This window comes from Elgaria multicarinata, chromosome 11 (genome assembly GCF_023053635.1).
Source record: "Elgaria multicarinata webbii isolate HBS135686 ecotype San Diego chromosome 11, rElgMul1.1.pri, whole genome shotgun sequence".
Lineage (NCBI taxonomy): Eukaryota > Metazoa > Chordata > Lepidosauria > Squamata > Anguidae > Elgaria > Elgaria multicarinata.
Genome location: NC_086181.1, coordinates 28025797 through 28096067, shown reverse-complemented (window position 1 = coordinate 28096067; position 70271 = coordinate 28025797). Strand labels below are relative to the sequence as shown.

At 45.8% G+C, this 70271-nt stretch overlaps 4 protein-coding genes across 6 annotated transcripts in view; 2 read left to right on the top strand and 2 right to left on the bottom strand.

The window, feature by feature from the left end:
• Positions 1 to 3219, top strand: part of LOC134406054 (trichohyalin-like) — a 4612-nt gene extending 1393 nt beyond the window's left edge. The window contains exons 1-3 of the mRNA XM_063137295.1: positions 1 to 1434; positions 1511 to 1707; positions 1823 to 3219. The exon at positions 1 to 1434 is cut by the window's left edge and continues 1393 nt beyond it. Of these exons, the coding sequence (XP_062993365.1) occupies positions 1 to 1434; positions 1511 to 1707; positions 1823 to 1886 (1695 nt within the window). The 3' untranslated portion in view covers positions 1887 to 3219. The remainder of the gene's footprint in view (positions 1435 to 1510; positions 1708 to 1822) is intronic.
• Positions 3220 to 4794: 1575 nt separating this feature from the next.
• On the bottom strand, positions 4795 to 11203 carry LOC134405636 (interleukin-27 subunit alpha-like). The gene is made up of 5 exons (XM_063136877.1): positions 11188 to 11203; positions 10170 to 10363; positions 7083 to 7181; positions 5114 to 5278; positions 4795 to 5025 (listed from the first exon to the last, which is right to left on the bottom strand). The coding sequence occupies exons 1-5, from the start codon at positions 11201 to 11203 to the stop codon at positions 4795 to 4797; spliced, it is 705 nt and encodes a 234-aa protein (XP_062992947.1).
• Positions 11204 to 41283: 30080 nt separating this feature from the next.
• Positions 41284 to 60954, bottom strand: LOC134406320 (phosphatidylinositol transfer protein beta isoform-like). The gene is made up of 12 exons (XM_063137683.1): positions 60866 to 60954; positions 58461 to 58491; positions 57564 to 57709; positions 57395 to 57486; positions 55638 to 55645; positions 54979 to 55053; positions 53649 to 53732; positions 51971 to 52048; positions 49186 to 49296; positions 48816 to 48938; positions 46008 to 46089; positions 41284 to 42491 (listed from the first exon to the last, which is right to left on the bottom strand). The coding sequence occupies exons 1-11, from the start codon at positions 60883 to 60885 to the stop codon at positions 46042 to 46044; spliced, it is 816 nt and encodes a 271-aa protein (XP_062993753.1). The 5' UTR covers positions 60886 to 60954; the 3' UTR covers positions 41284 to 42491; positions 46008 to 46041.
• A 7219-nt stretch (positions 60955 to 68173) lies between these two features.
• LOC134406031 (sulfotransferase 1C1-like) overlaps positions 68174 to 70271 on the top strand; it is a 12696-nt gene continuing 10598 nt past the window's right edge. The window contains exons 1-2 of one of the 3 annotated variants that reach the window (XM_063137266.1): positions 68174 to 68292; positions 68682 to 68803. In XM_063137266.1, the coding sequence (XP_062993336.1) occupies positions 68716 to 68803 (88 nt within the window). In that variant the 5' untranslated portion in view covers positions 68174 to 68292; positions 68682 to 68715. Of the gene's footprint in view, positions 68293 to 68359; positions 68804 to 70271 lie in introns of all 3 variants that reach the window. The other 2 variants (XM_063137264.1, XM_063137265.1) reach the window with 2 other exon arrangements.

Genomic DNA, 70271 nt, shown 5'->3' with positions numbered 1-70271 from the left:
GAAGTGATGCTGCTGGAAGACCAGGAGGAGGAGATGCCAGGAGGGGAAGAAAAGGTTGGGAGAAGCCCTGAGTCGGAGCCCAAGGGGGAACTAAAAGAGGCAGTTGCAAGAGGCACCGAAGGGGATCAGGAACTGGAGGAAACTTTGAGGAATGAAGGGACTCCAGATCAGGAACAGCAGGGAGGACTAGAGGAGGCAGCGTGGACTGGGGGGCTTCAGCATGGGGGACTGTTGGATGAAGCCAAGATGGTGGAAGGCCAGCCGTTGGAGGCTGAGAAGGAACAGGAGGGAGAAGTAGAGGTGGTTGAGGACCAGCACGGGGAGCCAGATATGGCGGCAGCAAAGGAAGGAATTCAGCCCTCGATGCTGGGCTGGGCAGAGACTGTGGAAGTCCAGGAGGAAGGGATGCTAGGAGGGGGAGAAAGGGTTAGGAGAAGTCCTGAGTGGGAGCCAAAAGGGGAACTGGAAGAGGCAGGAAGGTGCGAAAGGAGTCAGGAGAGGGAGCAGGAGGACCAGATACTGTTTGTGGGGGAAGAGCAGAAAGGTCCAGAGGGGTCAGCATGGACTGAGGGATTTCAGCATTGTGGACTGGAGGCCGAAGCCAGAATGGTGGAGGCTGAGAAGGACCAGAACGAAGAAGCGAAGGAGGACCGCCAGGAGGAACCAAATACGGTGGCCGTAAAGGAAGAAATTCAGGAAGTGATGCTGGTGGAAGACCAGGAGGAGGAGATGCTAGGAGGGGAAGGAAAGGTTGGGAGAAGCCCTGAGTGGGAGCCCAAGGGGGAACTAGAAGAGGCAGCCGCAGGAGGGACCGAAGGGGATCAGGAGAGGGAGATGGAGGAAGCTTTGTGGAAAGAGGAAGTTCAGCAAAGGGCATCAGATCAGGCCCAGCCCGAAACAGAGGCAGATGAGGACCAGCAGGGGGAGCCAGTGGCAAAGGAAGGGATTCTTCAAGCAGTGCTGGGTGGGGCAGAGGCTGAAGAAGACCAGGAGAGGGTGCTAGAAGGAGAAGAACAACTGAGGGGAAGCCATCAGTGGGAGTCCAAGGAACCGGTGACTTCAGAAAACCAGGATGTGGAGCCACAGGGAGTAGCAGAAAACAGAAAGGGTCAGCAAGGAGAACTGGCAGAGGCAGAAGAGACCGAAGGAGACCAGCAGAGGGAGCCAGAGGATCCTGTGAGGAATGGGGCAGAGGCTAAAGAGGGAGACCAAGAGGAAGAAACAGGAGAAGAATGCCTAGTAGAGAGTGACCAGGAGGAAGCGTTACAGAGGCTGGCAGAAGCTAGTGGGCTTGACGAAGGAGTGCTGGAAGCTACCAGGGACAAGTCACAGCTGTCGGAGGAGACAGAGAGGAGGCTGCCAGAAGAATCCGTGGGGTACAGTGCCTCTGTCAATATGCCTCCCCTCACTGGGCCCAGAACCTTCCCGGCTGAGGTAAGCATAACTAAGGAAAGCAGAGCATGATGGGAGTCAGGACAATGGGGTTATCTAACCCGCTTCTGTTCTGTAGGCCACACCCCTGGACACGAGTGCCCAGAAGGAACGGGTGCTGTTACGTCGTAAGAGCTCCATCCGCCGGGCGCCCAGCTTGAAGAGACCGAAGCTACAGGAGACAAACGTCGCTGAGACCCAACCACAGGAGACCGTCGCTGAGGAAACTCCATCTCAACCCCAAGCACCACGCAGGCCAAACCTGAGGCATGCTGGGTAAATATAAATATCCCACCACCACTAGGAGTTTGATAGGAAATGGGCAGAGACTAGGATCATCCACAGCCTCTTGAGTTTCAGCTTACTCTTCTCCCTCTCTTTGCCTTCCCAGGTTTGGGCCTGTGCATCCCAACATGATGGCCGAACTGCAGACACGCCTCCGCAAGCCCCAGTGACCCCAAGTTCAGAGGGGTTTGTGGGATGATGAACTTGCAAACTGTCTGCTCTATCCCAGATCAAGCCACCATGATCAAGAATTGTAGCAATCAAAATGGGAAGGCTTGTGCGATAGAAGCACATAAATTATTGCATTACCTTTCAGAGTAAAGAAGTGTGAGTTTTCCCACCCTGGCAAGATCCCCCCAAATAAGAGAGCAATCTGGGGGAGGGTGTGTGTCTGTGTGTGTGTCTGTGTTTGAACAGGGATGTGATTGAATAGTGCTTGTGTGTGCTGTGTGTTCACAACCCCCGCAGCAGAAGGCCGTCTCTTGTGGTCGCATACATAGGAATCTTGACACGTGGCAAAATTGATTTACCCTAGAACTTGCATGTAAATTAGGGGTGGAAAAGCCTGTTCCCAAGGCCTTAGCTGTGGCCTCCACTGGTGCCTTGCCACTGCTGAATTCTCCCTGCTGATTTTCAGCCCCCAATTTCCCCACCGCTGCCACTTTTCTCCCAATCTCCAGAAATCCTCCTTCCAAGATCGCCCACCCACCCAATCCAGAAAACATTAGAATGCAATGAATTGTTAAAGGCATTTGTTTGGATTTTCCATAAAAACTGAGCGAACACATGATGTCCATTCTAAACTGGTAAATAGGTAGTGTGGAAGCAATGCACACACACACACACACACACACACACACACGTTTGGAAGGCTTTGATCTCTTTGTCTGCCCTCTTGAAGGAGTCGTTTTCAGAATGGCCCTTTCAACCAGGAAATTCTGGTGACAGATAAGTTGATATTTTCCATGCTTTAAGACAACTTGCTAAATGGTATCCATGCCAAAGGAATTCACTCCTTTTTTTTGGGACGAACAAATGGTTATCTCTGGATTTCATACTAAGGTTACTGACTCCCCCTTCGCATCTTATGCCACCCACCCCACCTTTTATCTCATTCTGTATCCTATAAGGATTTAGTGAGGCAAAGGGCTCCTGGAGGCAGGGGAATCATTCATCTTCAACTGGTTCCAAAAAGATAACAACCATCATTTTTGTTCTCCTGGCCTTGAACTTGAAATGTTTATTTCTGCTGTACCTGTTTTATTCGTATGTAAAGGCTGATTTTATTTTATTTTGTTTTTAATTGTTGGGCTGTGAACTTTTAATTGGTTTAGTCGTTGTAGTCCAAGACATCAAGAGGCCACTGGCTTGGGAAGTCTGGTTCAGGATATTCAAGAGTCTGGTTTTGGAACAGATTAATTGTACTGTCTTTTATTATTTTGCCTGGCAAGCTTCTGCTAAAAGGCGGCCTAGAAATCATTTAAATAAATCAATAAAATAAAATTAGTGCTTGTCAAGCCATATCACTGGAAGCATCTCAGGAGTTCCTCACAAGGAGATCATTCATGGCAGACAAGGTTCCCGAAAAGAGCTTGCTGTCTGCTGCTGATCTTTCACTGTGCTCCACTGTACAGCTACAGAAGCGTGTTGTAGTTGAGGCTAGTACCCTGCATAAATTGAGCGTGCTCCCTAGAACATCCCCAGAATCCTCTGCAAATGTAAATGCAGTTGAAATCAATGGGTTTTACTTTTGAGTAAGGGAATCAGCAGATCTGTAGTTTATGGACTTGAAGATGCACAGCTTTGCATGATCAAAGGAATGGAAGATAGATCCTTCGCACTAGTGAATTACTAGGAAAAGGGTTTAAGAGGGGGAAATATAAAAAAATCTTTAAAAATCAAGGAATGACCTGATTTGTTTTAAATTTGGCATGCTGAAGGCCCTCCTTAAGAGCTATCACTGTGCCAATTTTGATCTCTTTAGCTTTAAAACTTACACAGATGTATTTGTTTAATTTCCATTAAAAAATCCCTTAAAATCAAGGGATGACCCAATCTGTTTCAAACTTGGCATGGCTAAAGCCCTCCTTAAGAGCTATCACTGTGCCAATTTCGATCTCTTTATCTTTAAAAATGAGGGTGTTGCTGGCAAGGAGGGTACGTTTTCCACATTTCTTTTAAGGTGAAAATGGCTACTCAGGAATAAGAACATAGAGTTCAATGAGACCACTTCTTGTTCCAGAGGGACTGCTTATAACCCACATGTGAATTTAATCCATAGATCAATTGATTAATCAACTGAAACTCCTATCTAACACCTCGATGGGGAAAATAGCCCAGAGAGCATGCCAGGCAACCTCTCCCTCACCCCCCTCTATGATGTCACCAGTGCATCCCCCTCTCGCTTCCCCACCTGCAGCAAATCATGAAGCAAAGGTGGACTAACGAAAGTACAAAAGACTGTTCTTTTGTTCAACCCAGCAGCCAGAAAGCAGGAGGAGGAAAGGATTTGAATTGGAATTTAAAAACACCCGCTGGAGAAAAGGCATGTCCCTATCTTTCCTCATCAATACCACCCCTTGAAAACACACCCACAGAACATCGGATTGAAAACAATGGATGAAAATACACGTTGAGGGTAGCACATTGTCCTTTTGATTTACCAGAAGAACCAGACTTTCCCCGCACCAAAAAACTGCGCTAAGGTGGGGGGGGGGGGAAGTGAGGTCAAGGCAGGACATGGACGACATCATCTGAGTCCTTTGCACACAACCCACGTTGACAGCAGGCTATAACGCTGGTGTGATGGAGCTTTTACATGAGGAATGTGCATTTGTTAGAGTGAAGCAACCATTTCTGTGCACATAGCCATAACAGCGGTGGTTTTCCCAAGCCACTTTATTGACAAAATAAGTTAAAAATTTATATATACATATACAGTGTAGAAATAAATAAATAAATATAAATTAGATATTTTAGATAACCAATAGGTTATGTTAATAAATTATTAAGGGAGTGTAGAAGTCTGGATGCCAGATGTCAGCACTCCCTGGAGGGTTGGAATGAGCGGGGAGGGATTTACAATGGGAAACGGTGGGCTCTGGGAGCCTTGGAGAGTGACGTTCTTTTGACCGCCCTCTTCCTGAGGATCACGAAATCCCGTGTGACACGGCACAGGAAACTCGAGAGAGAGCGCAAGATGATGTACACTTCCTGACGGTTCCGCCACTGACTGTGGTGAGAAAGGATGTGAAGGGGTTTGAGTGTCGGTTCAGGCTGGCTTTCAGGCTGCAGGCCCCAAAGTGACATCTATGGAGAGAATCGGAGACGGTGACTCACCGCAAAAGGCAAAGGACCCCTCTGCCCCATCCGTGCCCTAAAGGGCGAGTAAGCTCACCTGGTAACTCACATGATGAATCAGGTCTCGGAGGTTAAAACTGAGCTCTTCAAACCGAGAGAGGAATTGGGAGTCTTCTTTCGTGGCTTCGTGGTACCTCAGCTGTTGCGTTATCATGTGATAGAATGACAACATCTTGGCCATGTGGGACAGGCGCTTGGCATCCTGGGAAAACGGCAGTGTTAGAAAACAAACCCATCAAGAGAATCCACATTCCCTGCCTTTTCCTTCCCTTCCCCCACCTTAAGCTATAGAAAGACCAGTCCACTGGAACATACTGAGCCTTATCCTGAGTCAGACCGTTGTTCCATCTAGCCAGTATTAACACTGACTGGCAGTGGTTTGCTAGAGTTTCAGGAAAAGGTTTTCCCTGCCCTGCTTGGAGATGATGTAGATCAAATTTAGGACTTTCTACATGCAAAGTAGCTATTCTACTGCTGAGCTATGCCCCCCCCCCACACCTCATGACCAAAGGCCAAACTGCATGCTAGTCTGGGAGATCTACAAATGATATCACCGTGTGAACCTGTGAAATTGTTTTAACTGGAGACCTTGGTGAGAGTCACAAAGTGAACACGTAGCATGAGCAAGGACAACACCATTAGAGAGTCTCCAGGGGCTTGTCTATATGTCCTGTATATCCTGTTGTGGCTGTGCAGTGGTCTGTATCATTTATACGACGCAGCTGCCAACTCGCAGCCACATCAGGCTTTCTCCCCCAGAAACCACGCTTTTTTGTGGTGTCCTTTTATTGTGACTTTTGCCCCAAGGTCACCACGTTGTTTATTTGTCTGTCAGTGGTGGCCTCGGCTTGGGTTAAGCAAGTGGATGTTGCTAGAAGCAGATCCAAGTGCAAGTTAAACAGGGGAACAAAGCGCAGGAGGTGGACTTGACAAGCTGAATGGCCGCTGGTGCTGCGGTTTTTCCTGATCGGACAGTCTGCGCTCTCTCCTGCCATGTAACTTTATCGATTCTGCCTCACTGCAGCGATGCTGTGGGTTTTGAGAGAACCAGCTACCTAAGCGGTGACATATAGACCTTTCCCCAAAGCCTCTTAAAAGCTGGCTGGGGGATGCTGGGAGGTGTAGTGCAAAACTTTTTGAAGGGCACCAGGATGGGAAGGCTGAGCTATTGTCTGTGCACAGCACAAGAAAACTAGTTCTTTAAGAAGCGCTAAGGAACGCTAGCATTTTTAGCAACCTCAGCAAAATACAATTGCCAGGATACTTTGTAAGAAGCCATGACACTGGAATGAATAGGTATAAAAACAATTTAGGTTGGCACTATAGACTGGCCCTTAACTGGTTTTGTGAACCGCCCAGAGAACTTTGGCTATTGGGCGGTATAAAAATGTAATAAATAAATAAATAAACAAACTTCATTTGCCCTCACCTCCTACTCTCTCCTCCCTTCCTAGATGATACTGGCTCCCAACCCTCTCTGCACTAACTCACTGAACTCAAAACACTTCCACCACCCCGAATCTGCTTTCAAGTCACCATACGATCATGATTCAAAGTGCTGGTTGAAATGATCTGGCACCAGGGTATCTGAAAGACGATTGACTTCCATATGAACCTGCTCAGTTATTAAGGTCAGTGTTAGAGACCTCTTTTTCATTTTCCCCACATTCAGAGTTGACGTGGCTAGCCACTAGGAAGAAAGGGCCTTTTCAGTGGCGGTACCTCAATTATAGAACCCTGTCCCCTTCTCAACTTGCCTGGTGCCAAATTGGACACCTTTTAGGCACCAGGTTAAAATATATTTGTTTTCCTAGGCTTTCAATGCCATTTAATGATTTAAAAAACAAACGCCCTGGCTTTTAGCTACTCCTAAAATGATTGGTGATTGGTGCTCTGAATAAATACCATTTTATTTTCTCTCTCTCCTTTATTGTTGTTTTAAGCCACCCTGAAGATATTTTATTGAAAGGTGAATATAAATGTTTCAAATAAATAAATATTCTTACCGGAAGAGAAAGCCATGTGTAGACATCAAGGCTGACTGCAGGAAGCACTCCCGGGTGTTGTAGAAGAGTTAGTTGAGCTCCAGGCAGACGGATAGAGAGCTGGAAAGAAAAGGAAGCAATGTGATTCTAAGCAGGGTTGTCAACTTTTCAACCAATCACTATTAAGAAATACACTTTATTTTAGGAGAAAGGGGAAGGGGCAGGAGCAAGTTCTTCAAATGTATTTCTTCCATTTTTATCCCACTCTTCCTTGAAGTAGCTGATTGTGAAGTTCATGGTTCTCTCCTGGTGCATTTTATCTTCACAACAGTCCTGTGCAGTAGGACAGGCTGAGAGGCAGTGGGCCTATTCACACGATCACTAGGAGAATGACGCTGTGGGGAGGGGTAGGAAAACCACGTCGTGTGTGCCCCTCACAAGACCGCAGAACCACGCAGAGCAGCCTGGTTTCCTTAGCCATCCTCGCAATGTGGTTCCTGTGTTGTCCTCCTGCAGCTGCATATTTGACTTGCTGCTGTGGCGGGAATCAGTCCGCTCCAGCTGGTCCAGCTGTCACTATATGATGGCAACCATAGAGATCACCACACTGGCCAGAGCGTTGCCAGAAGTTCCGGCACCTGGATTTATTCTAACATCGCCCCACAGATGACACACTAAGCCATCCTGGGAGCCTTTACCCCTACTGCAGAGGGTGGGTAACCGGGGTGGGTAATTTACCAATGGGGGGAGGGAAAACACCCCCCACAACACTCAAACCCATGTGGGTCGCTCCCAAATGCAATCTATAACGGGTTAGCGTTACATGTGAACCCAGCCAGTGACTGCCTGAAGGTAGCTAGAGTATAGCTAGAGTGACCAGATACAAAAGAGGGCAGGGCTCCTGCAGCTTTGTGATGAAGAGGAAATTTCACCAGGTTCTCCATATATATAAATGGCACCCGCTGAAGTTCCCTTTTCAATACAACTGTTAAAGATACAGGAGCCCTGTCCTCCTTTCCATAGGGTCACCCTAGCTGTTGCCATGCTTTCACTACATAAGTAAGTCACACCAGACTTTCCAATGTATTTAAGTTGAAGCGATTTCATCTTAGTTATCTTATATCTTAGTTATCTCCAACATATTTAGAGGCCCTTCAAAATACGAGGCCCTAAGCCATGGCTTACTTGGCTTGTTCCTAAATCCGATACCGGTAACTCGTAATCTTCCTAGAGATTTGAACCTGAGTCTTCCCAGGCCTGGCTGAGGATTCTAACCCAGGAGTTTTGAACCTCTTTCATCCTGAGGCTGAATTCTCTTTCGGAAAAGCATTGGGGGGGGGGCACATTCCAGAGGTGGGTGGGGCCGAAGGCAAAAAGGGTGGCGCCAAAATAGCAGTATATTTTCCTTTTAAGTGATCACTGCCAGTAACTAAGCCTTTAAAGCAGCCTTCCTCAACCTGGGGCGCTCCAGATATGTTGGACTGCACCTCCCAGAATGCCCCACATCTGGAGCGCCCCACGTTATTTATTTATTTATTTATTTAGAGTATTTTTATCCTGCACCTCAGCCAAAAGGCTCTCGGAGCGGCTTACAATATATCAATAAAGAAGACAGTCCCTACCCTCAGGCTTACATTCTAAAAAAAAGACGTGACACACAAGGAAAAGTGGATGGGGAGGGAAGAGGGAGAAAATAAAAAGAAATTAAGGAGGCTGGTTTAGGCTGGTGGGAAGGCCCTGCTCCATCCTCTCATCTCCCAATGGAGGGGCAAACCAACAGCTCCTTCTTCCCCACAAGGTGAAGATGTTAGCCCTGTGGGGGGGGGGGGGTCCAACTGAAGCCGGCTCCGATGGTGCCTGCCTGCTCCAGTCTCCCTCGCATCTTCTTCCCCACAGGGTGAAGATAGCAGTTAGCCCTGTGGGGGGGGGGTTCCAACTGAAGCAGGCCCCGATGGTGCCTGCCTGCTCCAGTCTCCCTCGCATCAGGTTGAGGAAGGCTGCTTTAAAGAGTCTTTTCAATTTTTTAGAATAGGGGGGGAAAGCTGCATAAAATCCAGGAAACCACCCACTGGTCAGTGATTGGAGGAAAGGAGGGGGTGTGGCCAAGGGACCTCAAGCCTGATATTCTTCTCCACTGCCCTAACTAATGCACTGTACTGCCTCTCTCAGATAATTCATTTATGATAAAAAGTAAGCAATCCCATTATATAGTTACTGAGAACAACCAAATAAAGAAATAAATGTCATTAAACGTTTAACTTTATACTGGACTTCCATTCAGATCGCAAGTTGACCCCCCCATCCCACCCTCTAAATAAAAAACATATTCAGATCATAGAATTTTCAAAATCCAAACCAAAGAATTTCCTTTACTATTTATATAGCCAAAGTTTCCAACATACTGCCCTATTCTGAGATTTTATTTTAGATGCCAGGGGGCTGCCTATATGCCTTGTGTACCTGGTGGTGGCTGTGCAGTGGTGCTGCATTGGTTATGCGATGCAGCTGTCAACTCGCAAACCACCACAGTGCTTTCCCCAGAAACTACGGATTTTAAAAGTTGGGGACTTACCCTGACCTTTCGCTTTGCTGTGAGGTCATCACCGCCTTGCCACTGTCTCTTGGTACTGATCTTACTTTGGCTTCAAGCTGGGGGTGTTCCGGGGGCGGATCACGACCACTGATAGGTCACCAGAAGAGTGGAAGGCCGGGCACGAGGCAGGCCCAATGGCCGCCCGAAAGCCCATGTTCCCTCCTGCCGTGGAGCCTAACTGTCCCCACTCCACAGCTGCAATTCCGTGGGGTTTTAAGGGAACGTGAGGCTGAAGCAGTGCCATGAAGACACCCCCCAGGTGCCTTGATTAACTGACCGAAGGCAAGAGAACCGATGGATTTATAAAAGCTGTTTGTTAGATGCTTAAAACCACCATCTTACACACACTCCCTTAGGAGTAAGGGCCACTGAATTCAGTTGGGTTTACTTCTGAGTAGACATGCATAGGATTGCACTGTAACACTTCCCCCTCCCCCAATTCGGAACTCAACTGGTTCCTGTCCTAAAGACTGTGACGTTGTGCGTGAAGGGGAGAGACGCAAAAGCAGACTTACATAGCAACGTGTGAGGTCCTTTGTTTTCCGGAGAAGTTGCAGGGAGAGTCTTAAGCTGCCGCCAAATTCTTTCTGCAGATTCACCTGCCACTGTGGGGAGCTCTCGAGCCTGGAGCCCGTCTCTTCTTGAAGTCCACTTGAGACAGCAGCAAGCAGATCAACGTTGAGGAGGGTTTGGAGAAAGAGGACTGCACCTAGAAGGAGACCCAGACTGTCACGGGGGAGAAGGGGAAAAGGGTTGTTGGGAAAGGGAGGGAATGGGATGCTGGCATATCTGATGACCTGAGACAAGTATCCAGAGCGAGGAATGAGGTGGGGTGTGGACAAATGTGCCTTTAGAAAACAGTAGTACCAGCCAGGTAGGACTTTGGGGCAGATGTACAGGGCTCTAGAGAGCAGAATGAGCAGGTTCGAGTACAGCAGGGCTGGCTTATACCACATATTAACAACAACAACAACAACAACAAGAAGAATATATTTATTTCTTACCCGCCTCTCCCTCTGGATCGAGGTGGGGAACAACATTAGGTACAAATACCATAAAATACATAAAACTGTATTAAAACATATAAAACTAATACAATATTAAAATAACAGTCAAATATCTTAAAATTCGACTGGGTAGGCCTGCCGGAAGACATCAGTCTTTACAGCGTTCTTGAATTCGAAAAGACTATTAAGTTGACAAATCTCTACCGGCAGGCCATTCCACAGTCTACGAGCAGCAGAAGAGAAGGTCCTCCGGGTAAGAGTTATTGAAGTAAGTGAGGTGAGGAGTACCCTTTCCCATCTAAAGATGTTGTTTTAAAGCATGTTATTACTAGGGCTGTGCATAGACCCCTCCCAAACCGCTTCGTGGCCCGATCTGGAACTTTCGGATTGGGCCTGAACCACTTCGGGTCAATCCGACCCTCCCCCGCTCCTCTTACTTGCCTCCACGGTGGATGGCAGAGGCAGGTAAGTGGGGAACGGGGGACAAAGTGGGAGCTGAATAAGCCCCCTCCCTCTTCCCCCTTACCTGGCTCCGCCACCATCACCGTACGGACTGTGTTGCCGCCAGGTAAGCCCCTCCCCCACTTACTTGTGTCTGTCACAGTTTTGCGCCAGCTTCAACTGAGGCCCAGGCCCAAGCCAGAAGAGGCTGTGGCCTGCTTCCGGCTTGAGGCCTGGGCCTCAGTTGAAGCTGGCACCGGACCGCGCCGGAGGCAAGTAAGCCCCCCTCCTTCCTGCCCCCGCCGCTGTCGCCATATGGACTGTGGCGGTGCTGCTGCCAGTTGAGCCCCCCTCCCCCCCACTTCCCTGTGTCCAGAGCTCTGGATGGAGGCGAACCGCTTCGCCCCAATCCTCAGCTCCCCTGACCCGATTTGGATCTGCCTTTGGCAGAGGCAGATTGGGTCACTCCGCTCCGGATTCGGGGAACCAAAACAGAGCGGAGCACAGCCCTAGTTATTACAAGCCCTCACCCCGGAATTCAATAATAAAGGGTGGCATAGACGTATTTTAAATAAATACATAATGAAAATAATAAAAACAATCCCCATTATACCATGAAGTCCGGTGTCTAATATTACCTCACTGCACCACTGTGATAGAAAGGGGTGTGTGCGGTGGGAGAATTTGTTTTGTATAATTCCTGCTACAGGCAGCCCCACAGGGGATATAAGAGTTATCCCTGATTTGGTTTGCAGGCTTGTCACAGGGCAGTCTCATCATCTGCAGTGGGAAAACCCATTTGAGGGGAATTTCGTGGAAGTAATCCCCCCCCCCGAGGTATTTTCAGTGGCTTTGGTGTTAAGGTTTACTGCTAATGAAAACCACTTTTGAGCTATTAATAGGCTAGGGTTGCACAACTGTAGAAGCAGAGTAATGCTGTTGTGTCAACTGAGGGAGGAAGATGAAACTCAAGACTGAGATGGTGGTGATAGTAGAGCTACATTCCTGACCACTGGCTATGACGGAAGTAGAAATCCAAAATAGAATCATAGAATAGTAGAGTTGGAAGGGGCCTATAAGGCCATCGAGTCCAATCCCCTGCTCAGTGCAGGAATCCACCCTAAAGCATCCCTGCCAGATGGTTGTCCAGCTGCCTCTTGAAGGCCTCTAGGGTGGGAGAGCCCACAGCTTCCCTAGGTAATTGGTTCCATTGTTGTACTGCTCTAAGAGTCAGGAAGTTTTTCCTGATGTCCAGCCGGAATCTGGCTTCCTTTAACTTGAGCCCATTATTCCGTGTCCTGCACTCTGGGATGATTGATAAGAGATCCTGGCCCTCCTCTGTGTGACAATCTTTTAAGTATTTGAAGAGTGTGATCATGTCTCCCCTCAACCTTCTCTTCTCCAGGCTAAACATGCCCAGTTCTTTCAGTCTCTCCTCATATTGGAAAGGCAACAGATTGGTAAAGGCTGGGTTAGGGCACAGAGAGAGGGTGCCTGGGTTCACATCCCAGCACAACCATGAAGGTAACTGTTGATATTTGGCCGTGCCATTCTTTGTCAGCCTACCTTAGCAGGTTGTTCTCAGGACAAAATGGGACCCTGACCTGAGCTCCATAGAGCAGCCTTCCCGAATCTGATGCCCTCCAGATGTGCTGGACTACAACTCCCATGGGAGTTGTAGTCCAACACATCTGGAGGGCACGAGGTTGGGGAAGGTTCCTTTAGAGGAAGGGAAGCCTAGGAATGGGAGATTGATTGTTTCAGTTCGGATTTATTTATTTATTTATTTATTGCATGTTTATACCGCCCAATAGCTGAAGCTCCCTGGGCAGCTCACAAAAGTTAAATAAGCCTACAAGTTAAAAAAACATAAATAAGCCTACAAAGTTACTAGTCTACAGGTTTTTTTTACTAGCTGCATTTCGTGTTGTGATAAGAATTTACCAAAATTCATAATAGGGCTGTGCACGGACCTCCTGAACTTCCGGATCGGGCCCGAACTGATTCGGGTTGATCCGACCCTCCCCCGCTCCGCTCCACGGAGCGAGATCTGGAGGGGCGGATTTAGATTTTGCCCCCCTCGCTACTTACTTGCCTCCGCAGTGGGTGGTGGAGGCACGTAAGTGGGGAAGGGGGGCCAAAATGGGGGCCGAATAAGCCCCCTCCCCCCTTACCTGGCTCCGTCGCCACACAGACTGCAGTGGTGGCAGCGGAGCCAGGTAAGCCCTCTCCCCCCCTTACCTGCCGCCGTCGTGGTCCGTCACATGCTTCAACTGAAGCCTGGGCCTCAGTTGAAGCCTGTGCCAGACTGTGCCGGACACAGGTAAGCCCCCCTCCCCTCTGCCCGCTTACCTGGCTCCACTGCTGTTGCCACATGGATTGTGCCGCCACTGCCAGGTGAGCCCCCTCCCTCTCCTTACCTGCGTTCGGAGCTCCGGATGGAGGCGAACCACTTCGCCTCAATCCGCAGCTCCCCCGACCTGATTTGGATCTGCCTTTGGCGGAGTCGAATCAGGCCGCTCCGCTCCCGCTTCTACAACCCGAAACAGAGTGGAGCACAGCCCGCATTTGAATGTGGGAGAAACTGAAACAGACAATTTTGTTCATCTAGGCCCAGGGCTTTGAGTGCTTAGTATTAAAAAACTAAATTGAAATTCCTGCTTATTCAACCATGGTAATGTTTAATTTGGGTTGCCACCTCTCTTTTTCTCACAAGTTCCTCATCTTTAACAGCTGTATGGCAGGGAGGTATATCTTGGTGTTCTCCACATTGCGAATAGCTGTACCTATTTAATTTGGTTGGGACAGATGGGTGTGAATTTCGTTTCAGTTCATTTCTGATCAGAATGTACCAAATCCACTAATTTCTTCATATTCTGGAGAGAAAGAACTTGAGATTTTAAAAATTCCAATCTGGGAGGAAGTGAAACTGACAGATTCACCCATCCCGACAGTGTAACCATCTCCAAATATAGCCCTGCATATTTAAGTATTTGACGCAAAAAAAAACAAAGGCCCTTCCCTCGTCCCCTGAGAGTAAAATGTAATAATAAACACAATATTCACAAAGAGAGCCATTTTGGGGCCCCTGGGAGACCGTACCAGGGACCGTAGGATTGCTTAGAACCCCCTCCAAAGTTGGAGGCAGCACTCTGACCTCAGAAGGAGGAATCAGATCTGAGCCTAGACCCTGCCTCCTTAAAGCCGGCATGGAGAAAATTGGAAAAGCAGCCTTGGAGGAAGAGAAAAAGGGGTGTTCTGGTGGGCAAGGAGAGGAGATTGGATATGAGATTTCCTGAGCCTCCTCCAGCCTCTTTCTCTCCCGCTCTGAAGCGCCTTCGCTAGATGGGCCGAAAAATACAAATACAAGAGAAAGCGAAAGTGACCTTCCGAAACTGAAAGCTGAAAAGCCTGTGTAGCGAAAATCACCAAACGTGGAGGATGGGGAGGCGAAGATCTCCTCTGCTCCTGCCCTGCTGGCTTCAGCCACGCAGGGCATAGGTAGGTATCTCAGAGGCCTCAGAGTTTGGAGCCTTCTGAACAGCGAGGGGACAATCGATAGGATTGCGGCCTAATGTACCTTTCTTGGGATTTATGCCATCCCTTTCCCCCATGAAACTCAAAGGAGTGTACATGGCGGTGTCCCCTAGGAAGTCTCCCATCCAGGCCAGAGAGAACATCAGAATAGGAATTGAGGGCAGACGCCCAGGGTGTCGCTGAGCAGAATCAATAACGCAGGAGAGGGCCTTCTTGGTGGCTGCTCCAGGGCTCTGAACTCCCTTCTCAGGGAAGCTAGACTGGCTCTCTCCTTGCTATGCTTCCGGAGGCAGGCAAACACTTTTTTTGTTTTGACAGGCCTTTGGCGAATAGTCTGGACCTCTGTTTATGCACTGGATCTCCTTTTTAAAATTGTTGTTTGTATTTTAAATGCTTTAATATTGCAGCAGGTTTATTTATATTTTTAACTTTTGTATATTTCTATTTATATGTTATTAATTGTATATGTTTTAATTTTGTAAAGCCGCCTTGAGTCCCAGTATTGGGAAAAAGGCAGGATGCAAAATAATTAATAATAATAATAATAATAATAATAATAATAATAATAATAAGCAGAAGGTCTCCTGACCCAAAACACAGCAGGGTCAGCTTACCACATTTTGAAGTAAGTGAAGTAAAGTCCACATCTCCATCTAAAGAGTCCCCCCATCTCACTGTAAGACCATGAAGTCCAGAGTTTAAAAGTATCTAACAGCAGTACTCATCCATGTAGCAACAAGACCCAAACGTGCTTAGCTTTGTGAAAGTTACATCACCAGTTGCTTTCAAGCCAGGCCCAGGCTTGTCTTTTAACAGTACCATAAAATCTGCCACCTCAGGGGCTCTGCTTCCTCTCAGCTAATGGCAGAGCCGGCCCTCGTGGTGCCCTTTCTTTTTGCTGAGTCACATATTGCCTCCTGCTTGTAATCCATGGTGCCTGAAGAAAGACAGCCCTGGGTTCCCTTCAGCGTCAAGCAGTGCACTCAAGGGCCAAACTGAAGAATCCTAGAAGTGGGGAGACAGCAAATCTTTCTTACCGTACAAACGCATCTTGACACTCTCCGATTAGCGAGGTATCTGTCTGCCCGTCCAGGGAGGCAACGTCTGGTACCACGGTCCATCCTGGGAGCTCTTATATGCCTATTGGGTTTCATTTTCACCAAATCTAAAATCTCCCAAATTACAACGCAATTCTGAACGTCGTCCACAGTCGAAACAAACCTGATTTCTGGGGCAAAAAACTCACGCTTCGAAACCAAGCGGTTCCCTGGGGCAAGCATAGCAATCGGCCCAGCTTCCTCTTTTCTGTAGGAAAAAATGAAACCACTTCAGCATTGTTTTGGTGAAGAGGGTTCTTAGGCTGGACACATGACATGGGATGCCCCACATCCTTTGAATCCCTCTCTCAGCCTGGGCTTTTCCACCACCCACGTTCTGGTTCCATTCTCTGTTAAGATCTTTCCCTCACTCACCCCCCCCCTTCCCAAGTCCTTGCTGACACCCTTCAAGCAAAGGACATTGTCAACAATATTTAAAGATTGCAAAAAGGCGACTTTTAAGATCACCAGAAGAGGCTTGCTGGTCATTCTGAAATTAACGGAATGTCTTCATGCAAGACCCGAACTGCGTGCCTTCTCGGTGGTGGCACCCACCTTCTAGAAAAACCTCCATTGTGCAGTTCAGGAGGCAGAAAATGTGACATCTTTTAAATGCCTCTTGTCCAGCCAGGTTTTTTCTGGGCTGTAATTAAATTAATCACGCCGCTCTGTTTTACTGTTCGCTATGTTACTTTTGTTGTATTTGGAAGTGTTTTTGCGTTTTTCGTATTGTGTTTTAAATGTGGTTTCAATGTAGAGGGTGAACCTCTGAGGGATTTTATTATATTCAGCAGTACATAAAGAATCACAAATAAATAAATAAAATAAAAATAATCCCCATCCAAAATGCACTGTAATATTTCAGACAAAGGAAGAGAACGATGACCTAATGCCAGTTCACGTCATGCTGTATAATGCAGGCTGCTGCTCTTTTTTTGGCTTTGGCAACTCTTTGTGATCTCTGTTTAGCAAGGGCCTGCTTTACTACCGCACATTTTACTACTGGGAGACAGACATAGAATTTTAGAGGTGGAAAGGGACAGGGCAGGGATCTTCAACAGTCCAAACCTCTGCTTTTAAAAAGGGACTTCTTTGTGGTTGATTTTATTGGTATTTCGGCACCAGGCTAAGAACTAACTGTTTGCCAAGGCATTTACTAATGGACAATGAATATGAATCGATTCCTGTTGTAGATTTGTTTTTCTTTACTGAGCGCTACTGGCTTTTTTAGATGGGCTGTATTTGATTGTTTTAATTTTGTTTGTTGTATTGTTTTAATATTGTTACCTGTCCTGCGATATATTTTTTTTAAAATGAAGAGTGGGGTATAAATAGAACTAATTAGCTAACTAATTGAATACCTTCAGCCCAACTTCCTGCTGCTTCAATCTATTTCTTCCATATGGATGGGCGTTTAACTCTTCGAGCTCCATCACACCAGCATTTTATCGCACTTTCGGCTTGCCTTGTTTGCTGTTTTGCAGCACTGTACTCACATGACGTCATGCCTGTCCTACAGTCATTGCGCCTTTTCCCTTCCATTTCCCGTGATTTTTTTATAGCGGGGAATGTCTGGTTTATTTCCTCCATGCGAGATAAAACCACTCTTCTGTCCCTGTGTATTGCTGCCCTCGTGCTATATTGCAGAACCTCCCTTCTTGGGGGAGTCTGCCTTGAAGAGTGGTCTTGCTGATGAAAGAGGAGGGCGGGGCAGTTCTCCTCCAGGCCGCACAACTGCTCAACCAGGAAGGGTTTGAGCGGTTGAGTAACCGAGGAAGAAAAGCCCAATTTGCAGTGATCAGGGGGCACGAGTGGTGGTGGTGGGGAGAGGGTTAGGGTAACACTAGGTCATTCCTGTTTGGCTGGATCGCGTTTGTTTAATCCATTTGGGGAAGAGATGCTGTTGATGATGATGCTACTACAGCAGCAGGATGGTCTTTCTCCTCCCCACCTTGGAAACAAGGCAGAGAGGTGAGCCAGGGGCTGCGATCAAGGTGGGGCAGAATCCCACTGATTCAACTCTATCGGTCTTACTGCTGAGTAGGCATGTCTAGATTTTCTGCGTTGAAAGGTAGCGCCCCGAACAGGATGCGCCTCACCTCAGGGGCAGCAGCGGCTTGCAATTCCCCCCTTTTTCTCTCTAAGCAGATGCTCTTCTAACAAACCACACACACTCAACTGCTAAACTGTGAAGGGGAGGGAGAGAGAGCGCCCAAATACCCCACGCAGAAGGGAGCAACAGCGCTTAATCGATCAAACGCTAAACCGTTAAATCAGTATACAACTAAACCAGGGTGAGGGGGGAAGGTGCCCACATCCATCACAAGGTCCCTCAACCACAAGAACCAATGAGCTGGAGGGGGGAGGAGAAGGGGCGGGGTGAAAAGAGATTTCGCCAGTACAGTGGCGATCCCAGGAAATGTGAGCCAGCGCGGGTGCAAAGGGAGACAAGGCTGACAAAGCACAACAATGCATGCATGTGAAAATGACCAAGCGCTTGACATGCTAATGAAATGGAGGTCGAAACCACGTGTGCATACCAGAAAAAAAAGTAGGTCTGATGGAGCTCTTCTTCTCATAGGAACTTTATAAAGGGACACAGCCAGAATGGGGATAATGAGAAGAGGGGAACATTGACCTTAGGGAGTTTTTTTTGTCCCCCAAGTCAAAAAGATGATAGGTGCTTCTATACAGAGGCTCCTCCTACCCCTACCATTCCCAGTTCTGCTCCTTGAATCCCTGCAACTAGAAATGCAGGAGATTGAACCTGGTACTTTCTGTGCGCAAAATGCAAAGCATGTAGTCTACCACACCCCTATATGGTCCCTCCGCTAGAGGATTAGCAACGGTTGTGCGAATGCATTTTGAGAAAAGAGAGTGGTGTTGCAAATGTAAAAATCCGAAAATCTGGCAGCCATATGCCAATGTTGTGGCTGTGATGGGAAGAATGAGAAATTCTTACAGCTGGGAAGTTAGTTGTCTCTTTGGAATTCTGGAGAATTGAAACATATTGCTCTCTTAAGTACATATTGCTTCTCGTTCAAGTCACCCTCTCTCCATCAACCTCTTCTCCCTAGTCACTATATTCATTCCCAGCCATTTATTTCATTTAAAAACAAACACATGTCCACACCTCTCAAGTAATTCTCTAATTCAGGTTGCAATCCTATGAACATTCACCTGACAGTAAGCTCTGCTGAGCTCATTGGGGCTTACTTCTGCGTAAACATGCAGAAGATCAGACTGGTGTTATCGAACTAATTACACACACATATACATTTTGTTTCCCAAGCTAAAAAAGGGGGTACTGTCCAATGTTAGTTTATATAGAGGACCCATTGAAATGAATGTGACTAACTTGAGTTCCCTTCATTTCAATGGGTCTACTTTACATAGGACTAACATTGAACACTACCCTCTGTCTAGAGGGATAATCACAGCTGGCCTAAGATATTTTGCTGTCTGAGGAAAAGGACGGCACCTTCCTCATTCCACATACAGACGCCAACTGGCAGTTGAATCTTACTCCAATCCTTGGTAATGGGACAACGAATGTTATTGTCCCTGAGGGTGGCAAGCTAGCTTAGGGATCATAGAGCAGGCTAAATGCTCCCGCAACTCACCATTGTCCCCTACCCCTCAGCATCTGCTGCCTGAGGCAGGCACTTCACCTTGAGATTAGCCCTGGCCACAATCCATGCTTACAATGAAAAAGGTGTGAGGAGAAGAGTTCCCTGTCCACATTCTGTGTTTCTCTAAGCAGGGCCATCCCTACCATTAGGCAGAGTGAGGCAACTGCCTCAGGTGGCAGATGCTGGAGGGTGGCAGAAGAAGTTTCTTAGCTGTTCCTCCCAAGCCCATGGCCATCCCCCTCTGTTGGGGGACAGAGCTGTGTATACCCCACAGCCTATCCTGACTGCCTAGACTGGGATGTTGCCCTCAGGTGTGGTGGAGAATGCTTTTGCATCACCAGCATTGAAGTAAGATTCAATTGGTAGTCCAGTCAGATTCTATATATGGAATGGGGTGTCATCTTGTCCCTTGCCTCAGACAGGAAAATATCAGGAATGGCTCAAGGTACGCTGGTGCATGAGGAGAATGTCCAGATCAGATGCAGCAGAATTTCCCATGGTGGCTTCCAGTGGTGGCTAATTGAGGCCCAAACTAGTCGTGACAACAATAAACTTTTCACATAAAGTTGCATTTGTTTGTGTTTCACAGGTTATGACTGCCATGGAGAAGGCTGATTTTCAACAGACCCATGGTCCCCGGAATAGAGGGTTTAAGCTTTTCTTCCCCAACTACATTCCTGACAAAGAATTGTCCCTCTGAAGCAGCCATTTGCCTCAGAAGTGAATTATTATTATTATTATTTATTTATTTATATAGCACCATCAATGTACATGGTGCTGTACAGATTACACAGTAAATAGCAAGACCCTGCCTCCTCCCTACAGCTTGGTAGATGTGTGTGTGTGTAGAGGAAGGCACAGGTCAACTCCCTGCATGCCAGGTCCCAACAAAAATCCTCCCTACAGCAGCTGTTAATTGTAAGAGAAACAAAAAGAAACACAATGTCAAGGATTGTATGTTGCGTGGGCCTCAAAGGAGAGAAGCCCAGCCTAGAGCCCTCCTGATGTGGAGGGACCAGAACTCCCAGCATCCCCAGCCACTGGCTGGGGATGATGGGAGTTGTGGTCCAAAATATTTGGACAGTGCCAGGTTGAGGAAAGCTGACTGAGAGCATGCAGAGAAGCGGCGGGAAACATCCTCAGTGGGACCCTTTCACTATTTAATTTGAACTTAGTGTTCATCAATGGTGCCAGCCCGCAGCTTGGCAACGACTGCTTCTTAAGCCTTGCTTCTTGACACGATATACACAGATGTGGCATTTCCCTCAACCCTTGTGGGCGTATATTAGTGGTTATTTGTGCAACGTATGTGGTAAAGTGGCTAGAGTTTTTTGTTTGGGATGCGGGAAGCCCAGCTTCCAGTTCCTGCTCTGTACTGATTCATAAAGCAACAAGAATGTCATTGTGCTCTGTTAATTGAGGTGTTGTGTCAATTCTCCCTGGGTTTTTGTATAGTTAATAATGTTCTTTTAATAGGTATCATTTCTTTGATCAAGGGGCTGGAACAACTCCCTTATGAGCTGCTCTTTAGCATAGGAAAAACAGGCACGTAGTGGGGGGGACATACCAGAATTGTACAAAATTATGCAATTTCCCCTCCTCTCTCTTACAATACTAGAATCCAGAATCCTCCAATAAAGCTGAAATGTGTGAGATTCAGGATAGACAAAGAAGTACCTCTACATACACGTCATAGTTAAGCTATGGATATAGCTATCACAGGATGTATAATGGCCGCCATCTAAGGCAGGATCTTCACTACTGCTTATAATGGTTTATAATGGTTTTGACAACTGTTCAAGCCTAGGACACATTACATATACAGTTTTCAAAATGTTTTTAAAGTGTTGTATCCTGTTTAGTGTAGATTGGGCCCAGGATGGCTTTAAACGGGGGGTTAGACAAATTCCTGGAGCTACTAGTCATGATGGCTATATAGTTCCTTCAGTATCAGAGACACTATGGGCTCATCTACACCAGGCAGGATATTCCACTATGAAAGCGATATATAAAAGGCAGGAGCCACACTACTGCTTTATAGTGGTATTGAAGTACACTGCAGGATCTACACTACTGCTTTATAGTGGTGCTTAAGTGTACTGACAATTGTTGGGGCCCATGACACATCTACACCAAGCAGGATATAACACGTTGAAAACGGCATGAAAGCAGTATATGGTATGTGTCATGGGCCCCAAGAGTTGTCAGTGCACTTCAATACTGCTATAAAGCAATCGTGTGGCTCCTGCCTTTTATATAGTGCTTTCATAGTGGAATATCCTGCTTGGTGTAGATGAGCCCTATGCCTCTCAATACCGATTGCTAGGGAACCCGAGTGGGAGGGTGCTATTGCATTCAGATCCTTCTTGTGGATTTCCCATTGTGGCAGCTGGATGGCCACTGTAGGGACAGAACAGAGGTAGACAACATAAGGCCCTCCAGATATTTTGGACTACAGCCCCCATCAAGCCCAGACATCATGGGCACTGGATAGGGGTTGTTGTCCAAATTACCTGAAGTGTACCAGGCTGTCTATCCTTTTGGTCTGATCCAGCATGGCCCTTCTACTTTCTTCATTACAATTGCTGACGCATTTTGATGCCGTCCACTTCCTCCAAAGACACGTACTGTCCATCTCCATTTTATCCAGGGGGATCAATTGGGCTTAGAGAAGAGCCTCATTCAGGTACTCCTCCTCACGCATTTTCAGTTGCGTGAGGAGAACAGCAAAGACATGCTTCTGGGTCCTGCTCCCTCTATCGTGTTCCCAAGGGCCTGGCCTCACCACTCTCCATATGTTAGGGTTAACATCTACAGCGGGGAGCCAGCTTTATTAATGGAGGCTTTTTAAACATGCAGGCCCAGTGCATAGAGGATGGTGAGACCAGGCCATTGGCGGGAAAGCAATGGAGAGGAAGGAAGCAGTGAGTATGTCCTCACTCTCCCTCCTCATGGTAAGGGCAATGTGTGAGAGGGTCTTCCTGAGTGGGACTATTGCAACTGGTGCAAGGTCACCCCATTAGACAGGGCTCCTGAACTTCAGGCCCGTGGGCCAAATCTGGCCAACCAGAGTTCCCAAGCCAGTCCTCTAGGGCTCCACCTATGGTCGCCCCACCTCCTCTTTCCCAAAAGCCATTGTTTGTTTCTTCCTGGCTTTTGCACATTTCCCCCTCCCATTCTAAAACATTGGCGTCAGAAGGATCGTGAGGCCCCGTTTTCACGGTCTGTATTCATACTGAAATCAAGATCAAGCGAGCTTTTGCCCTTCTGCTCCACGGGAGGTTTCTGTCCTCCCTGAGCTCGCCTTAGGACACCTGCATTACGGTTTGACAGGTGCACTCTTCAAATACTTAAAAGGTTGTCACACAAAGGAGGGCCGGGATCTCTTCTCAATCCTCCCAGAGTGCAGGACACGGAATAACAGGCTCAAGTTAAAGGAAGCCAGATTCCAGCTGGACATCAGGAAAAACTTCCTGTCTGTTAGAGCAGTATGACAATGGAATCAGTTACCTAGGGAGGTTGTGGGCTCTCCCACACTAGAGGCCTTCAAGAGGCAGCTGGACAACCATCTGTCAGGGATGCTTTAGGGTGGATTCCTGCATTGAGCAGGGGGTTGGACTCGATGGCCTTGTAGGCCCCTTCCAACTCTGCTATTCTATGATTCTATGATTCTGTGACTTGCCTCTCCTAAGGCTTAATAGCTGGCAGCAAGAGCTTCACATTAAAATGTGGTGACATTTGGGTCATTTGTGGTCTTTTTGGCCCTCAAGAGTGTCTCTGAAATTGAATTCGGCACTTGGGCTGAAAGAAGTTCCACACTCTGGAGTAAGCTTTGCGACTGAGCAGAGATTTGCCTCTTGAGTTCCTCTGATCTATGTTCAAGATTCTAGTGCTAGACCACAGCGGCTCTGGTTTTGATGGCTTGTGGCTACCAACGATTGGTCTGCTGCATCTACTAAGTGGGCAGGTTGGGAGAGGTACAGTTTTGCAGTCAGAATATAAACGTTGGAGGAAATGAAGGCCAAGCTTCATTTGGAAGAAATCACCTGGGAGAGATGCAGGGGGCTGCATATAGTTTGCTTTGGGAGAAACGAGTGCAGGGTTAAAGGGCTTTTCTAGATGAGGCTTTTAACCCACCCCTGTACCGCCGCTTCTGCTTCTGGATTCTTTGGGGGGATTAAAATGGGATATCTACAGACGGGTCTTTTCGGGTTGTTTCCTTCTGTGCCTTTAACTACATGCCTCTACTTAACTTCTAGGTGGTGTGTGGTACAGCAGAATTGCACAACTACACTAGCATTTTGTTCCATCATACCCCCAAATGCTGGATTTTCCCTAGTCAACCCCCCACCCCCAAAAGCACAAAAGAGGCCCTGGAGGATGACGACGTCATCTAAAGTACCCACAAACTCCCATGAGTGAAGTACGGTGAGTGTGCAATAAAATCCTCATCTACAAAAGCCACGTGGCTAGCACTCCAGATTGGGTGCCAAATTTTGGGTAGCAAAATACGCATGCAGCGGTGTCAGTTGTGAATGCTCTACGCATGCTTAAATATTTGGGTTTTCTTGAAATTAACTTACAAGCAGAGGCCCTGTCTTTTCCCAATTACCATAGGTGTGCGCAGAACCTTTCATTAGGATGTGCACCCAGGATATTTTTTTTAAAGGCGAACATTTATTGACTACTCAATCATAATGGACATTATTTTTTATTCATTTATTTATTGAACACTGCACACTGATGCCCTACTCTACGTTTGGCTTGCCTGACCACAGGAGGGATATTGCATTTGGGGGGAGGGATGAGGAGACGCTCCTGAAGCCCCAGCTTTGGTGGGGTGTTAGGGTGACAATGGCCAGAGGAGGGGCTTTTCGAAGCGCAGCTGTCCTGGCCTCTTTGAAGCACAGCTCTCGGCAGAGAGGCTCCCAGCAGATTGATTCCTTTTCACTCCTTCTGCTGGGAGCAACGGTGCTCTCTTGGAGGCAACAGTTCTTCTGCACGGTGGCGGAGCAGCTGGAGGACCATTCCTGCTGTGTCCAGGGCCAGACTACACGTCGTTGCGAAGGCGCTTCCGTGGTCCTTTTTTAAAGAAGTACCTAAAAGAAGCACCTCTTTCTTTACTGTGTGTACTGTGAGCTAGGCAGTGCCGCCTGCGGAAGAATCTCTACCCCAGTGGTTCTCAACCTTCCTAATGCCGCGACCCTTTAATACAGTTCCTCATGTTCTGGTGACCACCAATCATAAAATTATTTTCGTTCTTCCCTACACGATCCATTGTCATGGGATGGTTTGCTAATGAAAATAATACATAACAATAGCTTTAATAATACAAAAGATGATAGTTCAGATTGTGAACCATAGTTCAGTGCACAAATTGTGCACCATAGTTCAGTCAATACAGTTTCCTAAGACCATCGGAAATATGTGTTTTCCGATGGTCTTAGGCGACCCCTGTGAAAGCGTCATTCGACCCCCAAAGGGGTCCCGACCCGCAGGTTGAGAACCGCTGCTCTACCCCATTCAAAGACGCTGCTCTGCTCTGGCCTCTCCCCCCTCGCGTGTTCTTCCATTCGAATAATCCCCCATCCCACCCGGCGGCTCTTCTGGCGCGTCCCGGCGGCGGGGTGGGAGGGGGGATTATTCGAACGGAAGAACATGCGAGGGGGGAGAGGCCAGAGCAGAGCAGCGTCTTTGAATGGGGTAGAGATTCTTCCGCAGGCGGCGCTGCCTAGCTCACAGTACACACAGTAAAGAAAGAGGCGCTTCTTTTAGGTACGTCTTTTTAAAAGGCGCACGGAAGCGCCTTCGCAACGACGTGTAGATCTGGCCCAGATTCCCCTCAGGATCCCTACTCAAATGCCCCCTCAGTTCGGCACTTATTACTTGGGACATTAGTGTATGCCTGGGCACACCCCATATACCTCTTGCGCACACCTATGCCAATTGCAAGCTTCTATGTTAATACAGGGAAATCCACCTTGTTCAATGGATGGCATCCTTATGCATGCAGTATAGCTTCCCTCAGTAGCACAAGTGCTCTTCTAACAGGAGGGCAAGCCAATCCTGCCCTTTTCCAACCAACACTCAACATGCTGTGGATCCTGGAAGCCACTGAGCATGCTCAGACTTCATTGGGTTGTTTTTTATTTTGTTTTTCTGTCCCCTTTGAGGTTTTCCTTTAAAAAATTAAATTGTACTTCTGCATACTGGAGTTTCCCCAAGTATGCTGATACCTCACTCTTGTTTCTCAATAACACCTGTTTTGACTCCAGTCCTGTCAGCACTGAACCATCTGTTCACTATTAGAAGGAATCACTTTATCATCTAAACTCAGGCACTATTTTTGTACTGAGTTTACAAAAGTAGGGTGTGAATTGGCTCTTAGCCATGAAATTCATTCGGTGACCTTTGGCAAATCACTCTTTCTCATGCTAATCTCCTCACCGGGGGGGGGGGGGGGATTTATGAACCCCATTTATGCTGCTCTGAGCTCCTTTTTTTAAATATAAAAACATTTCTCTCTCTCTCTCTCTCTCTCTCTCTGAATCCCCAGTAAATCACCAATTTGTTGAGTCATTGGTCTCTCAGTTTCTGGACTTAGGGCCAGAATGTACTACATTGCCTAAAACCTTGCTTGGTCATTAATCCAGTCATTCATTGCTTGAAGAGAGAGATCATTCTTGCTATATACTTGAGCAGACTTTGATCATGTTAATCAGGAGGTGTAAGGTCCAAGCCTAGGTATGTGTTTGCAGGACCACTTGAGTGGATTCTTTGCAAAGAGATCTTAGAAAGTGATGGTGAGCACTTGCTAATCTTCCCATACATCTCAATATCCCATACATCTCAAGCTATGGGACTGGTGAGCGAAGATGGTAGAGAGATTTGGGTTAAGCTGTCACCATGACGCCAATGACGGATCCATCTCTCTCTCTCTTTCTCCCCTTTTCGACCCAGTGTTTACTTGGCCTGGTTGGTGACTGAAGAGGGATCCAGAGAATACTGACAGAACTAATGTTAAGATAGACTTTGTGAAGTCAAGCCTTAACTAGCTTGTTTCTCTCTAATTATTAGCACATTTCCAGCTGTGGCTTCAAAGAAATGAATGGAAAATCATGGATTGCCTCATAACCAATAGAAACTTCTAGAACCCAGTCACCCAAGTCTCCATGTAGATAAGTGTGTGTTTGAATTGTTACCATCACCTAAGTTGAACAATAACAGAGCTTTTTTTGAATAGTTCACAAACTTAAACAGATAATAGCTTCCTGAAGTTATCCCTTACTTCCTATTCATGTATACTCAGAAGTAAGTACCATTGAGTTCAGTAGGATTTTCTCTAATGTAGGTGAGTCAAACCTTGTCATGCTCAGTCATAATAGTGGAAGGGGGATTTTTTTTTGTCAGGATCTTTTAAAGGGAAGGGTGATCACAATGTTGCAAAATCCACTGGGGGAATCTGAAGAGGGGAGGACGGGGTGGAGTTTGGAGAAATGCTGCCTTCAATACTGGAGGTAGCACATAGTTATCAGGACTAGAAGCCACAGGTAACCTTCTCCACCATGAATCTGTCTAATCCCCTTTTAAAGCCATCCAAGTCGGAAGCCATCACTACGTCTTGTGGTAGCGAACTAGGCCCTGTGTGAAAAAACAAGGACGTAAAAAAACAAATGAAGTGTTATTCCTTGGGAGTAGCCCAATGCTTTTCAGCCCTGTACTATATATTTCTGGGCCTTCTTTAGGGGACATACAAAAAGTGGACAATGTGTTGCAAAAATAGCTCGTTCCCTAGTGTACCAAGTCCAATTCAGCACACAAGGAGGAGAGGAGATGAAGTATGGGTCAAACAACATTTATTCTGCAGAATAAAGAGGAACAAGAGCTAATTGCTGCAAAGCATGTGCCTACCTCGCAAGGGAGGTAGCTAGGTATTTATACACTATCTTCTCAGGCAGCTGCATAATGCAGGCTGCATTAATAGAAGTATAGCTTCCACATCACGTGAGGTACTGGTTCCTCTCTATTCAGCCCTGGTTAGGCCTCATCTAGAGTATTGTGTCCAGTTCTGGGCTCCACAATTCAAGAAGGACACATACAAGCTGGAGCGTGTTCAGAGGAGGGCAACCAGGATGATCAGGGGTCTGGGAACAAAGCCCTATGAAGAGAGACTGAAAGAACTGGGCATGTTTAGCCTGGAGAAGAGAAGACTGAGGGGAGACATGATAGCACTCTTCAAATACTTAAAAGGTTGTCACACAGAGGAGGGCCAGGATCTCTTTTCGATCCTCCCAGAGTGCAGGACACGGAATAACGGGCTCAAGTTAAAGGAAGCCAGATTCCAGCTGGACATCAGGAAAAACTTCCTGACTGTTAGAGCAGTACGACAATGGAATCAGTTACCTAGGGAGGTTGTGGGCTCTTCCACACTAGAGGCATTCAAGAGGCAGCTGGACAACCATCTGTCAGGGATGCTTTAGGGTGGATTCCTGCATTGAGAAGAGGGTTGGACTCGATGGCCTTGTAGGCCCCTTCCAACTCTGCTATTCTATGATTCTATGATCTAACAGGAAATTTCTAGCTGTGGAAAGAAAGTACATGGAAATACATTCTCTGTTCTTTTGACAAGCATCTACTAAAAGAGATAGGTACTCACTGTTCTTTAAGAGAACATTCACTTGATTTTGGTTATCAAGGAATTTCTTGGCTTCTTAGCAACTCTGGTTCAGAGCTGGGCACTTTCCCAACAATCCCCCCCTCAATATAAAAAAAGAAAAGGCTTTTCAGGGGATATACAAAAAGTGGACAATGGAACAAATTAATCGGCATTTATAAACACAACATTTTAAAATCTCTTATTAAACATCATTTACATACTGTAACAGTACCTGTAACTATACTTACATTTTTAAAAATGTAACCTGTAGAGAGCTCTGAATAAATATATGACTCCAAGAATAAATCCTGTGAGAGGTGACATGATTAGCAAATAGCAGTTTACATATACACCTTGGGCCTGTTCAGATGACACTTCAGGCGCAGTAGTTTGCAAAACTGTGGTTCTTTGGGGTTGCACTAAACACAAGCCACAATTAGAGCTGCAAACCCTGCTTCAAACAGACCGACTGTAGTTAGTGAGTGAGCAGGGTTTAGCGAAACACATTGCACGAGACCGTAATCTCTGCTGCTTAACCCAAAGCCTTAAACAGCAGGGTTTAAGGTGTCTTCTGAACAAGCCCAATCTCTTTCTTATCTCAGATGTACCCATAATTGCACAGATTAAACTCAAGATCTTTCATTTCTGGATGTGCAAAACACTCTTAGGAAATATCTAGAAAACTGTACTTTAGAAGAAAGGAAGAAAACCAATTTTTTCATAAAAGCCCCCAGGAGTGAAAGTTTTCAGCCTTAAAATCCACTCTAGTTCCTTCCTTAGCAGTTTCTTTAAAAAAAAAAAAATCTTTGGGGAGTTTCAGAAATGCCCAGAACTTGATGTCTTTTACAGAGTGATTCGTTCTTTGAAAATCATGTTTTTAAAAACATCCGGGGACTTCATTTCTCCTTTTCACCAATAGGTAAGGTTGCCAAACACTAGGGCTGTGGGGAAGCCTACCCTTTGTTTTGCTTTTGAAATACTTGTCGTAAGACAAGGGGGCAAAGCTGTTTCCCCCATTCCCACCCTGGGCTGTGGGCTTGAGATTTTGTGACTGTGTATCTAGGCCTGTGAGGTGGAACCTCTTTCACAGGGCTGGCCCTACCATTAGGCAAAGTGAGGCAGTAGCCTCAGGTGGCAGATGTGGGGAGGCAGCAGCCAGCAAGGGGTCTGAGGAGACAGCGATGTGCCTTGCAGCTTGCTCTGAGCCTGCTGGCTTCACATTCAGTGGAAGACATCATACCATCATTTAGGGTGACCATATGACTGGATTTGCCCGGATTTGCCCGGGGTTTCGACGACAAATCTGGGAGGGGACGGGGAAATCCGGATTTCCCCCCAAAGAGCAGCTCTAATGGGAATTAACAAAAATGCTTATAACTCCGTCATTTTTTAAGATAAAGACATGAAACTTGGCATGATGGTAGCTCTTAGGAAGGGCTTTAGTCATACCAAATTTGAAACAGATCCATTCATCCATTGATTTTTTAGGAATTTTTTAAAAATTGAGGTTTTAAAATTATTATTTTTAAAATTGTCATTTTTAAAGATAAAGAGATGAAAGTTGGCACCATGATAGCTTTTAGGTAGAGCTTTAGCCATACCAAATTTGCAACAGATCTGTTCATCCATTGATTTTTAGGAATTTTTTAAAATTTGAGGATTTAATTTTTTTAAAAAATATATATTTTATTTTTAAAGATAAAGAGATGAAACTTGGCACCATGATTGCTCTTAACAAGGACTTTAGCTATGCCAAGTTTGAAACAGATCTGTCCATCCATTGAGTTTTAGGATTTTTTAAAAAGTTTGCAGTTTTAAAATTATTTTTTAAAAATAATTTTAACATGGCGACCATGTTGTCCTCCTTTTTGGTTTCCAAAATATGGTCACCCTACCATCATTAGAAGCATATTGTAGCTGCTTAAAGCCGTTCCTGCCAGTAGTGAAACCTTAGGAGAGGCATCTCAAACATCAAGAAGGGATGGCTTCAAGAGTTAGCCGTCACATTGACAGGATGTGGTTCCCAAACTGCACTTTTATCCTCATAACAACCCTGGGAGATAGGGTAGGCAGAGAGTTAGCCAACAGCGCAAAGTCATCCACTGAGTTCCACTGGTGATGGGGGATTTGAATCCAGGTCCCCCAGGTCCTAGTCCACCATTCTAACCAAAGCGTAAACGAACTGGTGCCCTCCAGATATTTTGGATGACTTCAACTCTTTTAAAACTCTGTTTCTTTTTAAAAAATGTATTTTAATGTGTTTTTATTCTTTTCGTCTATTTGTCCACCACTCCAAAATTCCTGCATGGGGAATGGTATATAAATATTGCAAATAAATAAATAAATGAACTCCCATCATCCTTGAGCATGTTGGCTGGGGCTAATGGGAGTTGTAGTCCACAATACCCAAAGGGCAACAGATTTCTGACTTTCTGTTCTCACCGCTACGCCATGCAGAAAGCAGTCACTCTTTCAATTAGATGCAGGCCTCGAGACACCCCAATCATACTTATGTAACCTTTGACGACCTTTAGGGTGACCAACTTTCAGGATTTCCCCAGCTTTGTCCTGGTTTTGTTCTATCCTGGTTGTCAGGGGGGATTTCCTGTAATTTTCTATAAGGTTCTGGAATGACACACTTTCCCTTTTAAGGCTGCCATTAGCATGACGGGGCAGAATGACACTTTCTGGGGGTGCGTCATTCCCACACACACAATTGGGGCCTTAAAAGGGAAAGCATATAATTCCCAGACATTATTGAAAAGGCCCCAATTGGAGCAGTGGGGTGGGAATGACACGCTTTCCCTTCCTCCATTCCAATCGGGGCCTTTAAGGTGGCAGGGGGAAATGACGCACTTTCTGGAGGCCCTGGAAAGCTAGGGTGACCATATGAAAAGGAGGATAGGGCTCTTGTATCTTTATTGAAAAGGAAATTTCAGCAGGTATCATTTGTATATATGGGGAACCTGGGGAAATTCCCTCTTCATCACCACAGTTAAAGCTGCAGGTGCCCTGCCCTCTTTTAAATCTGGTCACTCTGGTATCGCTCCTGCACCTTTAACTGTTGTGATGAAGAGGGAATTTCACCACGTTCTCCAGACACCAGCCCTGTCCTCCTTTTCATATGGTCACCCTAGCAAAGCTGCTTTCCTGCCTCCCTCACCAGGTGTCCTCTTTTTTGGTTTCCCAAATGTGGTCACCCTAATGACTTTGAATGCCTAAAATGCTCTGGGTCTTCACAACCTTAGCAATAAGCTGGATAACGGCCCTGGAAGAAAAACAAACTTGCTACTCCACCCCCTTTAATAGATATTATATAGGGTGGCCATATGAAAAGGAGGACAGGATTCCTGTATCTTTAACAGTTGCATAGAAAAGGGAAATTCAGCAGGTGTCATTTGGATATATGGAGAACCTTGTATAATTCCCTCCTCATCACAGCAGTTAAAGCTGCAGGTGCCCTGCCCTCTTTTAAATCTGGTCAGTTGTTCCTGCAACTTTAACTGTTGTGATGAAGAGGTAATTTGCTGCATGTATACAAATGACACCTGCTGAAATTCCCTTTTCTAAACTACTGTTAAAGATCCAGGAGCCCTGTCCTCCTTTCCATATGGTCACCCTAATTTATTACAATGCCGCTGACACTGCACTGCTCCAGTGGGCAGCCATTTAAATTTCCCACAATGCCTCAGAGAAAAGTTATGTCAGGGGCATTGTGTTAAATTAAGATGGTGACTCTCAGCTTACTTAATGCTGGTTGGAGTGTACTGTAGCTGCGCAAGCATTTGGATCTGTCAAAGCAGGGCTTTAATAGTGGTAGCCCTCTAACTCCCTCCTCCCTAACAGGCAAAATTTGCTTCTTTGTGGTATCTTTTGGTCTGTTGGGTGAAAACATAATCTATCGGGGGCGGGGGCATTTTAAGAATAGGATTGTGAAAACTGAGGTTTTAGTTCTATTTTTATCACTGGCTTTTTGCTTGATTTGTTTCTTCCCCTCTCTGCCCCGCCTGGTGTGTGTGTGTGTGTGTGTGTGTGTGTGTGTGTGTGTGTGTGTGCGTGCGTGCGTGTGTTTTAACCAAACACTTAGGTATTTTAACACATAGAGCAGCATGTAATATGTTTTGACAAAGAACTATTCAAATAGTTCTTTCTCCTGATGTTCACGATCGTATCTCGGCATGTCTTTCAGATATCTCAGCGTGGTTGCTTCACCGTCGTTTGAAACTTAATATGGGAAAGAATGAATTGCTTGTTTTTCCTCCTAAGCCTTCTCATCTCTTATTCTCTCTTACTGTCAATAATGTTACGCTTACTCCAGTCAAGGAAGCTCGTAGTCTTGGCTTTATATTTGATTCCTCGCTCTCCTTTATTCCTCATATTGAGACAGTAGCTAAATCCTGTCATTTTTTCCTGTATAATATTGCCAGGATTTGATCATTTTTGTCTGTCTCTTCTGCCAAGACTCTTGTTCATGCTTTGGTTATTTCCCGGTTGGACTACTGCAACCTTCTTCTCACTGGCCTTCCTTCTTCTCACATCAGTTCGTTGGTTTCTGTTCTGCTGCTAAGATCATCTTCTTGGCTCGCCGCTCTGACCATGTTACTCCACTTCTGAAATCTCTTCATTGGCTTCCAGTTCACTTCAGAATCCAATATAAACTTCTCCTGTTGACCTACAAAGCTTTTCACTGTCTAGCTCCTTCCGATCTTTCCTCTCTCATCTCACACTATTGCCCCGCTCGTGCTCTTCGCTCCTCTGATGCCATGTTTCTCACCTGCCCAAGGGTCTCTACTTCCCTTGCTCGGCTTCGTCCATTTTCTTCTGCTGCCCCTTACGCCTGGAACGCTCTTCCAGAACATTTGAGAACTACAAGTTCAATCGCAGCTTTTAAAGCTCAGCTAAAAACTTTTCTTTTTCCTAAAGCTTTTAAAACTTGATTTTGTTCTGACTTTATACTGCTAGTTTTACCCTACCCTGTGCCTGTTTGGTGCATTCTCTTCCCCTCCTTATTGTTTTATTATGATTTTATTAGAATGTAAGCCTATGCGGCAGGGTCTTGCTATTTTATTGTTTTACTCTGTACAGCACCATGTACATTGATGGTGCTATATAAATAAATAAATAAATAATAATAAATAAGTTAGTTACGATATTAGTTATGGCCCAATTGGTGTTGGGCTGCTTTTGTGGTGTTTATTCCAAGCTGGGGGAGATTTTGTGTACTATGGATGAACCCTTTTCATATTGTATTGTTCTTAGATTATATTTTATTGTGTTTATTTTTATTTGTTTTATTGTGCCGATTATATTCAGTTTGGGAGTATCATTTTTGTACTGTTTATTACAGAATTCTAAATTTGTGTAAAAATTCACTTCTAGAATGCTTTTTGAAGTGTGAAGCAGCACAACCGTTTAATAATAATTAATAATAATTTAATCATCATCATCAACAATACAAATAGTAATGATAATATGCTGTACAGGGAGGCTGACTTTAGTGATAGTCCAGAAACATCTGGGGGGGAAATGTGGTTTGATGAGAGATCCAGAGTTGAAACTACAATAACGAACACATTTAAAAGCGCCCGTGGTGCTCTGTGATAGAGATTGGGAGGTACTAGATTCAGGGGAGGGGCGATTTATGAGAACATGATATGTGGGTGGGAAATTGCGGGGATTTTAACTAAGTAATGCCAATGGAAAATCCCAAGCAATGATGGCAGAAACGTGGGGGTGGCTTTTGCTGCTGCTTTAAAAGCTACTGACTCATGGACAGAGTGGATTCAGTTTATTGCTCAGCTCTCTTTAGTCCACAGTGAGTCACTAGCACCTAGAAGGTAGCAGTAGCACTTATTACTGCTGTCTTACTTTAAACGTAGAGCAGTGGTTCCCAATTGGTGGTCTGTGGACCCCAGGGGGTCCGTGTAACCCACCCAGGGGGTCCGTGGCCATTCACATATTCACCATTCATTTCTGGAGCCCACTGATGCCGAATTCCTACCAGAAGTAAAATATAACATCCCTGAGCACCTGCGTGATTTAGCGACTAGCTTCAGAGATTACTTCCCTGCACCTAATCCTGAAAACACATGGAGAAGGAATCCTTTTGAATGTGGTGATGCACAACTAACAACTCTATCTGCGGAAGAGCAAGATGCACTTGTTGACGTGACTTGTGATGGTTCATTGAAATAATTTTTCGAAGAATATAGACTGGACCAATTCTGGGTGAAGGTTTTTATTGATTATAAGAAGTTAGGTGAAAAAGCTTTGGAACATCTAGTTCCTTTTTGTTCCACATACTTTGTGAACAAACATTTTTGACATTTTGTTATATGAAGAACAAGCACAGAAATCGGCTCGATGTTGATCCAGATTTGAGATTAAAAGTAGGAAATACTGAATCGGATATGGAAGGGATTGTTTGGGACAAAAAGAGGCATGATTTCTCCCATCACATTTAGGTTTAGTAGCTGCTAGACAAGTCATAATTTGTTCAATTGTAAACTAGACGTTAGTAAAATTAAATTTGTCTTTATATTCCTAACGAAATCACTGTCATTTTTGCGTGGTAATATCACAAATTTTATGGTCTGTTCTTTAGTATACCTAAAATCCTTTGCTTATTAGGGGCTACCCCTTATTTTCTCCAAAAAATTGCTTCGCACAGGTAACTGCCATAGAGATAACAACTTTTTCAAAAGTAGGGGGTCCATGGCTTGGCATTGAAAAACAAGGGGTCCGCAGTACTTAGCTAATTGGGAACCACTGACATAGAGGATTGGGTTTTTGTAAATGAGAACATTAGTCCAGCATTCTGTTTCCACAGTGGCCAACCAGGGCCGGGCAAAGCTGGTAATAGGCCTGGGCCAGATGGGAAATGTAGGCCCCATTTCAAACTGCTCATTAAGTGTTTTTTTAATCAGTTATAAATACATATGAACTAGAACGATTTATAAAAAAGGTAATGGAAAGCACTTTTATTCAAGCTAATCACTACTTCACATTCAGAAATGCTTTACGTGCTTTTCTTTGGGCAAATTCATCATCAACAACAGAAAAAATGCTGGAGATGAGGGGTGAAGACACCTTGGGTTTTTGGCTGCCCCAAAATGGAGTCAGTACTGCTCATTCACAGGAGAGCTACTTCGTAACAAATTTTTACCAAAGGGTCCCCCTTTGCCTCTACCAGGGGGACTTGGAGAAGGCCCAATCAAAATCGTAGGCCCATGCCAACTGGCCCCACTGCCCCCCCTCTGCCCAGCCCTGTGGCCAACTAAATGCCTATGAGAAGTAGGACATGAGTGCAATAGCCCTTTCTCCATTCGTGGATCCTACGACGGTTTTCAGTGGCATAGTGCCTCTGATATTGGAGTTGAGCGGATAGCCGTCCGGACTAGTAGGGATGTTCATCGCTGGGAAATCTATTATGTTCAAGCTCAACTGATTTCTGCAGCATGTCCAATCTGAGTAGGGCAGGTCAAATCAGATTCTCCCACCCCACCCCACCCCACCCCTGGGCTCTGGAAAAATGTTACGCATCCCCCTTCCTTCCCGGGTTCTGCCATTTGGCAAATTACCATTTGCACTATTTTTTATTTTATGTATTTATTGCATTTCTATACCACCCAGTGTCTGCAGCTCTCTTGGTGGCTCATGAAATTTTGGTGGCTCTTGAAACGTGCGCAAATAATGCTGCTCTTGTGCAACTACGCAGCATCACAAGTCTGCCTGTGTCCATTATAAAGCCTCACAGGCATGCTCTCCTCTTGACAATATCCTCGTCAGTTTCACCCTCTCCACATGACTTCATTTAGCACAGCAGAGCAATATTCAGTTCTTGTCAAACAAACTGTCAATTCCCCCTCCTCCTTGCTCAGGAAGTGATTTGACAGCTGTCAGTTTCAAGCGTGCACAATATTGCCTACTGACAGTTGGGAAAAGGGGAGCAGATGGTTGCCTCAGCAACCTGATCATCAAGGTTTGATGTGTTGAAATGACACTTGAGTGTGCCCCACTGCTTTTGCACACTTCCGAGTCTCCAGCAAAGGCTTTTAACACAGATCTAGGGTTCACTCCCCTTTCTTGGCTCCCGTGTTACCGCAAAGGGAAGCAGAATGGAATCCGTGGGTCCAAAGAGGGGGAAAATCTGTCAAGCTTCACTCCCACCCCAAATGGAATCATCTGACATCCCTACTATTGATAACCTTCTTCGCCATGAGTTTGTCCAATCCCCCTTTAACCCCCAAGGGGACATGGTGGGAGGGTGCTGTTGCACCCGTGTCCTGCTTGTGGGTCCCTGGTCGACAGCTGGTGGATCCCTGTGAACAGAGTGCTGGACTAGATGGATCCTCAGTCTGATCCAGCACGGCACTTATGTTCTTAAACCTGACCAAATTAGTGGCCATCACTCCATCTTGTGGGAGCAATTCCATAGGATAGTTATATACTGTATGAAGAAATAAATCATTTCGTTTTGTCCTGAATCTTCCACCACCAATCAGCTTCATGGGAAAAACCTGGGTTCTAGTACTATGAGAGACAAAGAAAAACATCTCCCCAAATGCTTTCTCCACACCATGCATAATTTTGTACATCTCAAACCTGCTCCCCTCCGCACACTCCCGTTTTCTAACGTAGCGCCCCAAATGTTGCAATATTTCCTCCTAGTGGAGTTGCTCCGTCCCCTTGACCACTTTGCTTGCCCTTTTCGGCACCATCTCCAGATTTACAATACTCTTTTTGAGGTGCGGTGACCAGAATGGTACGCAGTATTCCTTAGACATCCCTCATCAGCAAAACCTCTTCCCTGCCCCACTCTTCCTGCTGAGTTGGGACCACCTCTGGGGAAAAGGATTAAGCTGGAGGGCTCCGTACAGTGGGATCCCCTTTTTATTAGGCTCACGGGCCTCCGCATTTAGTTTCTTCCCCAAAGCTGAGAAATAGAAAGTGAAATCTACAGCGGTTAAAGCTGGTTTCCTAGAGCAGCTGCTGTTTCCGGGCAGGGGAGCAAAGAGTCCCTTGAAGTCCAGCCACAGAGATTCTCATCAGCTGGTGCTCGAATGGGAATTGGGACTCCTGGGTTCTCCCTGCCTGGCTCGAACCATGAGTCGGAACTGAAGGCAGGATTATGCAAAGTGGGCAACGCGCGATCCCAGGTGCACATTGACCCATTGGTTTTGCCATCCCCAAGCAGGAAGCAAACACACAACCATCTGTCAATTATGCTTTAGGGTGGATTCCTGCATTGAGCAGGGGGTTGGACTCGATGGCCTTATAGGCCCCTTCCAACTCTGCTATTCTATGATTCTATGACTCCAACCAGGAGGTTTGTCAACCCCCTCCCAAGCCACTGTGCGTGGATGGTGGTCCGCGTTTGGCTCGGCTGGCTGCTTCTTTCTGCAGGGCTGATCGAATGACAAGTGTAACTACCGCACAAACACGACAAACAAACCGGGGGCCTGTTAAAAATTTACAACGCTGATAAGAACAAGAAAACAAAAACGCAATGAAGTTTACAACGCTGATAAGAAAAAGAAAGCAATAAACATAACCTCGTATTATAAACATAGTTTACAAGATTACTATACTGATGTCATTCCTTAACGTCACAGTATTTGCTTCTTTTAAAATCTTTTTAAAGTGTTTTATTCTGTTTTTATTTTCATTTTATCTTGTACACCACTCCAAAATTTTCAATGGAGAGCGGTATATAAATATTGTAAATAAATAAATAAATAAATCACCAGCACTGTATTGAACTATAAACTCCGACTGTGGTTTCGATTTATGTGCATCATGCATTAGAAATTATTCATTATAAAAATGTGGAGATGATAGTATTAGGAATAATTTTCATGTACAGTTTTCTTAGGCAGCCAGTATTTTGCCGTTGATGGCCGTGTCATTTCGCCATGCAGGGGATGCATCAGTTATAACCATCATATCTGTGAATAAACAAGTTTAATTATCACTGTCCATCCTTGAATGTATATCTTGTAGTTGTGTGCTTTGGGCACTCTTTGTATATTAGATCATTCAACTACTGCCTTCCTTTTTTGAATGAACGACTTAAACAACAGGATACAGATGGGGGGGGGGAACATCACCGTGAAGAATTACCGCTGTGTTAGGTGCCTAGCAGGCTTGCCACTTTTAACCGATCTTTCAAAATGTATTAAACACACACACCAGGCAATACAACTGCAGTTATATCTACTTATAATAAAAATAATCTGCCGGAGCAGTCTTAGAAGAGACAATCCCAAAATTTGTAGGGGAGCCAAAATAGGTGGGGGGACTCTTGGCGGCTGACGGGCTCCCCACCCCACCAGGTTTTAATTTTGTTTCAAAGATGTTTTTAAAAAATATACTTAAAAAAAAAAAACCCAACTTGCAATGCTGATATGCGGGACAGTGTAAAAGCAGGCCGGAACGACCCCTTTATATTAAAAAAACATACCAAAAACAGTGGCATGTGTTAGCAACACTTGGGAACAATATTTTAGGACTAAAACCATTGCAATATTATATCACTATTAAGCCCAGAACTCCCAAAACAACATCCGGAACAGAATGAGATGGCTGGAACGGGCACTTCTGAACGAGCGATATCAACCAAACTCCCCAGTCACACATAACTCCATGGCAGGGACGCAATAAGCCACAAAACATCCAAAGAAACTGCGTTCTGATACCCCTTCCGCGCATAGCGCATAATGCGCAAAACGGCGGTACAGCAGCTTCCAAGTGAGGTATGTTAACCAAACTCACCAGTCACACATTACTAGGTGAGCCTGATATAATAAGCTGCAAATATAGCACCAAAACCATGTTCCGATACCTGTTCCGGGCCAAAGCCCGTATTGCACAAAACAGGCTGTAACGGGAGCTTCCAAATGAGGTAAGTCGACCAAACTCACATCACTAGGTGGGACAGATGTGAAAACCTCCAAATCTTGCCCCCAAACCACATTCCAATACCCGTTCCAGACAAAAGTCCATATTGCTTTCTTCAACATGCAGCCTTGGATTACTGTTATTGCTTCTTTTAAATTTTGTTTTAACTGTTTTTATTCCGTTTTTATTTTCATTTTACCTTGTACACCGCTCCGAAATTTTTCAATGGGGAGCGGTATATATTCTAAATAAATAAATAAAAAAGGTGGGATATAAATGAAATAAACAAATGTTTAAACCGTGGTTAGGTAGCCACCATGGTTAGGAATGGTTCACACCACACAGTAAGTCATGGTTCACACAACTTGCTATGCCAGCACAAAACTTAACCATCATGGTTTAGTGCATTGTCTGAGAGTAAGAATAGTTAGTTCTTCTGTAGAAGACAGAACTCTGGTTTATCCCCTTTGTGATGGGAAACGTTTGAAGTGTTGAACTGCTTCCCATGTTGAAAGAAACATGATCCTGTGTACAAAGAATGTGTGAATGTTCCCCAAAGAGGAAAACGTTCTTAAACGATCTGTGATGCACCTGCCATGTGCAGTGATAATGCTGTTTGCCATTGTTCATCTGTGAACATAGATAGACCGGGCTGAAACTCCACCACAGTTGTGACTTGTATATTCACATAATGAAGAATGTTAGCAAGCTTCTGTAAATTGCAACCAATCAATTCGCCATCGCTGAATTAAGAAGAGGAGGACATACCTATCATTTTGTCCTTGCATCAGTGCATCCCAGTTGGAAAGAGAATTGAAACACAGTATATGAAGCAAAATAGCACTTTTTAGCATATAAAGTACACAGATAGCTATGTAGGTCCATGAGTAAAAAAAAAAAAAAAATACAGGGGGAAAAAGGCATTATTTCTTAGTTACAAAACAAAGTATCTCTCTTTCCAACCCCCACAATTATTGATGTATTTTATTTATTTATTGCATTTCTATACCGCCCAATAGCTGAAGCTCTCTGGGCGGTTTTATATCTGCAAACGAATGTATGCAGATATAAAACCAATTAGTTAAAACTCTTTAAATGAACCGAACAATTTTTATTAATTGGACAACAGCCCAAGTTTTAAAAAAATCACACCAGATCATGAGAACCCAGGGTATTATAGCTCTACTGCAGCTTTTCAGTTTCTGACTCTCACTGAAGGGGGTCTGAGCTCCACCCTGTATATACTCTGTACCTGACAGGACCTTTGGTACAATCCTGCTTCCTATCCGATATTCTCTGGATTGTGGTTAGAGACCCTGCTGAGGTGTCTACTCCGCTCTTGTCTTTCCTTAAGGAAAAAGAGAAGCAGGGAAGGAGGACTGAGAGGTTTTATTATTTGTTTATTAAATTTATATCCCGCCTGTTTTCCTCCTTAATGAAACCAAGGCGGTGTATATAATCCTCTTCCTCTCCATTTTATCCTCACAACAACAACCTTGTGAGGTAGGGTTGGACTGAGAACCTGTGACTGGCCTAAACACCCAGTGGGCTTCCATGGCCGAGGGAGGACGGGACTAGAAGCTGGATCTCCCAGTCCGACACTCACTACATCACGCTGGCTTTCGGGCTGGTCTGTTTGGCAGATTTCTGCCTCCAGTGGAGGCTGCTGGCTCAGATGTGGAAGCTTCCACCCCATGGATAGCTCCTTTACACTGGCTCTGTCTGAAACCTGGACCGGATTCATTGCCCCAGTCACGTCCGAGCCAATGACCCCGTTCAGAAGACACCTTAAACCACGGCTTTAATCATGGTGAATAAAGCAAAAAAACTTATTCACCGTGGTTTAAGGTGTCTTCTGAAGAGGCCTAATGTATACATCAACAGTCTCTCTCTCCCCGCTAAGCCATCTCTCCAGACTAGGGGTGCAGAACTCCTGCCTAGCTGGATTCCCCAATCCCACAGAACTACAGGTCTTAACCTCCAAACCCCAGAGGAAAGCCCACTTGGATCGGAGTGGCAATGCAAGCAGTGAGGGACTCGGCCGACGTTGGGAAGAGCTGACCAAGTTGCTTTGTGCAGCGCCCCGATGCTTAGTGGTACGGAGAAAAGCTAAAACGGACAGTGTGATTACATTTGTGGGAGAGGCCACAGGCACTGACATCCTCCGGCCATAGAGGGCCTGGTGGTGGGTCAATCGCCTCCTCCCGCCCCCATTATATGGCTCTGCATCCTGACTCCAGCCCATCTCCTACCATGGGAAAGACCCTCACTGCAGCCGGACAGGGCAAAGTACGAAAAGGGCCCAAATCAACCTCTGCAGGCCATTTACCTTCCCCATCAACAGCAAATTAAACAAGAACTCAACTTCAAGTTTATTTATTGTTTTGTTTGTTTTAAAAAAAGATTTTTCAGTGTTTGTCTTTTTTAAAAAAAATACTGTTCAGAACCTTAGAACTGCAGCGCTGGGCCTCAAAGTCTTCCCCCACTCTCCCCTCCCTTAAGTCCCAGAGGGGGGCTGAAATGTTTGCAAGGGCTTCTCCCAGATGGAGAAAATTACCTGCGCTTCTGGCACACACAAACTGAGACCCTGGGAAGCGGCAGGGAAAACAAGGTTCTGCTTAAACCTTAGGACAACCTTCCCCAACCTGGTGCCCTCCAGATGTTTTGGGCTACAATTCCCAGCATTCCTTGCCATTGGCCATGCTGGCCGGGGCTGAAGGCCAAAACATCAGGAGGACACCTCATTGGGGAAGGCTGCCTTAGGAGGACACCCCAGTGCCATTTAAAAACAGAAAAGGAGGAAAATAGCCCAGAATACTTTGAGCCAACATAGTTTGCACCACCTCTGAAAATATGGGAGGGAAATTCTGCTGCCTATAATAGAGCCAGTTTAGTGGCATGTTTTAACTCCACCATATAGGCCAGGAAGAGCCCAAGGAAAAAACATCACGGCTTGCCATGACCCTGGAAGATGGATGCCGGGTGGGTAGTGGAGAAAAGTTTTCGTGTGTTTCTTAAAAAAGAGGTAAGAGTCCAACTCTTCACAGTGAAGGCAAAAGTATACTCCTTACACAACATTTTAAACTTGTTCCCTTCCCCGCCCACGGCACCCCACTTTTAAACATTCCCGACTTTCCTTTCCCCTTCCTATAGAAAGACCCCACCCCCACCCAAAATAGGATTCCAAAGAGTATTAATATTATTGTTATTATTAATAGTCAGGCGTCCCCTGCCTTTGCAGGGTGAAAGTGAGAGAGAGGCCCCCTCACACCCAGCTTCCGAAGGGTCCTTGCCTCCCCTCTTCTGTGCCCCACTTGTCGTGTCGTGGGGGCACCGATTAATCCATGATCAGTAAGAAGTAATTGGCAGTTTCGTGGGGTTCCCCGTGCCAGCAGAAGCCGGGGGTGGGGAGTTGGGAATATGTTCGGACCAGCAGGACGGAAAAAGGAACAGGAACCATCTTCCCCTTCCACGGTGGTAGGGGGAGGAAGAGAGGGAAGGGTCAGAGAGAGAAAGAGAGGAGTCCCGCAACGATAGGTCCAAAGTCAGGTCAGAACGGGAGCTGCACCTGGGGAGGAAAAGAAATGAGGACAGGGGATTAGTAAAAGCAGTGTGTTTTCTTTTCCTAAAAGGGAAGCAAACGGTTGTCGGTCAGCCAAATTTCATTGATATTTCAGTTGTAATCCAGGCGTTCAGTTCACGCACTGTGGGAACACCTGGAGGGAGCAGTGGGGACGCGCACAACAGCCCCTCCCACAATGCTCGTCCTTGCCGGCAGCAGCGGCGGACCTTCGCTGAACGTGCAAAGAATAATCCATGCCAGGGGTGGGGAAGCTTTTCAGTCCCAGTGCGGAATTTCAATCTTGGGGAGGGTCTTAAGGGCTGCATTCCATCTGTGGGCAGGGCCATGGGCCAAATGTTCTTCACCTATTGTAACCCTAACAATCTACTCAGAAGTAAGCATGTCTACTCATACTTACTTCTGAATAGAGCATGAGCAGTACGTCTACTCACAAGTAAAAGGTTCAATCGCAGCTTTTAAAGCTCAGCTAAAAACTTTTATTTTTTCTAAAGCTTTTAAAATTTGATTTTGATCTGACTTTTATACCGTTAGTTTTACTCTACCCTGTGCCTGTTTGGTGCATTCTCTTCCCCTTCTTATTGTTTTATTATGATTTTATTAGAATGTAAGCCTATGCGGCAGGGTTTTGCTATTTTATTGTTTTACTCTGTACAGCACCATGTACACTGATGGTGCTAAATAAATAAATAATAATAATAATAATAAAAAGGCCAAGCCTCTGCGTATCTACCCAGGCTGTGGAACTCCTTCCCAAGGGAGGTTAGGTTTACTCCCACCATGCTGTCTCCCCACCGGCAGGCAAGGGCTGCTTTATTTAAGAAGGCTTTTGGCCTGTAAGTGGGTCTGTTGTGCTGGGTGCTCTTTTAATTATCTCCCCTGTAATTGTTATGTTTTTGTTGTATTTTAATATATTGTTTTAATCGGTTTTAATGGCTTTTGTAAGCTGCCTTAAATGCCGTTTTTTGGTGGAAATGAGGGTACAAATAATAATAAAAAATATACTCAGAAGTCAGTAGGATTGAATTACTAGCTTCCTGCCTAGGCATCACCCCCTTTCCTTGCCAGGGAAAAGAGCCAATGTGGCGTAGTAGTTAAGAGTGCTGGACTGGGAGTCGGGAGATCTGCGTTCTAGTCCCCACTTGGCCATGGAAACCCACTGGGTGACTTTGGGCCAGTCACAGACTCTCAGCCCAGCCTACCTCACAGGGTTGTTGTTGTTGTGAGGATAAAATGGAGAGGAGGATTATGTACACCACCTTGGGTTCCTTGGCGGAAAAAGGCGGGATATAAATGTAATAATAAATAAATGAAGCTCACTCTTAGGTTGTTAGTAAGTGACTGATTCTCAGCCTGTCCTACCTCACAAGGCTGTTGTGAGGATAAAATGGAGGAGGCGGCGGTCTATGTAAGCCAATGCAAGAGGAAAAAAAGGCAGGATCAGGATCATCATCATCATCATCTTCCATCAGCAGCTGATTGAAATGAAGAGCTTTTCCTGCCAGGAGTGAGGGTGGTCTATTGAAGGAGCTGGCAGGCTAGATGGGAACACCCATGGGCCATAAGTGGCCTGAGGTCGCTCACCCTGCTCCATGCTATCAGCATCCTAGATCACATGGAAGATCTGAAACTCACTCAGCTGAATGCATGAAGACCTAAAGCTATTGCTGGCGGGGCTAGAAGCTGCAGGCCCAGCCCTGACTCCGCATGCTCCCACCAACAATTCAAAAGGGCATTTTAAACATTCAAACTTGATTTGAAATTAAGGAATGCCCTTCCCAGAATGGACACGTCACACACCGCATTCAACACCGGTGGCCTGGCTGGCTAAAGTTCAGAGGGAACCTCTTCTGAGCAGGGTCCTTTTAACGGGCGTGCCAACTTTTGGAAATGGCCTTCCCAGGGAGAGATGTGTCCAGGTCTAACACTTTGGTCTTTTGGCACCAAATTAAGGCAATTTTGGCCTTTTGTTTTTAACCTCCTTCCTATGGGCTGGCTTTTTCTTTCAGTACTTTGCTATTGTTTCTGCTGAATTTGTAATCCAAATGCGATGGCAGATGGTACATATTAATTTGTATAAATTGGTTTTGTATTATTTTTTTAAAAAACTCTTCCATGTTTGATGCTTTGGTTTGTATTAAGGAAAGCAAGACAGAGATAAACAAAAATAAATACGTTTTGGGTGGAACACATGCCGAAAACCTTGTCTTGTTGGTAAATTTTATGGTAACAACATGTCAAGAATCAATTAAATCCCAGACTTTATCTGCTTTTACAAGACCTGTAGATCTAGTACAGGGGTGGGCAATTTGTGGTCCTCCAGATGTTTTTTCCTACAACTCCTACCATCCCTTTCCATTGTCACTTCTGGTCACAGCTGATGGGAGTTGTAGGTCAAAACATCTGGAGGGACACAAGTTGGCCCTGCCTGATCTAGCAGATCCATAATCCTAAACGCTTGCAACAAAGTTATGCAAGAGTTAAAAATGTTTGCGTCTTCCCCGCTGGCTGTGTTTGGACCATCATCATGTCAGCTTGGGAAGTCATGATATAAATAAAACGTTTCCCCACGAAGGGCCTTTGCTGTCTGAGCAAACAAACCAGGAAGCCTCTAATTAGCCGTGGTTTCATAGAGTTTCATGTAGAGGCTTCTATATACCAGTTGCTGGGGAACATGGGTGGGAAGGTGCTGTTGCACCGTGTCCTGCTTGTGGGTCCCTGGCCGACAGCTGACTGGCCACTGTAGGAACAGAGTGCTGGACTAGATGGACCCTTGGTTTGATCCAGCAGGGCTCTTATTTATTTATTTATTACATTTCTATACCGCCCAATAGCCGGAGCTCTCTGGGCGGTTCACAAAAATTAAAAACATTCAAAGTATAAAACCATAATATAAAATACAATATAAAAGCTCAACCAGATAAAACAGCAGCAATGCAAAATTACAAATTTAAAACACTGTGTTAACATGTATTTATAGATTGTTAAAATGTTGGGAGAATAAAAAGGTCTTCACCTGCCGTCTAAAAGCATATAATGTAGGTGCCAAGCGAACCTCCTTAGGGAGCTCATTCCACAGCCAGGGTGCCACAGCAGAGAAGGCCCTCCTCCTGGTAGCCACCTGCCTCACTTTCTTTGGCAGGGGCTCACGGAGAAGGACCCCTGAGGATGACCTTAGGGTCCGGGCAGGTACATTATGTTCTTACTTCCTCCAAACGGGGAAAGTAAAGTTACCGGTATTAAACCTTCAAGCCATGGTTTCATATCCCGGCTTCTCTCGAGGGTGGCAACAACAGTTTCCTCGTTTGGATAAAATGGGAAACCGATTCATTAGCAGCTTCCTGGTTTGTTGGCGCGTGCCGCGGCATGTGCAGGCCAATGGCTCATTCTTGGCTTTACGGGCAGAGATACGATCTTCCGAATCGGCTCGCCGCCGCCTCCCACAGCACTGCAAAGCTTCAACTTGTAGAGCTGTTATCCTTCTCGTTTCCCAGTTTCTCTTACCTTGTCAGTACTTGGCCCAGGCAACAGGGGGTGCTCATTCATCCCCAACAGTCATTCCTCTCACAGTGCCCTTCTGGCGTATCTGCAACAAAATGACAGGCCTCAGCGAGCGGCCATCTTGTGAGCTCAACCTGCAGGTGGTACTACTGACCCTGGTCACCAGGGACGGGGTGGGTGGGAAGTGGATCTCTGCGCCCCTGCTCTTTGCTTCCTTATGGCCTTTTCGTTAAGGCGTGTCGACAGTTTTGTTTTTAAAAACTGATCCATGATCAATTACAACTGTTACTTAAATGTATTTGCAGGTGACCAAACTTTATTATGGGCATCCACACTTCAGGAAGGATGCGGACAAGCTGGAGCGTGTTCAGAGGAGGGCAATGGGGGTGATCGGGGGTCTGGAAACAAAGCCCTGTGAGGAGGAACTGAAAGAACTGAGCAGGTTTAGCCTGGAGAAGAGAAGACTGAGGGGAGACATGATAGCACTCTTCAAATACTTAAAAGGTTGTCACACAGAGGAGGGCCAGGATCTCTTCTCGATCCTCCCAGAGTGCAGGACACGGAATAACGGGCTCAAGTTACAGGAAGCCAGATTCTGGCAGGACATCAGGAAAAATGTCCTGACTGTTAGAGGAGTCCGGCAGGCCTATCCAGTGGAGTTTTAGGATGCTTTTAGTATGTTTTAGTATGTTTTTTAGGAAGTTTTAACAATGTATACAATGTTTTTAATCAATATTTTATGTATTTTACACTTACTGTTGTTCCCCACCTCGATCAGGATGGAGAGGCGGGTAAGAAATAAATTTATTACTTTATTATTATTATTACGGCAATGGAACCAATTACTTAGGGAGGTGGTGGGCTCTCCCACACTAGAGGCATTCAGGAGGCAGCTGTCAGGGATGCTTTAAGTTAGATTCCTGCAATGAGCGGTGGGTTGGACGCAATGGCCTTTTAGGCCCATTCCAACTCTACTATTTTATGATTCTATACAGCAATAATTGAACCTTTTTTAGATCCAGAACTCACTTCCAATCCCAAACTGAAAAATGGGACCCACTTCTACCTTTTTTTTAAGCCTCTGTATACACCTGTTCCTCTCCTTTTCTCTTAAGGGTGGACAGATGAAAAGGAGACAGGGCTCCTATAATAATAATAATAATAATAATAATAATAATAATAATAATAATAATAATAATACAGGAGAAGGATTTATTTCATGATTACAAAAATAGAAATATACACAAAGGGGGGATCCACATGTCGCTCCCAGAGTGCTTCTATGCAACCCCAGAGCACCCCGAAAACGATAGTCTGACTTCCCTGTAAAAGAAACGAGGAAGAGCCGTCCATGCCGCCGCCGCTGCCGCCGAGGAGAGCTCTCCGCCAGAGAGGAGAGCTCAGCAAAAGAAGGCTCTTCCTCGTTTCTTTTACAGGGAAGTCAGACTATCGTTTTCGGGGTGCTCTGGGGTCGCATAGAAGCGCTCTGGGAGCAACGTGCGGATCCCCCCAAAGTCACATTAATAACAACAAAAACAGAACCCTGTCGATTTTAATTAAGACAAAAATAGTACAACAATTAATAACGAAGGGAATTTTAAATACAAAGGGGAAGGGATTTCTGCAGGGGCAGCTAATTGTGCAGGGGTGAAAAAGTTACGCCTATCCTAGTCTCTTCTTCTGCATAGGATTAAACAGGGCTGTCATCCAACTGAAGAAGTCTGTTGATCGAATGGATTTTAAATATTTGAAGGGTGCAATTCCATGTATGTTTAAACAGTAAAAACACACACCACACACTACAATTCCCAGCATTCCTTGGCTGGCTGGAGAATGCTGGGATTTGGAGGACTTTTTTTTTACTGTCTAAACATGCATAGGATTGTCAATCAGTTAAACAGCCTTTCCCAACTTGAGTCCCTCCAGATGTTTTAAACTACAACTCCCAGCGTCTCCCAGCCAGCATGCTGGGAGTTATATCCCAACACAATCTGGAGAGCAGCAGACTGGGGAAGGCAGCAATGCCACGGCCCAGGTTGGGAAAGACAAGAGTTAAATGTTTCCGCCAAATAAAGATCTGAATCTGGGTTTTCCACCTCTTTCAAAAGCTACATTGACTAATCTACCAACGCCGTAAGGATTTGAGGCTCTGTGCCTACAACAGTTGTGGGACAGGAAGAAACTCATCAGGAATCGCTTTTCCTAGTTAAGATAGGTATTTTTTTTTTCAATTGTAAGATTAGTATCCTGCCAAACCGGCTTTGGAGAGCTGTTGGGTTGACAAACATAAAAGAGCAGTAAATACAAGACACAAGACTATTATACATCAAAACAAAACATCGGCAGGAATATATTTTCTACATTCCTGTCTGGAAGATCTGCAAAGAAAAAATGGCTTATTTAAAACCAACAAGGCCTCGCACCCAATTGCCCCAAAGGCCAGCCGGGGGTGAGTGGGTGGGGAAATGAAAGGTTTTGACTAAACCCATAGAAATAAAAACTGAGCTGGCCTGGTAAGGCCTCTTTGGGAAGGAGTTCCACAATGAGGAAGCCACCACAGAGAAGGCCCTGCTATCTTTCGCCATCAGTCTTAAGTTTCTGATGGCAACGGCCCTGGAAGCCAGTTGCCCTCAGATGATCTTTGTAGGAGGGCTTCTATGGGCAAAGGGGGCATTCTGCAAGATGTGGCAACAGGGAAAATCACTGCCTACCAAGTGCTACAGACCTGAGAATCCACAAACGTGCACATATACACACACACACAAACTTGTACACATGACACGCCCAATGGGCTCCCCCGCCCTGGAATACCTCGTCAAGCTCCCTCTGTGTCTCCTCCTCCATCCGCCGGATGTCAGCCATAGTTAAATCCACCCACTTATCCAACCAGCAGAAGAGCTGCCTGTGGAAGTTGGTGAAGAGGCGTCTTTCTTGCTGTAAAGAGAAGAAAGGTATCAAGAAACCAGGGTGAGACATCCCAAGCAAGGAGTCCCATCCAGCAAGGGGGTCTCATTCTGCAAAGTCACCAGAACAAGCTCGCTTTGGTCTTTAGCCAACACTTCCCCTGGCTGTTGTCCCCACCCAAAAGATGGTTGGTCATGCCAAAGTGACCCCGCCAACTGCTACTATCCAAATGGTCCCCTTTCCCAAATCGGTGTGAGCAAGCGCAGCCCGAACTCACCTTCTGGATAAATTTTTCCACTCGGCCTTGAAGGCCCCACCAGCGAAACTTCACCGTCACAAGTTTGTAGGCACACATGTGGGGGCAATCTTCGTTATTGGCTAGTTCCCGCTAGCAGAGGGAAATGGGGGTGGGTGGGAAGGACATAAAAAAAAAAAAGGAGTCCAGTAGGTTAGACCTAGACGTTACAAAGCAAAAATGTGGAAGTTCCTCTTACATCAGGGTTGAGCAATCTGCAACCCTAGGAAATTGCCTGTGTGGCCGGCCACGGGTCCCCCGGTCCCCTCAATTTGCCCCCTTCAGTACCACCACCTACAGGACACATGAGGAACGTAACTGCTGTGTGCCCTACTTCCAAAAAGAATCGGTGGGGGGAGACTGGTAACACTCCCCATTCCTCAGTTCAAAGCCTGGAGCTGAGAGGTTGGGCTGAAGCGACTCCTCCCCCCCTTCCCCGGTTACCCAAAAAGACCCTCTTCAGCCCAATCCCCAATGCCCCATCGTGGAAATCAGGGCTGAACCACTTGTGGCTCTCCAGACATTTTGGCCTGAAACTCCCATGATCCCTCACCTTTGATTATCCTGACTAGAGCTGATGGGAGTCATAGGCGAAAATATCTGAAGGGTCACAACTTGTCCACCCTTCTAGGAGCATCTGACAAGAAAAACCCAGTCATCTCCCTCCTGTCACTCAACTTCAAAAAGTAACTGCTTGCTTTGATGGCCCTTTTCTCCACACCTGCAACCTGCTGTGACTCACCTCACTTGGAAATGGCTTCTTTGCTGTCAATCATTCTTCTCCCCGCCCCCTCTCCCCATACAAGTAAGGGCTTTAGAGTTTACAATTCTTTCATCTGGGGGAACTCTACGGAGCCCCCTTGTGGACAGTTCGCTGTACTGGCACGCAGATGGAGAAATCAGTTCATGTGTAACCTGTGAGGACTCAGTTAGGATTCCTAAGTCTAAAAGGACCAGTTAGACCAGATTTCCCTACACTGGCACCTTCCAGATGGGCCGTGCATTGGCCATGCTGGCTGGAGGTGATGGGACATCTGGAGGGTGCCAGGCTGGTGATAAACAGCACTGTTCTATGTGCGTATGTGTGTGTTTTCAAATCAGCCCCCTTTTCTGTTCACCACTCTGCTGCTAAGATCATCTTCTTGGCTCGCCGCTCTGACCATGTAACTCCACTTCTGAAATCTCTTCATTGGCTTCCAATTCACTTCAGAATCCAATATAAACTTCTCCTGTTGACCTACAAAGCTTTTCACTGTCTAGCTCCCTCCTATCTCTCCTCTCTCATCTCACACTATTGCCCCGCTCATGCTCTTCGCTCCTCTGATGCCATGTTTCTCGCCTGCCCAAGGGTCTCTACTTCCCTTGCTCGGCTTCGTCCATTTTCTTCTGCTGCCCCTTATGCCTGGAACGCTCTTCCAGAACATTTGAGAACTACAAGTTCAACCACAGCTTTTAAAGCTCAGCTAAAAACTTTTCTTTTTCCTAAAGCTTTTAAAACTTGATTTTGTTCTGACTTTATACTGTTAGTTTTACCCTACCCAGTGCCTGTTTACCCTACCCTGTGCCTGTTTGCATTCTCTTCCCCTCCTTATTGTTTTACTATGATTTTATTAGAATGTAAGCCTATGCGGCAGGGTCTTGCTATTTACTGTTTTACTCTGTACAGCACCATGTACATTGATGGTGCTATATAAATAAATAAATAAATAAATAATAATTTCCCCATATTTTTCTTGATACCTTTCCCTGATTTATAGACAGAGACGGGTTGTTTCGCACAATTAAACAGCGCACAATGGCATATTTAAGTCACAGTGGCTGCGGCCATTTTGAATATTCAATGCCTGGCAACGGCCACTCATGCCGTACAAACCCAGGGACCGTGGATAATCTTAAGGTTAAACCATCCTCGCATAACCCAGAGTCTGATGTTGGCATATGTGAGGGTTGTTTAAACAACCTACTGGGGGGGGGGGGATATTTTGATTGGGCAGACCAGGGCACTGACTTGCTCACACAGTTAAATAACGCTACCACCCACGTGCCAAGCTTTTAGGAGGTGCATAGTAAGCCCTCGGCGGCACAGGGCAAGAGGCTCGTGGAAGGATTCCTTTCCCTTGCATGTTAGTCTGTACCTCTGAGGCCATGCCAGCCTTGAAGCAAGGTCGACATTGGGGTTATTGGCAAGGACTCATAAGCAACACCTACAGCTCTTTCCAGCTGGTTCTCCCCCAAGGAGGAAAGGTGAGAGGACCCCTGGATCACTGTAGTCCCTGATCATTACAAGCCCTGACAAGGCCCTTACAAATGCTTGGTTGGCTAAGGAGGCCTCCCAGATGTCTTGGATGACAACTCCCAGCGTTTTTGACCATTAGCTATGCTGGCTGGGGCTGATGGGAGTTGTGGTCCAAACTACCTGAAGGGCACCAGGCTGGGGGAGCCAGTTTACACTAACACCAACGAGAGATGTGAAGGCTCGGAAAAAAGCAGATTTTTTTTTAAAAAAATATATTTTTCCAGGGTTTTTTTTTTTTTTTGGAAAACTGGAGAAATAATGGACCCCCCAATTTTTCAGTCCCCCCCAACAGAGTTTTCCCCCCTGAGCCTTCACATATCTATCACCAACTGAGCCACTCTCCAGAAACCCTCAAGCAACTTGAGATACCCCTGGAATATATGAAAGGGGCAGAATGGGGGTGGGGGTGGTGGAAGGCGGGGGGAGGCCCTTCCTAAGGGCCAGTTCTCACATTCTCTTGGGTGGACGTACCTTCCAGTCAGGCCCAAGAGGACCTCTGCTGGTTTTCAGTGATTTGAAAAGTGCTGGGTCTTCATCCGGCTTGTAATCCTGGGAGCGGGAGAAAAGAGAGCAAAGGTGACAATGGTTGAAGCACAGAGGAACCTTAGCCAAGACAAAAAATGGAAATTGGAGTTTCCCCTCCCCTGGTCAGCAGGTAGGAAAGCAGGCGGAAAAAGAGCTAATTCATCCTGACCCAAAAGACAGGGCGCGACTCCCCTTCCAGGAACAAGTTGCCAAGTTTCCCGATGTAACTTGAGCAGAAACCGACTTCTTTAAATTTCAGAGGGAAGTAAAAAAATATAACCTCTAAGGGTGTAATGCTATGCAAGTTGAGGCGGAAAAAAAGGTCGTACAACTTCCAGCATTCCCCTGCCAGCATGGGAGTTGTAGGATTTTTCTCTCTGTCTAAACATGCATAGAATTGCACCTTAGATCAACCTTCCTCAATCCGGTGCCCTCCAGATGTCCCAGACTACAACTACTATTACCCTCAGCTAACACAGAGGGCATCAGGATGGTGAAGGCTAAAACTTAAGAACTGGCAGAAAACAAAGGACTACTATCTACTACCAAGTCCCGCTGCAAAATGTCAGCAAGGGTATGGCGGAAATAATATCAGCTTTTGCCACCCCTGTCGTGACCTTCACTCTAAGGCCGCGTTCGGACGACACTTTGGTGGGAACTCCACCCCACGGACGGAGTGGTGTGGACGTGTAGCATGTTGCTTTAAAGTGTCACAGTAAAAGTTGTCCGTGGGGTGGAGTTCACCCGCTGTGCGGGGTCATCTTCTCTTCCCCGCCCCATCTGCCCTTCCCACCAAATGGCACCTCCGCTTCTCGTTTTGGGGTGCTGCCATTCCATGGGGAGGGGAAGGGTGGAGTGGGGGAGAGAGCCGAAAGACGAGCCACACCTGTTACCCTAGCAACAAGCACCACTGCTGCGCTTCCCTGGAAAATGGATCCATCCACTGAAGGAAGAATCTGCTTGAGCAAGTACTGCTTCTGTTATATATTAGCAGAATGTATAACGCCACTGCTTCTGTTATATATTAAGGCAGACTTCCTTAACCTGGTGGCCCCTAACGTTTTGGACTACAACTCCCATAATCCATGACAATTGTCCGTCTTTCTTCTTCCTGATAAAGGAAAGAAGGGGAAAATGAAGGTACATCAGGCCGGGTTGTGATAAGTGGAATTGCTGTGGCCAAGCATTGCTGGCCCTCTGCTCCTGAGCGCTCTCAAGCTAGACCAGGGCTGGGCAACGTGGGGCCCTCCAGATGGTTTGGACCTCACCTCCCATCAGCCCCAGCCAGGATGGCCAGTTTTCGTCGATTATGGGAGTTCTAGTCCAAAATAGCTGGTGGGCACCGCGTTACCTACCCCAGACCTAGACCAATTCAACTGTCTGGCAGGGAATAGAAGAACAAAAGGGTGTTTCTACAGGCTACGATCCAAAGGAATGCAAAACGGCCAGCTCCTTCAGCAAACAGGTTGAGCTGCAAATGGGTTGTTCTTTCCTGCCAGAAGATGGGGATGACAAATAGCAAGTGCTCCTCCCCTCCCAGAATGCCCTCTGCCTTCCGTTATCAGGTCAACCCTTTGCCAACTGCTCTCCTGTTTGCCAAGGGAGAGCCGAAGTGGCCTCTTACGTCATCCGACACGTGCGTTCGATCGCCGATGTCTATATGAACCACCTCAACATCTTTCCAGGTGTCTGAGTCGAGCCCATGGACCTGCGGAGGAAACAGCGGAGAAGAGTCAACATCCTCAAAGCCCTCGAGAATCTCTGAGGGCGCAATCTGACGCATGTTTAGGCAGGAAAAAAGTCCCACAATCCCCAGCCAACCATGGCTGGCTAGGGAATGCTGGTAGTTGAAAGACTCTTTTTTTTCCTAACTAAAGATTCATAGGATTGTGCCTTTATGTATCAAATGCATGAGATTTTGGTTGGTTGTATGTTGCCAAAAGTTTGGAAATGGCCTATAATTCCCACTATTGGTCGATGGGAAGGAAAATGTGGAATATAAGAAGCTCTGGGAAGGAAGAACTAATTCAATATTCTTTTCAAAGAAACGGGTTGTTATAAATCTAATTCTGAAATCAATATAGATGAAGTGATTGAGCACCCTGCCATCTATATCCCAGTGGATTTTATCCAAAATTTGTCTAACATAAGTCCCATTTGTTTCAATGGGTCTACTCGAAGTAGGACTAACAATGCTCCATTTCCCAGCTAAACCCTTTCCGGAACGTTCCGACACTTGGCCTGCCTCCACCTCTCTGTCAGATCTTCTTTCCTCCAGGGCTAACTGAAGAACCCATAGAAAGCACAAAACAAATCCCAATCATGTGGAACTCTCATTCAGTATTTTAGAATATATATATATATATATATATATATATATGTAATTTTTCACCACAAGTAGTTTACAACATTGGTAAAGCCATGCCAACCAGTTATTTTAAATTATTTTTAGGCCGCTTTTAAAGCTAAAACCCTTTCAAGGTGGTGTGGAAAATAAAACACACACATGCAGAACAATAAAATTCAATAACTAGGTGTTTATTACCGGCAAATCTGGCCTGTTTGCCAAATTTCAACTCCGAATATTGACAGTTGGCAAGTTCATTAGAAAACTGGAAAATGTGATGCTCTCTGTACAAAGGCCCATCATGCTGAAACAATCCAGAGTTTTAAAGATTTTTGTAAGTGCTTTATTTCCTGTTACACATGCAATGTGGCCTTAACTACTCACGATATTCAATAACCTGAAACTACCTTTGCAGAAAAAATAATAATAATGCTGATTTTAATCAAACACCATCTTATTTCAGAATAAAATGAGAAGCATAGATGCCCGAAGTCTTGCTATTAATGAGTAAAACTGGGCAGGACTTGGGCACTCCGCTTCAGTGGCTGTGAAATCTGGAACGGGGGACGGGGAATCTGTTGTCCACATGTTCACTCCTTTCACTTACATTGTCTTGGTCTCCTAAATCCGGTTTGTGCCACGTTTCAATTTTGACAAAGAAATCATCCTTCATGTATTCATTCTGTTCAAAAAGGAGGGGGGGGGGGAAATGGTTACCCAAAATCCCTTCTGCCAACCAAAGACCCACCTGGTAATGCGGCGGGGGGGGGGGGGGGGAGGCGGCGGCGGCGGCAATCATGCTGGGCGAAGGAGCCGCCGGCGCCGAGCAGGTAAGGCGGACTGTCACCCCTCTCCACCAGGCAGCTCCATGCTCTGATGTCCGGCGCGCGCCGGAACTCAGAACGTGGAGCTGCCCGCCCCCGCCCCCCAGTGTCCCAGGTTGGCTTCAGCTGCTAGGTGGGCGCCCGGCTGAAGCCAAGCCAGGGACGCTGGGGAGCAGGGTGAACGGCGCACCCGGAAGCTGCCCTCACTTGGCCAGAGCGGCTCTGGGAGTGGGAGGGCGACTTCCGGGGGCGCCGAACTTGGCACTCTAGGCCGCCGCCTAGGTGGCCTTAATGGAAGCACCGGCCCTGGTTGTACCAGAGATAGCAGGGGGCACAGATGTGCCCAGGATGCCAAGGAAATCAGGCGTGCGGGGTGGGTGGGATAACTTCGAAGCCCTGCCAGCCCACCCAGAGTTGCCCCCCGCCCCGCAAATTTACTTACTGTAATAACTGCAGCAGATGGGACCAAAACAGAAGAAAGAAAGAGAGAATGTTAGCGCAACACAACGAAACAGAACGTCTTTCCTAATCAGCTTGAGAGACAGCTTCCTTAGCCGGTGCTAAGACTCTAAGACTGTCACTGCTCTAGCTATCACTCAAGGCACTCTGTTCTAATACCACAATATATCCAAAAGGTTAGACTAGCCTTCTCCAACCAGCCTTCCCTGAGATGTGTTAGACTACATTTCCCATAATCCTTAGGCACTGTGGGATTGATGGGAGTTGTAGGCCAACACATTTCAGGTGTGTGCTGGGTTGGACTATAGCCCTATTCAAGAGTTCACTGACCCCGCTCATGATCAGAATCATGTAAGGGCGAGAGTGAGCCCATCTCCTCCGCTGTGTCCTTGTCACCTGTCTCGGCAGCCCTCGACACGTTTAATTTATTTATTATGATAAATAGATAGATAGATGTGATTTATACCCCACCTTTTAACTCCCCCACTGCAAAAATGACACTCAAGGCAGCTAACAGTAATAAAACAAAGATTAAAATAAACTTTGATAAAACAATCATAAATTAAAAACACAATTTTTTTAAAAAAACCCCATAATAATAAAAACCAGCACCCGACCCAACGGAACCCGCTTCAGCAGCAAACTGGCTTGTGTGCCAATGGCTTGCTTGAAGAAAAACGTCTTCAGCTGCCGGCGGACGGACAGTGGAATGGAAGCCAACCTAGCCTCTTTTGGTGGGGAGTTCTAGAGCCTAGGAGACGCCATTGCAAAGGGATTCTCTTGTGTCCCGTCTAAATAGGCCTCTGATGGCAGTTGGACCAAGAGAAAGGTCTGCCTCAGAAGATCTTAAAACCCTGGGAGTGTTGAGAGGAGAAGGCAGTCTTGCATTGGGGACTGAAGGCCTGGAGTAGGGAGCCAGCCCTACTCGGGTAGGCTCCTCCCTGAGGGGAGACTATGAGAGTAGAGATATTACCCTCCAATGTGTGGAAGGCTGCAGGGCTAGCAGGGCCGTCTCCTCACACGTTTCTAATTATGTACGCAATGAATACCTGAATAGGGCTTGTATTTATACACAAAGCACCATTGTTTAGTTTTACAGGGCTGGGCAACTTGTGGCCCTCCAGATGTTTTGGCCTACAACCCCCCTCACCATTGACTACGCTGGCTAAGGCTGATGGAAGTTGTAGGCCAAAACGCCTAGAAGGCCACAAATTGCTCACCCCTGGTTTAGAAGACAGATAACTAAACAGACACTACTCTCCCCTCCACCTTCCCAAGAGGTTTCATTCCCCTCTGACTGTAACTCTCTGGACCTGTGGCGTTTCAAAGTAGCTTGTGGAAAAACCTGCAGTTCTTCTGAAGCTGGTCAGGCCTTCCTTCCTAAGGAGTGGTAATGGTGAACCATACCAAGCTCCCCCTGCCATATGCAACGGCTAGAGAAGAACATGAGGTACATTCTGGGCCAGGCTTGCCCAACCTCGTGCTCTCCAGAGTGTGTTGGACTACAACTCCCACAATTCCCAGCCACCATGGGTAGAACAGTCCCAGAATCCTCTGCCAAGGAACACTCCCAGAATCCTCTACCTCTGTGGCAGAAAAGCAGCCGTTCCTTGGCCAACGTTCCTCAAAGGTAGAGAGTTTGAAAAAACACCTCTCCAGAAAATGTCTTTCTCTTCCAGAGCGTACCAAGGGAGTGCCAGCAAGAAGTATCCTCCCCCTCCCCCCGCCACCAGGGCTCACCTGTTCGACAATAAGGATAGGCATTCCAGGCTCTCTCGTGAACAATGAGGGACCCTTCAGGGGCAAACATCTTAATGAATCCAGGAACTTTGCTGCAAGAGAGAGAAGCAGGGGTAGTCATGAGAGCAGGCCTGAGCCTTCGGATGCCCACGCCCAGGGCGATTCTTACCTCTGGAGATGGTAGATCTTGTGAGTGTACTGCCCTCGTTCCCCCTCACGCTCGTAGGGTTCATTTGTGAGAACCTCGATCCCTTCGCCACCACCGGTGTTGTTCTTGCTGGCCTCGGCCACGGAGAATAATTGCCCCACTTGATACTGAGGAGGGCAAGAGAGAGGGATAAGTTCTGCTTACCCTTGATCCAAACAGGAGACTAGTTCTCATGGAAGGGGAAAAAATCTCTCCTGCTGGAGTTGTGGGGAACAAAGGAGGCTGAGTGCTGACTTATCCCAAAATAAATAAAACAAACCCATTGCTACCCATGGTAAAATCCAAAACGAGTCCTACTGAGAGTAGACCCATTGAAATAAGTGGAACTTAAGCGAGTTATAACTAACTTCACGCTCAGTCATTTCAATGGGTCTACTCTAAGAAGGATTTATGTTTGATTTTATCCCATGATTCTTTACCAAGAAAGGCCAGCATGACAGTGAACTTCCCAAGGTACCTGACAGCGTGCCTGATCGCCTATCAACCTTGCCTGGTCACTGAGCTCATTCGAGGGTAAGCTCCGATTGGAGCCCACCAGGGGAAGAGCCTTCAGTGTGGTGGCCCCCAACCTACGGAATTTCCTGCCTCTGGAGGTCAGGTGGGCACCAACTTTGTATTCCTTTTAGTGTCTCCTGAAAACATTGTTGTTCCAGAAAGAAACCCCCTCCCCCTAATGACCAGACATGGTTTTATTGCACGTTGTTCTTTCAAAAATGTATTTTTAATGTGTTTTATTCTGTTTTTATACTTTTATTCGATTTGTCCACCTCTCCAAAAGTCTTGAATGGTGAGTGGTATATAAATATTGTAAATAAATAAATAAATAAACAAGAGCAGTGGCAATATGAAGAGACTTACCTCCTCCACGGAGCAAGGCAGCACTACCCGGCTGGTTTTTATGAGACACAGGAGGAGAGAAAGAGAGGGAAAACCAGAATTAGACAGCTGTCACAACATTCAAACCCTCCCGCTCTTGCTACAACATCTACTGCACAGAAAGCACAGACACATGTATTTTTTGCTGGTATGGATTTAATGGGCATCTCAACCAACATGTCTTATTAAGCACTACTATACTATCTGGACTAAACAGGATTCCTTTATAAGCTTAAAAGCCATTATGTTTACCAGGTCAGGCAGATATCAGATTCAGATTAGATTTACTCTTGATTCCGCAAGATAAATACCTGAAAAGAATACAGTTCTATTGGCTTTTTTGCTGCTTGAAATATCTCGCTCCCAGGCTGGTAAAGCGATGTATTACTACATTGTCCAGGCTTAAAGACAGTCTACCAGGGCCACAAATAAGAAGAGCTGCTGTATTTACTGGAAAATACCTATGTCCCATATTCAGTCAGAGAGCTGTATATACTGGACAACCTTCCGAACATCCAGAACTGTTAACTGATGGAAGAAGGGATCCTTTTATAAGGAGGCACTAGAGCTGGTGGATATCATAAACCAAGCTGATAAATAGTCACTTCTCTACCCCCGCATAAGTGAAACTTGCCGCCAGGCAATGTGATGGGAAAGTTTTTTGTAAACCAGAAGAGAACTTTTGGTTCAGACAAGTTGCCACAAATGCCTTCCACTTGCATGTATGGGCGGGCCGAACTCTTGTGGACTAGAAACTTGTATGGACTTATTTGCAAAGCAGACCCAGCCACATCCTCAATATCTAACAAGCACTACCTATCTGCCGGTCACAACATGCTCCCCTATTTGAAACACTACTCTATTAACTGGGGAAAGGGATAAACCGGATTGTGAGCCCCGTGGACACACAGAAATATTGACTTTCAGGAAAAATGCCACAAGCCATTCTGAGCTCAGTGTAGAGGAGGATAAAAACTAACAGAAAGGACATGTGCAGCTTGCAAAACTTGCTATATCGTCTAAAGGGGTACCTATACACATCCACCCAGCACAAAACATGAAGTTTCATTGTATTTGCTCATTGAAATAAGATAGCAAATTCGCTCTGCATGGCACATGGCTTGTTAAAAAACAGAGATGAAGACCCTGTGGCCAGATGTTAGACTCTAACTCCCATGAGCCTCAACTGGCATGACCTATAGTCAAAGATGATAGAAGATGTAGTCTAACATCATCTAAAAGACTACACGTTCCTCACAGCTGTTATAAAATATTCCAACATTTACAGTGCAATTCTGCACATGTCTACTCAGAAGTAAGAACCATTGAGTTAAACAGGACTTACTCCCAGCAACTGCAGCCTTAGCTCCTTGAGGCCAAATTAAACGTACCAGGTGTCATTTCTCTCGCAATCCCAACGGTTTTTTCCTCTTATGATTCTCTCCCAGTAGATGCCTCAGCTTGCTTTACGAAAAATACATCTGTTGCAAACTTCTCCAAAAACATTGCCCGAAAGTGATTTGTGGTCACACTCTGGCACCACAAGCATCCATGTTTGCTCAGAGATAAGTGCTGCTGAATTCAACAGGCCTAACTCCTAAAGTATCTGTACGGAAGGTTGCAGCCTCACGTACAACGTTGAAGACTGGATCTGATCACGATCCTCCTTATTCCCCTCCCCCAAAACCGGATTATTTTTATTGATCTTTCTATTAAGGACACCCTCCCATCTCCACAGCTCCATCCAACTACAGGAAAAGAAGCAAGCTGCTTCTTCAGAGAGCAGGAAAGCATGTCAGGCAGACTTCCTCACCCAGTGCCCTGCAGAGGTCTTGGACTACAACTCCAGTCATCCCCAGCCATTGGGGATGACAGGAGTTGCAGTCCAAGACCTCTGCAGGGCATCCGGTTGGGGAAGGAGGGTGTCAGGTAAGGGACCACGACAGGATACAAGAACCATGCATGACAGAAAGCTTCTGGCAGGATCAACCCAGATTTTTTGGGGTGGGGCAGGGGAGAGGGGCACCTTATATTTCTGTCCTTATATTTCTCTTAAAGCAAAGCCCACCCCCTGCCCCCACTTCCCGCCACCACACTGGAGAGCCAAATCCCAAATAATAGAGATTCTTACCGTGTGTGTTGAGTGCTGCATATATATGTGTATCTCTGTATATCTCACACATATGCAGCACTCAACACACACAGTTATATATATATATACATATGAGAAAGGCAAGTAGGAAGAGGAGAGATGGGCAGCCATATGTATTGGGTCCCTCGACCTGCCCTGCCGCCCACCCCTTTCCAGGGGAGCCCCCTGCCCCCTCCTCATTAACCCTTCCCTCGTCCTGCACCGCCCAGACATGCCCACCCCGCCCAGTACTCACAACTCCTTGATCAGAACCATCCTCCCGTCCCTCCAGCGCCCCGCACGCCCCAAAGCACCAAGCCTTCGCTCTTCCTCGTCCCACGCCAACCCCGGCCATTGACGCCACTTCCGCCCTCACTCTAGCGTCCTCTCGCCCGGGCCGCCCACCCCGGGCCGCCGCCACTTCCGCCCTCACTTGGGCTCTCTCCCCCCCCCCCTTCCCCGAGCAATGAATGATCGGGCACGTTGGGGGAGGAGAGAGTAACAGAGCGAGGGCGGGACGTTCTTTCTCTGGATTGACAGCTCGGGAATGATGGAATGCAAAAGGCGTGCGTCGGAGGCGAAGCCCACTAGGGGGCGCGCTGGGGCAGCCGGGTGGGCTGCGCGAGGCGTGTGAGGAGGGGTGGCCTTTCGGTCAGGGCCGGCCCCGCCTAGGCAGAGGGAAGCCACGGCTTCAGGCAGGAGATTTGGAATGCCCTGAAAGGGCAACAAATTATTATTTGCCTCAGGTAGCAAAATACCTTGGCTGGCCGTGGATACTATGCACCTTGACTGGGGCTGGGGGGGTGGGGGGCAGGTGTATGGGTTTGCTGCCTCCTCCCCACTCCCCAGAGAGCAAAATGTCTTGGGCCAGCCCTGCTTTCACTCCTAGTAGCCTCCAACCATTGCACATGCTGGTTGGGGCTGATGGGAGTTGTATCCAACATATCTAACAGGCACCAGGCTTGCCTGCTCCTGCTTTATATCAGCCTCCCTCGTCCTGGTGCCTTCTAGATATGTTGGACAACAACTAACTATCATCACCAGCCAGTACAATTCCTTGAACTTTTCAGAACTCTGGAGGAAAATGTGCCTCTGTATTGTTGTGTTCTTATTTGTGTTTTCGTGTATTGTTTTTATCAGTGATTGTAAGCTGCCTTTTTTAGTAAAAAGGTGAGGGTGCAAATTAAATCAATCAAATAAATGAATAAATTTTATCTTCCCCGTTCATATTTGGAAATTAAATCACATAGAGTGCAAACCGCCCAGAGAGCTTCGGCTATGGGGCAGTATATAAATGTAAGTAATAATAATAATAATAATAATAATAATAAAAAATAATGGGTTTTACTCCCAACTTAGGTGTGCATTTAGGTGGCCGCTTATGCATTGCCAAGAAAGAGGACACCAATTTGCATAACAGTTGCATATGCTAATTCAGAGAGAGAGAGAGAGAGAGAGATGCAAATTTAGAAATAATTAGGGTGACCATATGAAAAGGAGGACTGGGCTTCTGTATCTTTAACTGTTCTATAGAAAAGAGAATTTCAGCAGGTGTCATTTGCATGCATGCAGCACCTGGTGAAATTTTCCATCACAACAGTTAAAGCTGCAGGACCCCTGCTCTCTTTTGTATCAGGTCAAGAGGGCAGTGCTCCTGGAGTTTTAACTGTTGTGATGAAGAGGGAATTTCACCAGGTGCTGCGTGCATATAAATGACACCAGCTGAAATTCCCTTTTCTATAAAGATATGCTGTCCTCCTTTCTATATGGTCACCCTAAATAATTACCATAATTTAAATTAAATACAATACATCTTACCATAAGAACATAAGAAGAGCCATGCTGGATCACAGCAAGGGTCTATCTAGTCCAGGACTCTGTCCCCACAGTGGCCATCCAGCTGTCTCCTTATGGTTCTTTAGACTTTAAACCGGACTTGGACTGGGCAACCCATCGGAGGACACCTTCAAATAGGGGCTGTCCTCTGCAAGATCTCCAAAATAGAGTATTGTCCTTTGTAAGGTAGGATACCGAGCCACCCTAAATTGTAGCTTCATTGGTTTAGAGGAGGTGAACCGTGAGGTTGCTGGTGTTTGTTTTGTGACAGGGTTCTTGGGCTGCTGAGGAATTTCCTAGCATGGAGATGAAGGAGCAACATCACCTGTTGGCAAGTTCCTGCCTGTTGCTCTTAGGATCCCAGCCTGAAAAAAAGTGGGTGACTTCATATAGAATCATAGAATCATGGAATAGCAGAGTTGGAAGGGGCCTACAAGGCCATCGAGTCCAACCCCCTGCTCAATGCAGGAATCTACCCTAAAGCATCCCTGACAGATGCTTGTCCAGCTGCCTCTTGAAGGCCTCCAGTGTGGGAGAGCCCACAACCTCCCTAGGTAACTGGTTCCATTGTCGTACTGCTCTAACAGTCAGGAAGTTTTTCCTGATGTCCAGCTGGAATCTGGCGTCCTTTAACTTGAGCCCGTTATTCCGTGTCCTGCACTCTGGGAGGATCGAGAAGAGATCCTGGCCCTCCTCTGTGTGACAACCTTTTAAGTATTTGAAGAGTGCTATCATGTCTCCCCTCAATCTTCTCTTCTCCAGGCTAAACATGCCCAGTTCTTTCAGTCTCTCCTCATAGGGCTTTGTTTCCAGACCCCTGATCATCCTGGTTGCCCTCCTCTGAACACGCTCCAGCTTGTCTGCATCCTTCTTGAATTGTGGAGCCCAGAACTGGACGCAATACTCTAGATGAGGCCTCACCAGGGCCCAATAGAGAGGAACCAGTACCTCATGTGATTTGGAAGCTATACTTCTATTAATGCAGCCCAAATTAGCATTTGCCTTTCTTGCAGCCATATCGCACTGTTGGCTCATATTCAGCTTGCAATCTACAACAATTCCAAGATCCTTCTCGTTTGTAGTATTGCTGAGCCAAGTATCCCCCATCTTGTGACTGTGCCTTTGGTTTCTATTTCCTAAATGTAGAACTTGGCATTTATCCCTATTAAATTTCATCCTGTTGTTTTCAGCCCAGCACTCCAGCCTATCAAGATCACTTTGAAGTTTGTTTCTGTCTTCCAGGGTATTAGCTATCCCACCCAATTTTGTGTTATCTGGAATGAAGAATGAGGAATGGGTCTAGTTGAGCAGACGTCCCAAGCTGATGCTGTCCAGGTGTATTGGACTGCAATTCCCATCAGTCCCAGCCAGCATGGCCATTGAAGGGAGTTGTAGTCCACCACATCTGGGAGGCGCCAGGTTGAAGAAGTCTGGTCTAGTGTGTTAGGACAAGGGCTCCTGGGTTCTTTCTCCAGGCCTAGTTGGGACCTGTTCCATTTATTGATCTGTTTTTAAGACCACGGGGAAGATCAATACTGCTTTCTGCAAAGCCAGCTCAGAAAGGAGATGAAACAAACCCAATGCATTTATTTTTTAAGAAAAAAGATCCACGATTATCCGATTACTGATTCATAAATGATCTGGAATTAGGAATGAGGAGTGAAGTGGCCAAGTTTGCCAATGACACCAAATTATTTAAGGTGTTTAAAACAAAAATTTATGAGGAGTTCCAAAAAGATCTCTCCAAACTGAGAGAATGGGCATTCAATCGCAAATACGGTTCAGTGTAAGTAAGTGTAAAGAGATGCACGTCGGGGCAAAAAATCTGAAGTGTAACCTGATGGTATCTGAGTTTGTGGTTACTGACCAAGGCCTCATCTACACCAAGCAGGATACTGCACTATGAAAGCAGTATGAAAGCAGAAGATAAAAGGCAGGAGCTACACCAAGCAGGGTATAGCACTATTAAAGTGGTATCAAAGCTGTATATAGTATGTGTCAATGGGCCCCAACAGTGTCAGTGCACTTCAATACCACTATAAAGCAGTAGTGTGGCTCCTGCCTTTTATATACCGCTTTCATAGTGCAAAATCCTGCTTGGTGTAGATTAGGCCCAAGCAAGAGATCCTGGGGTTGTGGTGGTCGGCTCGATGAAACGTCAGCCCAATGTGCAGTCACTGTAAAGAATGCAAACTCCATGCTAGGGATTATTAGAAAAGGAATTGAGAATAAAACTTCCAGTATCATACTGCTTTTATATAAATCTATGGTGCAACCACATTTAGCCTACTGTGTGCACTAGAGCTGGAAAAAGTGCAGAAAGGGGCAACTAAAATGATCAAGGGGCTGGAGCATCTCCCCTATGACGGAAGGTTACAACAGCTGGGATTGTTTAGCTTGGAAAAAAGGCTAAGGGGACATGTGATAGAAGTGTACAAAATTATGCATGATGTGGAGAATGTGGATAGGGAGACATTTTTCTCCTTCTCCAATAATACTAGAACCCAGGGTCATCCCATGAAGCTGATAGGTGGGGGATTCAGGACAGATAAAAGGAAGGACTTCTTCACACAGTGCATATTTAAACTACGGAATTCACTACCACAAAATGTACTAATGACCACTAATGGCGGAGAAGGCTATCAATGGCTACTAGCCCTGATGGTTATGTGCTACCTTCAGTATCCAATGCAGTAAGCCTGTGTGCACCAGTTGCTGGGGAGCATGGGTGGAAGGGTGCTGTTGCACCATGTCCTGCTTGTGGGTCCCTAGTTATGGTGACCATATTTGGGAAACCAAAAAAGAGGACACCTAGTGTGTGTGTGTGGGGTAAGCAGCTTTCTGAGTCCTGCAGAAAGTACGTTATTCCCCCGCCACCTTAAAGAACCCGATTGGAGTGGAGGAGGGGAAAGGATTTCATTCTGCACCACCACCATCCACTCCAATTGGGGCCTTTTCTATAATGTCCACGAATGACCCACTTTCCCCTTTAAGACCTCAATTGGTGCTCGGGGTGGAGGAATGACGTGCCTCAAGAAAGCATGTCATTCCCTCCTGCCATGTTAATGGTAGCCTTAAAGAGGAAGGTGTATCATTCCAGGACATTATTGAAAATTATAGAAAATCCCCCCTGACACCATGGAAAGAACAAAAACCAGGACAAATCCGGGGAAATCCTGACAGTTGGTCACCCTATCCCTAGTAGACCTCTGGTTGGCCATTGTGTGACGAGAGTGCTGGACTAGATGGACTTTTGGGCTGATCCAGCATGGCTGTTCTTATGATTTGGCAAGGGAATTGTTAGTGCCTCTGTGCTGACACTTCTAAACTGTTTTAACTATTTTAATTGTTTTTACTGCTTTTAAATTATATATTGCTTTAACTTGGTTCATGGTTTAATTTGTTTTTAGCTGTATATTTATTGTTTTATACTGTATGATTTTTATCTGTATGCCGCCTTGAGATCCTAATGATATAGGGTGGGATACAAATGTTTTAAATAAGTAAATAAGTCATTAGCCTTAAGTCTTTAGCAATCATGTTAACCATCAGAAACTAGAGGGATTAACTGCTGAGTGGTGAAAATGAATCACAATTTGTTCTTTCCTTATCATGGAGATGTAATTTTGAAATACCTTTAAGTAGTAGGAAAGGGAACATTGGAACTATCTGATGGGCCATGCATGTGATATCTTTGGTTGTTATCATCCTTTAACGTGCCAGATGTTTAAAATTAAAAGGGTGATTAATAATGCTGTGGTCAGGCAGGCTCCAACCTTGTACTCCTTTCTGTGCCTCCTGAAAACATCTTTATTCCAAGAAGCCTTTCTTTAACATGCAGCCTTGGATTACTGTTATTGCTTCTTTTAAATTTTGTTTTAACTGTTTTTATTCTGTTTTTATTTTAATTTTACCTTGTACACCGCTCTGAAATTTTTCAATGGGGAGCAGTATATAAATATTCTAAATAAATAAATAAATAAATTTTATCAGAAGTCCAAAAATAATCACACAGTCAAACATCTACAAAGCTGTATCATCCAATCCGGCCCCAGGGAGCCTTCACCCATCTCATCTGTAATCCACATTATCCTCATATGTTTCTCCTCTTTTTTCTCCTCTTTGGGCCAGGAGCGCCATGCTTGGCAAGAGCCTGCTTTAGTTCTGCCCATCTTGTTACAGTGGGACAGTCCACTCATGCTATAGTTCTGCTTCTTCAATCTGCCTAGTTTTCTTCTTTTGTCACCAGCCTCCCCCAACCAGGTGCCCTCCAGATATGGTTTGGTTCACATTGGGGGTCTGAAAAGCAGCTTGTGGTACCAAAACCATATAGGGACCAGCTGCTGAAATTGGCTCACAACTCCTTTGTGTCCTCCCATTTGACATAGTGTCCAGTCCATGTCTGGTTTAAAGCTGAAGAACTCCAAGAAGGGAGAAAAGCAGGGGTATTAGAGTTGCCCATCAGTATTTATTGTGAAATGCTAAGGGATTATTGTTGTTGTTGTTATTGTTGTTATATCCCCAGAGAGGTCCGCCTGGCGCCTACACTGTACTCCTTTCGTCGCCAGCTGAAGACCTTTTTATTCACTCAGTATTTTAACACTTAATTTTAACTTAAATTTAAATTATACTGTTTTAACTCTGTATTTTAACCTTATATCAATTTTGCTGCGTGGTTTTATCCTGGTTGTGCTTTTTATATTGTATTTTGTATTTGTGTTTTTAACTTGTTGGTTGTTTTATGATGGTTTTAATTTTTGTGAACCGCCCAGAGAGCTTCGGCTATTGGGTGGTATAAAAATGTAATAAATAAATAAATAAATAAATATATTTAGCAGTATAAAAGTGTCACAAATAAAAAATAAAATAAATATTTAGGACCTGGACAGCAGACTGAGCAAGGCACAGTGGTCATTTGGTCACAATCTTCCCCATTATGGTGAGATATATGGCATTTCTATTTAAATCATAGTATTTCCCCCCCCAAAAAAATTGTTTTACTAACTTCCCCCCAATTACCTATAAATTAGCACAAACAATTGTTACGCAAATCTCTGTTCTCTTTTGTCCTCTATTTTGGCGATGGGTAGGTGACCAGGGCTAACTGTATTAGGTGGGTCCCCACTATCTGGGATATTGCCCAGGGGTTCACTCATCCCCAGGTGAGTGCACACAGGCTTACTGCCTCGTATACTGGACGTAGCACATAACCATCAAGGCTAGTAGCCATTTGGAAGCTATCCAAATTGGTGCCCATCACTACATCTTGTGGTAGTGAATTACTCTATGCACTGTGTGAAGAAGCACTTCCTTTTATTTGTCCTGAATCTCCCACCAATCAGCTTCATGGGATGGCCCCATTGGGTTCTAGTATTTTGAGAGAGGGAGAAAAATGTCTCCCTATCCACATTCTCCACACCAGGCATAATTTTGTACACCTCTATCATGTCTCTACTTAGCCTCCTTTTTTTTCCAAGCTAAACAATCCCAGCTGTTGTAATAGGGGAGGTGCTCCAGCCCCTTGATTCATTTAGTTGCACTTTTCCCCAGCGCTTTAATATCTTATGCTGAACATATACTCAGAAACACTCTTTGTTATTCCTTGTGATTTGTTTTTAACCTCACAATGTTCCCAGTACGGAGCCAAGTGGGCTGGGTTTGAATGCTGTTAAGCCTTGGCTCAATCCGCTTTTGGAGTTCTTCCAGTTCTGGTAGGGGTGGGAGAAGGTGTTTAGTAATGCAGAGAAAATTTGGGTGACTTCTGGATTTCCTGTGAGGAGAACTTCTATTGGGCCCGTAGGTGAAAGGCATGTTTCCGATGAACTGGGAGGGAATCTAGGTATTAAGGTGAGTGGCAAATCAAATTGAATCAAAAACACGTCAGGGACTCTGCAAGTTTTCTTTCTTCTTTCAGTTGGCTGGCAAAAGATGGGCTGGGCTGAAATGACAAAATCAAAGTTTGTTTCCTGGTCGACTTTACTGAGTGAGGCAATCCGACTGCTGGTGAGCGTTTCCCTTGAGTTTGCAGAAGGCACAGAGATGAAACAAAAGGGGCTGTGAAGAAACCAACCGCTGTGCCTGGAAACAGAAGTGAAAAGCCTTGCTCTTAGAGAATCTCTTCGGAGGGAATTCCAGGAGGATCACATGACCCTCACAGCTTAGCCTTGACGGGGCACTATGGCTAGCGAACTGGACTACAACGAAGCCCTACACAAACATGAGGGAGTCTTTTATAGGTACCCGCTGAAGCTGGTCCATGGGATACCCCTGATGGAACCCATCGCTCAACAATGGGCTCCTATTGAAAATTTCCAAGCGCGACCGGATGACTTGGTCATCTCGACCTATCCCAAAGCAGGTGAGGTACCATTGGGGGACTCTACGGCAAGGGTGGGCAAAAGGTGGAACAGGTTTTGGGCTTTAACACACAGAAGCCCCTGCCAGCATGGCCAAAGGTCAGGAATGCTGGGAGCTGAGGTCCAAAATGTCTGAAGACCTTTGTTCTAGGGGATGGGGGCTGCATGGTTGCAGGGCAAAAACCACTTTGTGTGTGTGGAGAAGGAGAGCAGCTCAGAGGAAGCAAACCTCAAAAGCGCTCTCAAACTCCTCATATTACGCAGAAAATTAGAAATGACTTCTGCCTCTGATAGAGAGCATCTTATACTTGGGCCTGTTCAGAAATTGGGGTACAATTAAACAGACAGTTTTCTTCAGCACCCTTTGAGGGCTGCCTCCTTGGTTGGTTTGATTTCACTTTATTTATTTCATTTATTTCATTTATATCCCACCTTTTTACCTCCAAGGAACCCAAGGTGGCGTACATAATCTTCCTCTCCATTTTATCCTCACAACGACAACCCTGTGAGGTAGGCTGTGCTGAGATTCTGTGACTCAAGTCATCCAGTGAATTGCCATGGCTGAGTGGGGACTAGAACCCAAATCTCCCAACCCTCAGTTCAGTACTCTAGTCACTATGCCATATTGCCTCTTTACCTCATGCATAACTATTTTGTGAACATTTCTGGAGCGTCTGCAGAAGGGTGGGGTGTGAATTTAGGAAAACAAGTTGCTGGGAGATAAAGTTCAAATTGGCTCTCACATACACTCAGGAAAGAGCTGGATAGCTGCACGTTACTTACGTAACATGTTATGTAGTTTAGTCCTCAGTTTGTCCGTCAGTTTTGGCAAAGACAGAATTGTGTGTCCAAATAAATTAGATTGTTTACATGTTCGTATGCTTTAATCCTTCTTGTAAGATTCCTTGAGATGTTTTCTGAGAAAGGCATCTAAGAAATATTATTATTATTATTATTATTATTATTATTATTATTATTATTATTATTATTATTATTATTATTATTATGCCAATCCTCCTGCATTTGGTTTTCATCAGTATGTGTTTTGGCAAAAGACATGACTCTGAAAGAACCAAGCAGCAAACATATGCTTTTTCAAAAGATGAAATGAGGCATGTCATTTTATAGAAATGAAATGCATTGTTGTTTTTAAAATGGGGGACATTCTTGGGGTGGTATCTAGATGCCGCCACTTTGTAGCCGATTCTCTCAAAACTCTGCAGCATCGCAGCTGCAGTTCTGGGAGTAAAAGCCCGATGTGGCTGCAAGTTGGCGGCTGTGTCATATAAACAACACAGTGCCACTGTGCAGCCATGACAGGGTAAATAGGCCGTATAGACACCCCCTTGGTTTTTGCTTTTATTTTTGAGCTCATTGTAAGAGGTCCTGGGAGTCCCGCAGGATCGAAGAGTAGAATATTCAGTAACTTGAACAAGTAAATGAAAGTAGTGTTGCTATTTATTAGTTGCA

What these genes read in the sequence shown, in the direction of transcription:
- LOC134406320 (XM_063137683.1), bottom strand. Translation starts at nt 60,885, where the DNA reads ATGGTTCTGATCAAGGAGTT. An exon ending in ATTTAGGAGACCAAGACAAT is followed by an intron (nt 53,733 to 54,978) that starts GTAAGTGAAAGG and finishes TTTCCTCCGCAG; the next exon opens with GTCCATGGGCTCGACTCAGA. An exon ending in CACAGAGGGAGCTTGACGAG is followed by an intron (nt 46,090 to 48,815) that starts GTATTCCAGGGC and finishes ATTTTGTTGCAG; the next exon opens with ATACGCCAGAAGGGCACTGT.
- LOC134405636 (XM_063136877.1), bottom strand. An exon ending in AGGACCTCACACGTTGCTAT is followed by an intron (nt 7,182 to 10,169) that starts GTAAGTCTGCTT and finishes TTTTCTTTCCAG; the next exon opens with CTCTCTATCCGTCTGCCTGG. An exon ending in TTCATCATGTGAGTTACCAG is followed by an intron (nt 5,026 to 5,113) that starts GTGAGCTTACTC and finishes TTCTCTCCATAG; the next exon opens with ATGTCACTTTGGGGCCTGCA.